Here is a 72,089-nt window from a genome sequence, read left to right on the forward strand (position 1 = left end):
AACACAAATTATACACTTCTCAGTCACTATTTATAGGAATGTACTTCACATACGCTAAGCCGCTCATGCGAGACGATGGGTTCACCGATGGCCAAATTATGCGTTCAATGGGGTGGGGGGACATTCGTGAAAAATACACACTGTTTAAAGAATTTTGAATATATGGCAACTAAATTTTGTACCACGCTTCACATGAAATTAACACATTTACTGTTAAGTTCTTTGGATTGCATGTGTTTAACTTTTTTATGGAATTCAAAAATTTTATGTTCAAAAAATAATCTCTATCTTTGTCTCAGAAACTATTCAAGAGATTTCTACAAAATTTTCTCTGTCTAATATCTTTGCGCACTCGTGAGTTTTTTTGAATATATCGAATAGGAAAATTTCAATATTTTTTAAATTTAATTCTGTTAGCTCGTATAACATAAAATTCTTGAAAAATTCCAAGCACTTTCCACCATATCTCAGCTTACACTCAGAATTCAAAATATACCCTTGAGACAACATTTATCGGTTTAAAAGGAAAAAAGTGTACAAAATTTTATAATCCTAGCTGTCATGAGAAAAAGATACATAAACTTAAAAAATTCATGAAATGCAATTTAAATTTCAGTCTAACGTTTCTTCTTATGTCGGCTCTTCAGAAGGCCGAAGATTTATACTCAGGGCTCTCTTTCCCTTCAAGGCTTCTCTTCTGGTTTCTTATTTTCTGCCTTATTTCCGTAATCAGCTCTTCAACTGACTTGTCAGCTGCAGAGAGGCGCTGTAAATCTATTTTTCTCAAGATATCTTGAGTGAAATTTTTTATCTTAAAGCCCAATCTCTCTAATACCTTCATCCTACCTATGTTTCATCATTAAATAAAATTGCTGAATCATAAGTTGCAATTCTGGCAATTGTAACTGATGAAGATGTGGTTTCAGGGCATCGTTTCCGTATGAGTAAAATTAGAGACTCATTTGGAGTCTGGGTTTTGCCATGAAAACACTTTTTTAGAAGCTGAGGCTCAGCTATAAACGTATAAGGCATTTTCACAACATCTAGGATACAATTTGGAAGTCTCTCCTTGTGAATGTAGGGGTCGTTATTCTTCTGGGCCTTTAGATAATTATACCAGCTTATGTGGCACGAATGATGAATGAGATGTTCATCTGTTGTCTCCTGGTGGAAATACATAGCCTATACTGCACTTTTCATGCCAGTTTCATTGGATGGATTCTTTCTGATAGCCTCGCTATAAAACAACTGAAGAGTAGCTACTATCTTGCCCTTTCCACTTTACAGCTTTTTGCCCTTCATATGATTGACAAGTTTCCTCAATCTAGAGCCATTTGTCTCCTGGATGTGTCCACAGTGCAACCTTCTAGATGTACCCCTCGCAAATTTGCTTGAAAGTAATCCCTGGAATCGTTGTTCACCGCGCTAGTATTTAAGTGTAGCTTCAAAAAGTGGGCCTGGCAGGAAGCTCGCGTCACATGTTTAATTATGTTTCAGAAACTTCAGATGCGATTTCATCAATTAAATTCTGGGGACTTTTTGTCCATTAGTTCTACTAATAAATAAAAATGAGTTGATAATTTATATTTTTGGTCAATTTCACGAACGTCCCCTCTTAACTGGCAGTATGTTGAAAGCGTAGCTAAGGCCAGAGGTGGTTTTCTGATGAGTTGGGGGTGTTTTTTGCACTGTGACTTGGGCACACTTTCTCAGGTTATCATAAACATGAACCACGATATACACTTCAGCATTCTCCACAACCAAGTGCTGCTCTTTCATCTACATCTTCAGGATGAGTGTGCAATCGACACTAATGCCCTGCAGGACGACAAAAGCTTCCTTCAAAGGGCTGCATGTATACTTTTTTGGTATGAGGAAGAGTCGGACACATTATCGAATCCTGACTGTCCCGGTAAATAACATGATCTTGATTCTGTACTAAACGTTTGAGACTAGCTGGAAGAGTGGGTGAAACGTAGCGATCAGCATCCCCTCAAATTGCTAGTTCCACGGGATCTAGTCGTCAGTAAGTAGCTTATGTTGGGTATTGCATTTTTGAAGAAACTTTTGGACTTTTTTGGTCGCCCAATTCAGGCCACAACGATGGTTACAGACGGTGTTAGCCGTACTGGGCTTAGGAAAGATAAAGGCACCAGAGAGACAATCCTGATGTCGGGCTTACGAATAGCAGCATGACTGAAGAAAAATCAAGACACGTTCACAAGGTTTGTCGATCTGGAAAAAGTGTTCGACAGAGGAAAATGGTGTAAGATGTTCGAAATTCTGAGGAAAATACAGGAAAAGGCGGGTAATACACAATATGTATAAGAACCAAGAGATAATAATAAGACTGGAAGACCAAGAACGAAGTGCTTGAATTAGAAAGGGTGTAAGACAGAGATTCAGCCTTTCGCCAATGACTAAAATAAAAGAGAGGTTCAATAGTGGAGTTAAATTTGAGGATGAAAGGCTATCAGTGACGAGATTCGCTGATGATACTGATACCCTCAGTGAAGGTGAAGAAGAACTACAGGATCTACTGAGTGGAATGAACAGTCTAATGAATACAGAATATGCATTCGGATTAAATCTAAGAAAGCGGAAAGTGAGAAGTGACAGAAACAACAGTTATGAGTCATAGAACATCAAAATTGGTGACGACGAAGTAGCAGAAATCAAGGAATTCTGCTACCTCTGAAGCAAAATATCCCATGACGGATGAAGCAAGCAGGACATAAAAATTTGACTATTACAGGCAAAGATGGCACTCCAGCCCAAGAGAAGTCCGCTGGTATCAACATACACCGTAATTTGAGGAAGAAATTTATGATCCTATGGGGTTTGAGCACAACGTTCTGTAGTAGCGATTCGTGGACTGAGGGAAAACCGGAACAGAACAGAATCGTAACATTTAGGATGAGTAGCTATAGAAGTATGTTGAAAATTTGGTTGGTTGATAGGAACTAAAAAATTCTCCACAAATCTACGAAGAAAGGAACATACAGAAAACACTGACGAGAAAAAAGGACAGAATGATAGAGCATGTGTTCTTCCCTACTACTAGAGGAAGCTATAGAGGATGAAAACTGTAGGGGAAGACAGAAACTGGTGTGTGTACAACCAATAATTGAGGGCCCAGGATGCGGTTGTTACTCTGAGATCAAAAGGTTGCCACATGAAAAGAAAAGCTGGTATTTGTGTATTGTCTCCCGAGGATGACTACTACTTTTGCCCAATGTGGCTATATGTCGCATGGTATTTTGAAAATCCAAACACAATGACTGAAGATTAAGATTCAAACAGAGACGGGATACCACCTCGGTTTGGGAAAGGATGGGGTAGGAAACTGGTCATATGCTTTTCAAAGAAACTATTCTGTCATTTGCCTTAAGCGATAAAGGGACATCACAGGAAACCTAACTCAGAATGTCTGGAAAGGAATTCGAGCCGTCGTCCTCCCGAATGCCAGTCCAACGTTCTGTCACTGCGCTGCCTCGCTATTTGGTTAAGACATCGACTCCAAAATCATGATGTAATTAAAAAATTGTCCAGGTGTGACTAGGACTCTTTCACTGAGGGTTCCGTACAAAATTAATTGTGTGTAGGCCTGCAGACAGTTCGGTCACTCCGGGAATCGAGACTCTCGACCTTCATTGCCTGTTATCGACATTGATGGTTCAAATTGCTCTAAGTACTATGGGACTTAACATCTGAGGTCATCAGTCCCCTAGACTTAGAACTACTGAAACCAAACTAACCTAGGGACATCACACACAGCCATGGCAGAGGCAGGATTCGAACCTGCGACCGTAGCAGCAGCGCGGTTCCGGACTGAAGCGCCTAGAACCGCTCGGTCACATCGGCTGGCCGACATTGATACTGGGAAGGTATCGATCACTTGGATTCCTAGATTTCGAGAATTTTTATAATGTAAATGTAACATAAAGTTATGCAAGACGCTGGTGATCATTACTATAATAACTGGTAGTTCTCCATTCAGGCTGACCGAGTCGCAATGGTAAAAGTAAAACAGTAGGCAAGGAATGACGTATAGCTCACACGTATCGTTTCGGAATTTATCGATCATCAGATGTCTGACTCGTCTGCGAATGTTTCTTTCACATACAACTTGAAACGACATGTCTACGTGCAGTAATCGCTACTGGATATCTAATTATCGATAAATTCGAGAAACGCGTCATTTGAGAAACAAAGCCATTCGTTGTCTGATTCTTAACTTTTACCGTTGCGACCCAGTCAGCCTGAATTCAAAACTACTGACTGTTTTAATTTCAAGTTTGACGTCGGATAACAAAAACCTTGCTTCTTGTCACACGTCAGCATTGTATCAACGGAAAGTAACCTATACATTTTGATGAGTGAGTTTGCGAATATCAAAGTGTGTGACATAAATGGCCGCACCTTTTCACTGCATTGTCTTAGAAGCTAACGTTCATTATACAGCCAAGGGACTGTAGGTCTTAATATGCGACATGAATTTCAACTTGATACGCCTACCCCTATCTGAGAAAGAGGGAAGAGACAGACAAATAGACGGAGAGTCAGATAAGAAATGACAAAAAAATATATTACAAAATTTGCAGTTTTCGGATTTTTCCCTTTGGTTGCAGTGTAAAACGTTCCATTTTTCCAAATTTCATGGTTGTGGGCCAATGGCAAGTACCCTACAAGTTTTGAGGAGTCAGTTTGTATTGAAAGATGTGACATAAATGGCCGTATCTTTTGACTGCGTTGGCTTAGAATCTTCAGTTTTCTACACCGCCAAGAGACTATAAACAGCAGTTTGTGAAATGAATTTCAACCTGATACGTCTATATGTTCATGAGAAAAAGCGTTTCTAACAGTCAGACAAACAAACAGACAGACAGACAGAAAAGCTATCCTAGAAGGGTTCCGTTTTTATCGATTGAGGCTCGTAACCGTAAAAAGTACAGCACTATATTTATACGTATGGAAGATATTAAACTGTATTCAAGTATTAAAATCAATTTAGGTGGTTAAAAAAAGAAAAAGAAGTCGACAGAGTAAGTAGTACCTCTGACAAATATCTCATTTAGGTGAAGAGAACCAACCGCACATACAGAATTGAATTATAATATTTTAAAGACAAGTTTGTATTGAGAAGGGTGTTAGTCAGTGAAGTCAGTGTAGCAGTTTATAAATACTTCTTCAGGTTGTAAGTCGAAAAAACTGTGAAGGAACTGTCAGATAATTTCGGAACAGTATTGAAGAAGGGAAACAGATACCAATATTAAGTATCGCAGGCGTCACAGCCCTTCTGGTCGTATGCAAGGAAGGCTCAGGAGACGAAAGGAACGGGGAACGCACCTAGCACAGAACATGTCATAAGGATAAATAGGGAAAAGGTGAAGGTGATGAGAAGTAGAAAATAGAGTAACCACTTGGGAACAACAAATGTGTGGAGATAATGGATAGAGAACTGAACTGAAGTTCCAGTTTAGCGGCGAACATATGTCGACACACTTTGATGGCTTCTCATTACGAAAAGGAGGAAATTTAAAATCGGAACATGAATTCCTGACGATCAACGTAACCTGAAGAGAGATTAGCATTAACGTTCTGGATTTTAGCAACCGCAGACATTTACGTTAGTGACTGTTTTGCATTTCAGTGCATGCTAAATGTGAAATACTTTCTGATATCTGCAGGACATATGTGAAGCAAATGAAGGATTTTGTTACAGTAGTCTACATACCAGGAAGGTAATGACGATAAAATATGATTAATGAGACCTGAAATATACGAGTAATACGATCTATTACACAGCTTACTTGATAAAGTGTGCTATGTACTTTGTTAGAGTCCAGATAGCGTGATCCTGTGTACACCATTTTTATTTATCAACAAAAGTCTTTAACGCAACCGTGATACATCAGCCTTGTAATTACTGATAACATGAATCTACGTAACTAGATTTAGTAGATCTTTCATATATATTTAATGTGAATCAGCTTAATACATACATATTCGTACTTCTTTACTTTCAGGGACATTTATCGTGTTTTCCCGTTTTAATAAAAGCTTGAGCTAGTTTATTCACTTTTTGCCTGATGAAAGCATCTATAATTATATTTACCGTCTTCTTACATCCCCAATTGGAATAAATTGCTAGGAGTGAAATACTTAGCGCTTGTTTCTGCGATTACTAAGCGACGACTCACCCCTGGGACAGGGTGGTGACAGCTCGCTCGTAATGTTAATGTGCTGGCAGTCAAGTACGCGTCGTTTTGATGTCAGTTCCGGGTCTCCGGAGGCGCGCAGTCCTTAAGCCAGTGTGGTATTGGTAGCTCGGGCTATGCCTACAGGTGAGCAGAGAAGAGGGAATCTTGGGCAGGTGAGCTCATGAATCGGAAAGAGCAGTTGCAGATGCAGTGCTGGTCAGTCACTACATGGAGAGGAAAGAGTCTTCTGTGGCAGAGCCAAGAATGAGAGTCTTGACAGTATGGTATACGGCGGTACTGTCGACCAGTCGCCAGTAACAATCAGCATGGGACATGACTGCTGTGTGGACACAACCTCGTGGAGTGGTAGTTGTCTTTTCCCAGCCGAGACGATAGTGATCCCAATGGAGACAGAGGAAGAGCCTTCCGTATGTCAAGTGAAGCACTATCTGAGTGCTTTAGCAACTGACGTTTGCACTCCGGTGGCTTAGTGCTTCGATACAGCACGTTGTATTGTGTACGAGCGGTGCGTTGGGTGTGTTGACTAGCAAACAAAATTAAGCACAGAAGTCCACGGTTATCATGTGACAAATTTTGCTGGACATGTGGGTGTGTACTCTTTGAGTGAGAGCCATTATGTTATACAGAAATTGATACTGTTTGAACTACGCCGTGAGTGTAACTGCTTCGTAGACACAATTTTTACTAAGAAAATTATCTTGTTTCGTGTGAATTATCAGTCTGTACATATTATTTAATAGGAATTTAGAGATGTGTAGCTAGTTTGGTAAAGTGTTGATGGTAGCTTGTTGTACTAGCTACTTGGTGAAGGTGGTAGAAGTAGACCAATATGTAGTTAAGTACTATGTAGATTACGTTAATCAGGTCCGAGAGCCGTTTTGGAATCTGACACTTAACTGCAGTAGTTATATCTGTCATATACCCTAGATATGACAGAGGGTCACATATTATAATTGTCACTGATGTTGCCCATTATGTGTCCTGGACCAAAGGTTTAATTCTGTTCGCTGTATGGAAGATATTTTAGTTGTATTTCATTGTCTCGACCTCACTTAAGAAACTGTATAAGGCTACAGAATTATATTAGATTTGTGGTAAGTGCCTATGGGATCAAACTGCTGAGGTCATCGGTGCCTAGACTTATACACTACTTAATCGAACTTAGGCTAAGGACAACACACACACACATGCCCGAGGCAGGACTCGAACCTCCGACAAGGGAGCTGCGCGATCCGTGATGAGGCACTTAAGACCTCACGGCTACCCCGCGCGGCCATAATTATGTTTGTTCAAATGGCTCTAAGCACTATGGGACTTAACATCTGAGGTCACCAGTCCCCTAAACTTAGAACTACTTCAACCTAACCAACCTAAGGACATCACACACATCCGTGCCCGAGGCAGGATACGAACCTGCGACGGCAGCAGCAGCGCGGTTCCGGACTAAAGCACCTAGAACCGCTCGGCCACAACGGCCGGCAGAATTATATTGTTTCACTGTTATTCTGTAATTATTCTGCTATCAAGGAGTATTATATGTTTGATAATCTAATTGTCTGCACAGTCCCCAGCCCAGAGTCCACTGACGCCAGCCAAATCCTAATTAATTGAAGTGCAACAACTCACTGAGATACAATGTTGGCTGTAACTGTCGTATGACAGCGAAACTTGGTTGATATACTAATGATGAAACTGGATGATAAAAAGTAAGAGATCCTGGCAGTGTCGTAGACAATGAAAGGCTACCTGTTAACGTTGTATGAAATGAAAATTAACACTTGGGGTTACTACATTAAAATTATGATTTAATTGAGAAGGCAAACAATATTTAGTTTACTGACAACATTTATATTTCCAAACACACAAAAAGACAAATGAAACAAAGACAGGTCTAATTAAACCTAAACAGATTATTTTCGAATATCGTAAACAAGAACATGTGGTTTAAGACCACAATGGACAAAGATTCTGGGTGGCAAAGATGAGTCAAATACAACTGGCCCTAAAAATGTGGATAACGCTGTCGGTGCTAATCTGATGCTGAGCAGACTTTGACTTGTTCAGTCTACCTAAGAGGGTGCAGCTGGGACCAAGTGGCGTTTGGGATTTGTACGTCTAGACAAGGCCGGAACAGCAGTACTTTACCCTGTTTGCTTCATGCAGTGATGTAATTTACAGCTGGCGAGTTGTGTGCGGCAGTGCCGAGACATAAGGCGGCACCTGTGGGTCGATAGCGCCCACGAAAGGAATGAAAAATCCCACGATCTGGCGATCAGGCAGATGGATAGCAATTTACCCCCTACTAGAGCCCTGAAATCACGGAAGATTTCAGTGAGTGACACACCCGTTCGCTGGTCATACCAAGGACCAATTCGGCTCACTTATACGGCAGAGCGCACAAGATTGCCAAACGTCGAGACTGGTGAACCAAATCGAATAAGTGTGCCCTCAGCAAACGAGTAGTCCGAGACGTTTGAAGTCACACTGTCGGTACAGTGAAAACTTCACCACAGGCTCTCCAGTCTTAACTTTTTGCAAATTGAATCAGTCTTAGGACGGGTCCCAAGTACGAATCACACCAGCCAGAGCTTCGACCAGAAATTGCTTCCAGACCGAAGTTCAGAGCCAGAGTGCCTCGCAGACCGAAGGCCCCCCCCACCCACCCCCACCCCCACCAGAGCCTCGCACCTCCACAGATAGAAAGAATTCCCGTTTTTCGGTACAGTATACGAACGACAACGCCTTCCATTTCGACTTGAGCCAACCACAGAGCTTTAGAGGCGCTAAATTTCCCCTCCTACACGCCAGCACAAACTCACGACAAACCAGCGCAAGAGTTAAGAGACCTGCGTCTCTGGAAAAAAAAAAGAAACTGCCAATTACAGCCATTTTTAAGATTCGCGGTGGGAGCAGATGTTTTTCCCCGAAGTTTCGTCGCTTCCCACGGCAGCAAGCGAACAGATACAATCTTACAGGTCTTTATCTTAATTGCCTGTGCCTTGGAGCAAGTTAGTCCTAGCTATGTGGTGTAATAAAGATTTATCTCTAAACGTTTCCCAGACGCCAGCGTTTCCTTTACGACCACGGCGGCCGATGGAAGTGGGTCACCGGCCCGTTTGCAGTTTTCGGCGAACACGAAAGCTTGTAAATTTTTATAAGGTATAGCGCCGTTAACAATGCCCTGTTTACAACCCTAGTGTAGACGCGTCCCTTCAGTCCGTCGCCCCAGCCCAGCTTTCGGCTGGCGCCGGTGCAGGTAAAGCGGAAATTGTCCTGCTGGAAAGCCGGCCGCGGTGGTCTCGCGGTTCTAGGCGCTCAGTCCGGAACCGCGAGACTGATACGGTCGCAGGTTCGAATCCTGCCTCGGGCATGGATATGTGTGATGTCCTTAGGTTAGTTAGGTTTAAGTAGTTCTAAGTCTAGGGGACTGATGACCTCAGATGTTAAGTCCCATAGCGCTCAGAGTCATTTTTTTCCTGCTGGAAACCTAGCTCAACTAGGGGGTGCTCTGTCGGCACCTTTACGACCGTGGGACAGTCCGGCAAGCTCAACTAAGGGATGGCTCGCTGCCACTTGCATTCAGCTTCAAACATGCCGCTTCTAAGAACCAATAACCATAAACATTTCTTATGATTCTACCTCCATCAACGTCCGCTCAGGCTGGTAACCTCTGGGGTCTCGCACTGGTTGCGAAACGTTGGAACAACAATATTAATTTCAAACAAAATATTTATGAAAAAGAGGTGATAGAGTGACTTGTCCTCGAAATATTTATGAAAAATTGATGAGAGAGAAACTTGTTCTCTCTCAATGTGTTAATGCGAACTCGATTTAAGCTGGAAAGAAATTAGTTCCAATTTTGACCAGCAGGTGCACGTACACTGTTTGTATGCCGGAATGACATCAACGCTGTCATTTGAGAGCCCATAATGGTACTGAACGGTATGGCCATCGAGCAGAGATACCGTGCGCTGTTAGTGTAACTGTTTTACATGAACTGCAGCATACATTAAGAGAGTATCGCGACTAAAGGGTCTGAGGTGATGCCCGATGTCATTAAATGGTTTAAAGAAGGTGATACTGAAATTCGAAAACACAGGCAAGTGAATCGTTGTGCGATCGATAGCCCGCGCCACGTCTCCTGGAATAGCTTTTGACGTGAAGGGTGTGTGGCACGTTTGTCGCGAGTGCCGTTGAGGCCTTTATTCCGGGAGAGGTAGTGTTTGAAGCAGCACGGACGGCGCAGCTCTACAGGGAAACGTGCCGGCTGTTTGTTCTGCCGCCCGTGTGACTTCCAAGTTGGACTGGCTGAGCGTCTCCCGGACACTAGCGACCCGCACCGTAAACAGGAGAAGGCACTGACCATTGGCCCTCAGATCTTAGGCGAGCGGCTGGTCACCGTCATCCACACATTTACTGACAGCTCCAAGTTTTTTCACTGTTAGTTGTCCCACAGCGACATTGTATGCTCGGTGAGCTGCTTTCAGTTGGTTGCTTCAGTCCCGAGTCCACGCGGCGTTTGTAGAGACTGATCTTCCTCCCCGCTGCGTGCGTGATAATTGTGTCCGGTTCGTTTCCTGTGCGTGTTTGTGCCCTGCTGCTTCTGTACTGGACTCGGATGAGCCTCTTATTGTTGTTGTTGTTGTTATTATTGTTCCCTGTTCCTGTGTCTGGCCAAGCGGGAGCGTGTCGCTCGTATCAAAACATAATAGCTTTCTTTTGGTAGTTGACACAGAGTTAAGATTTGATTGGGTTTTTTGAAATATTCGGGTTATGTAAATTTCCTTTATGTTCAATGTCATTAATCGTGACGTCCAAAACATTTTTGTTGCCTAGTACATTTTGTCCTAAACCACCAAGTCGCTTTCCTTAGTCACTTGGAGCACGCAAGCTTCTGCGCTTCTGCAGGGCAAATCCTGTTGCTTGCATTTTGTTGGGCTATACTTCCAAGCCAAGCATATGTTAACATAGGTGGGGTTCATCATCTAACTGTTCGTATCTTCCTTCCATGTATGATTTCCATCCCGCGCGACGGTGAAGTGTTTACCGTTTCCGCCTCGTAGCGTGTTTTGAAGCTGAATCTTGTTTGGCCGCTTTACTGTCAGGTGTAAGTGGTGGTGGTTATTACCTTTTAGCGACTTATCACAAATGTTTTCTCTACGCTGCCAGCATATACTCTGATGACGTAAGTTTAACTTGTTCTACTTAAAAAGTGCTTCTTTGTTCTTCAGGCCACCGTTGTACGTTTGTTCCTTTGTGCTTACAAGGGAACCTCCCCATCGCACCCCCCTCAGATTTAATTATACTTTGGCACAGTGGATAGGCCTTGAAAAACTGAACACAGATCAATCGAGAAAACAGGAAGAAGTTATGTGTAACTATGAAACAATAAGCAAAATATACAAACTGAGTAGTCCATTGGCAATATAGGCCTCATCAAGGATGATGCGAGCTCGAGAGCGCCGTGGTCCCGTGGTTAGCGTGAGCAGCTGCGGAGCGAGAGGTCCTAGGTTCAAGTCTTCCCTCGAGTGAAAAGTTATTTTCAGACAATTATCAGAGTTCAGGCACTCACACATAATCAACTTCGCTTTCCAAAATTCCAGGACATGTTCAGATTTGCTTGGACATATGCAGGATTTGACGGTCTACACACGGAAAAATTTGAAAACGTTAAAAACATATGTTTTGACAGAGCACGGAGAAAACTGTGCGACGGTGAAACTGTTGCACTCATTTGTTGCAGTTTATGTGGCACACTCTTATGTTTTCATCACTTTTTTGGGAGTGATTATCACATCCACAAGAAAACCTAAATTGGGCAAGGTAGAAGAATCTTTTTACCTATTAGCCAAGTGTGCAAGTTAGGTGGGCCGACAACATATTCCTGTCATGTGACGCACATGCCATCACCAGTGTCGTGTAGAATATATCAGACGTGTTTTCCTGGATCAAATGTTTTCGGTTCCCATTGGAGAGGCATGTACTTTCGTCTACTAATCGCCCGGTTTTGCGTTGCGGTCGCAAAACACAGACACTAAACTTATTACAGTGAACAGAGACGTCAATGAACGAACGGACAGATCATAACTTTGCAAAAATAAAATAAGTCAACTTTTCTCTCTAGGGAAGACTTGAACCAACGACGTTTCGGGCTCCGCAGCTGCTCACGCTAACCACGGGACCACGGCACTCCTGCGCTGAGATCGTCCTTGATGTTGCCTATGTTGCCCATAAACTACTGAGTTCGTATATTTTGCTTATTTTTTGATAGTTCCACACAACTTCTTCCTGTTTTCTCTATTGATCTGTGTTCAGTTTTTCAAGGCCTATCCACTGTGCCAAATTATATCTGAGAGGGGTGCGATGGGGAGGTTCCCTTGTTAGAAAAGGAGTGTGGTGAGCAGCGTATCGGGCCTGCCCTAAGCAATTTCGGGTCAGTTCGTCCAAACTACAATGCCCGACGCGTGGTGTTTTTCATATCAAGCAGATTTAAATGTTTTTCTTTCCTTGTAGCTTCGGCGGTTCCGGTGCAGGCAACGGCGGGGTGGATTGGTCAGGTGGGTGTGACCATCATGCGGTGCGTCGCTTTCCTGTTGGAAATAGAGCAGACCTTAAAGTTTCTTCGGTTTAGTACCCTATCACGTACTCAGCTGTACCTTAGGCAGCCACAAATTACTCACTGGCTGCGCAGAATTGAAGACCTGGCTCCGGTTATCACGAATTCCCAGTTCAATGCTGAGGATGGTAAACTATATAATAGAGTGATAAATTTTCAAATTAATTTGCGTCATTATGGGAGAGTGCTCAGGGGCGTAGTGAATTGCAAAATCCGGTGCTTACTGAAAACGAAACCGTTTCTCTGGGGCCCATAAGTGGTGATGTAGAAAACTCGATATCCAGTTTCTCTAAATTACCCAGTCTTTCTTGAATTCCTTCCTATCGATCATAGGAGTTGGGTAAATTTTTGTGGTTTACTTTTGTTTTAGAAGAACATGTTAACCTTTTTAAAATGTCGTGGGAAACCGTTTTTCAGTTGATCAGTTGATGCATCCTTTGTACCAAGAGTTCTCGACAGAAATGGTTGGTGAAGTTTTAGCGAGGAAGGGCTGTTTAAGGGAACTGTGCACCCGCTCACTGAGGGAGTGACCGTCTGCCAGGATTAAGAGCGATTTCGTTAATCAATTTTTTCTTGTCCAACATAATTACGAGAACCTAGTGGAGTATATTCGTGAAGTACGCACGGCAGCAGGTCCTTTGACCTAGAGCTGGCTAAGAGATTGTTGTCACCATTTTGCAAGGATTAAACCATAGAACCGTTCCGATGTCTTGTTCGTCTAGAGGCTGAGTACTTATTGGAAGCCGCGCGGGATTAGCCGAGCGGTCTTGGGCGCTGCAGTCATGGACTGTGCGGCTGCTCCCGGCGCAGGTTCGAGTCCTCCCTCGGGCATGGGTGTGTGTGTTTGTCCTTAGGATAATTTAGATTAAGTAGTGTGTAAGCTTAGGGACTGATGACCTTAGCTGTTAAGTCCCATAAGATTTCACACGCATTTGAACATTTTTGAACCTATTGGAAAACGTAGACACTATTGTGGAGGAGGTTACACAAGTTGATCAGAGGAGAAGCTTTGAGAAGCAGTTATCTTACGCAAGAAACATCTCGGGCGCCACTAGCTAGATGAGGCTCTACCAAGGTAGACGTTATCGCTGTGGTGGGCAGGGTCATTTTGCTCGCCAGTGCGAGGTCAACGGGAAAAGGTGTTTCGACAGCTGACGCTATAGGCAGCGACGGCTTGGCAGCGTTTTCACATTGCTAAGTGCTTCTAATAAAGTAAAGGAGTGACCCATAATCCCCTTCCGTTTATGTGTGCATATTTCAATTATGGACTGCTCTGTAGGCTTTTGGATTCCAGCAGCAGTGTCCGTTAATGAGTCGTAGATAGCACTCCCGATACCGAATGAGTTATAAGTTACCCAATTTAAAACCCTTGGGTAGTAGGAATGTTAACGGTCAAGCTCTCTCTTTGATAGAATCGACTCGCATTTCTTTTTGGGTTGGTGAATTTTCTTGGTCCATTGTCGTATTGGTGTTGGAGGATTTAAGCACCGACCTCCTCTTGGGGGGGGGGGGGGGGGGGGCGTGATTTTTTTAAGTAAAACGGGATCAGTTTTGGATTATACCATTGATAAATTCCATTTTGCGTTTCGGCATGAGATGAAGTCGCTTGTGCCACAGTTCTAAGCGGGCAGGCCTCTGCAATACTAACTTTAGTGGGGCGGAGTTCGACGTTGCGCACTTACTTTCTGATCATGCTGATGCTCTGTTGAAATGTTGTGTGGTTTCTCTGAAGTGTTGATAGATAAATTAGGTGTGACTAATCGTACTGATTACCGGATTTTACTTTCCGACCATCCTCCAATCAACAAACGTCCTACCAGCTAACTTCACCTAGGATGAAGGTTTTGCATGACTTATTAGATAAAATGATATCTGACAAATTTAAGGCAAATCACCTCGCTGTATGTATCCCCAGTATCTCTGGTGCCTAGGAATAATGGTGGTGGAGGTTCCAGACACATTGTGGACTAGCTTGTCCTTAATCAGAAAGTAATCTTGGAGTCTGTCCCTCCAGGGATGTTTTTCATGGTTTTTTGGGGCCACTATTTTTCCGTTTTCGATCTTAACCAGCCTTATTAGCAGGTTCCACTTGCCGAAGAATCCAACGCAGCCTCTGCGTTTTCTACTGACTGGATCTTACATGAATTCAGCCGGGTGCCTTCCGGTCTTTCTATAGGTGTGGCCGTTCTTTCTCCGTGCTCCGACATCTAAAGTTCAGGTGAGTTTGTAACATTTTAGACAATGTTGTCATTTACAGTGCCCCCTTCTCTGAGCATTTGGAGCACTTACTACTGAGCGTCTGTGGCAAACGGGGCTATCGAACCACCTAAAGTTACCTTAGCTCGCCATGAGATATCTTCTGTCAGGCATCTAGTCTCGGGCTAAAAGGTCAGGATTGATCAGCCTGGGACACGAGCTAATTACAGTTTCCGTCCTCCTAATATTTAGAAAGGTGTAGCCCATTTCATTGGAAATTCGTTCCTAAGTTTGCTGGGGCAGCCGCTCCTTAAAACCTGTTGCGAAGGAAGGAAGAGTCATTTGTCTGGACAGATAGCTAGCAACCTGCGTTTGGTGCACTTAAGAACACTTTGAGCAGTGCCCCTGTTCTGGGTGTTCCTGATTAATCAACCCTTCATGGTGCAAATCGATGTCTCTAATGATGGACTGTTGTGTTGCTTCAGGAGCACTTATGAGTTGGAAGCGCTGGCTATTCTCTTAGCGCCATAGTTATTTAAATGCTACTTCGAACACAGGGAATTCACAAAAAATAGTTCAAATGGCTCTGAGCACTATGGGACTTAACATCTGAGTTCATCACTCCCCTAGAACCTAGAACTCCTTAAACCTAACTAACCTAAGGGCATCACACACATCCGTACCCGAGGCTGGATTCGAACCTGCGACCGTAGCGGTCGCGCGGTTCCAGACCGTAGCGCCTAGAACCGCTCGGCCACTCCGGCCGGCCAGGGAATTCACACTGGAGACGAAGAAACACGCCCTTAGTTAGGTTCTGGCTCGCGCTCGTAGAACTGGACGTACTGCGAGAAGAGCTCTCCGAATTTCCACTTCCATTCCATTTCAACGTGTGCCACATTAGGGGGTGCGATAACGTTGCAGCGGATACGTCGAGCTGAATGGCTCTGAGCACTATGGGACTCGACTGCTGTGGTCATAAGTCCCCTAGAACTTAGAACTACTTAAACCTAACTAACCTAAGGACATCACACACATCCATGGCCGAGGCGGGATTCGAACCTGCGACCGTAGCGGTCGTGCGGTTCCAGACTGTAGCGCCTTTAACCGCCCGGCCACCCCGGCCGGCGGTATTTCTCCGCATGATGCCAAGGTGTTAGGGGGTCTTGTTAATTCAGTGTTTACCGAGAATCCGGTATTGTATGCTGACCTTGGACAACAAGAAGCGCAAGGCCTTAAGTTGGGCTCGATTACGGAGCAGCTGAGAGCCGGTCAGCTAGTTCCTGGCTGCGAATTGCGGAAGGACGTTCTCTGCCGCCGCAGGCGCTGCGATGAAGAGCTTAAAATCTGTCCGCCTACCACGCTTGTTCCACCTGTTTTCAAATATTGTTATAATTCTGTTATGGATGTTTGCTTGTAGGTATATACAATAATTGACAAGCTCCGTGAGTCTGGACCATCCTATCCGTGATTTAAAAAAATGGTCAGTGTCGGTAATGCAAGATGGCTACGCCGAATAGCTATGTCCAAAACATTTTTCTTGCCTAGTACCTTCTGTACTAAATCACCAAGTCACTATCCTTAGTTGTTTGGAGCACGCAAGCTTATGCGCCTCACCAGGGCAAATCTTGTTGGTTATATTTTGGTGGGTTATACTTCCAAGCCAAGCTTGTGTTTATGTAGGTAAGGTTCATTAGCCAACCGTTCGTGTTTCCTTTGCGGGCTTTCAAATAAAAAAAAAGTGATGGTGTGGTGGCCCTCAACTACGTACCCTCCGAATCAGAGTTGAAATATTGAAAGTTTTGGCTGGTTTCGTTGTCTAGGGCTGAGATACGTAGTAGCCGCATTACAAGCCAAATACTGCTGATTATACTGTATAGAATATGAATATACGTATGAATAGAATGGTCGAAGGTTCCTATCACTCGGCAATTGCAAATTTTTAATTCAACATAGTAGTTTATAAATGAAAGGCTGCAATTAAATAAAATCTGCAGGTACTATCTTAACTCATTTAAATGATGAGTACGATAGTAGAAGTACTTTTGACAATGCGGTACGTCTTCGTCAGTCCTCGTTCGGCTCACCTGAAGATGGCTGGCAGTTGTCCAGCCGAAATATCGTGCAATGGAGTTTACGACGACCGGCTGCAAGCCCGAAATCTTTTTGAACCGTTGATTCGCCGGGAAAATTTCAAATTTTACAACAACGCGGTGTATTTCTGCAAAACACTTATTGGTGTCGATGGTCTAGCAATTAAATAAAATATAAGTTGAATAATAGGGAAGCAATACATTCCTACTGCACGTAATTAGCTATGAACAACAACATAGCTCGCAAGATATTCACATCTAAACGCACACTACGTCTTCACTGTAGAAGACACGGAAATCTTACAAGCGCACAAGTTGGCCCTCCGAAGTATTTCTATCTGCGCGACCACGCGCAAACCGCTCCACCCTCTCCAAGTCTCTCTCGCGACCGTGCGTCCGTCGCGGCGTCGCGTCCAGCACTTCGCGTATCCTGTGCCGTGCTGCCCCCCACGCCACACTGTTCAGAACTCCCCAGGCTCGAGCGCTGTGATTGGCTAGAGCGCTCGCGCCCTGTCTCCAAGCCAATGCACACTCACGAACGTATTGAAACACTTTCGAAATACTGGATTTACGTTTAAATAACGTGAAATTAAATAAATATACACGCTCTAACACACATTATTAAATACATTATCATATCAAATAAACATATATCAAAGGAATAAAAACAAAAGGTAGACCAGTAGTCTAATGCCTCTGTCCTTTCTGAAACACAGTAAATATTTAACCAATTTCTTCATGAATAGGATATATCGGATATAAACAAAGACATAGACAAATAAATATATTTATAAACATGCTGTCACCGTTTTTTCGTGTCACTGTGGAGCACTTATGGCCCGACGCGATCGATAGTAATTGCCCACTTTGACCTCCAATAACTCATGTACTATTCAAGTTACATGCCTGTAATTAATTCCAATTTAGTTTTACACTAATAACTTTCTAAAGACACGTCGATCGGCAAAATCGGATGAACCGTTTAGATTTTGGAAATTCGTAGCTGGGTGTTACTTGTATAATTTACAGTCAGATACTAAGCTTTAAACTAATAAAGATATTGAAAATCTGATTACACCATCCGAATCGTCGTGCAAACAATGGTAATATGCATGCTTCTTTTTGAGATATCATGATACATCTGGCTACTATTAATTTCTATATGAACTGTCAAATATCTGCTATTTTTCATGAAGTCCGCCATCTTTGGCTCTCCCGGCGTATTTCCTTCATCGACACGGAGTCGCCATGGAATTCCCAGCCACGTGGCTGGACCACGCGCTGGGGCTACCCCTCATGCTCAGCTAACGTTCGGCACCACATGGTTTGCTGCCGACTCCGAACTTTCCAGGGCGCCACAACTCGCGCGTTACCGCACACCTTCCACCTATGTTTTCCGTCCTGCTCGATGGTTAAGTATTTACCATTTCCACCTCATAGCGTATTTTGAAGCTGAATGTCAGTTGGTCACAGAGCTTCTTTATTATTAGTGTAAGCGGAGGGTGGCTGCCTTGGCCAGTTAACTTATCTTCTAGCAACTTATCACAAATGTGAATATGGCTACTTTTTACTTGTAATTAAGTGTGATTTGAAAATGACATGAAATGCAGATGTTACAAATCTGCTTGACAATGACGCATAGTCGAAATTCGCTAATTGCACGATTAAATAAACATCGTATTGCAGCCTACTACGGACCATGTTTACATTTATTATCACAAACGTTTTCTCTACGCTGCCAACATGTTCTCTGGTAACTTTAACTGGGCCGGCCGAAGTGGCCGTGCGGTTAAAGGCGCTGCAGTCTGGAACCGCAGGACCGCTACGGTAGCAGGTTCAAATCCTGCCTCGGGCATGGATGTTTGTGATGTCCTTAGGTTTAACTAGTTCTAAGTTCTAGGGGACTAATGACCCCAGAAGTTGAGTCCCATAGTGCTCAGAGCCATTTGAACCAACTTTAACTGGTTTCACTTAAGAATTATTTCTCTGTTCATTAGGCTATCACAGCATGTTTGTTCCTTGGGGCATGTTCTCACTAGATCCTTAGAAAAGGAGGAGTGTGGTGAACGGATTATCGGATCTGCCCAAAGTAATTTGGTGTCCGTTCGTCTGGACCACATTGCCCGACGTGTGGTGGTTTCATATAAAGCAGCTTTGATTGTTTATTTCCGTTAAATGAATTCCATTTTAGGTAAACCTGAATTATTTGTTGTGCTTAACACATTTTAAAGACCTTTGTGGCCTACCTACTTGGAGAACGTTTCTTAGAAACTTGGAAGAAATTTTATGTAACTTCAATTGGTGAAATATTATCTTCGTTATCTTATTGAGATTTGCTGTAAATATTTCAACCAATAGTAACCAGTGGCACATAATGTTTATACATTTTTTGAGAGAGAGAATAGAAACATTTATTATAAATTTAAAATTTATTTTGAAGCCATTTTGGCTATTTTTCGACCGTGACTGTCTCAAGAAATATGTCATGGTTTTATATATATAGGGTGTTACAAAAAGGTACGGCCAAACTTTCAGGAAACATTCCTCACACACAAATAAAGAAAAGATGTTATGTGGACATGTGGCCGGAAACGCTTAATTTCCATGTTGGAGCTCATTTTAGTTTCGTCAGTATGTACTGTACTTCCTCAATTCACCACCAGTTGGCCCAATTGAAGGAAGGTAATTTTGACATTTTGACTTCGGTGCTTGTGTTGACATGCGACTCATTGCTCTACAGTACTAGCATCAAGCACATCAGTACGTAGCATCAACAGGTTAGTGTTCATCACGAATGTGGTTTTGCAGTCAGTGCAATTTTCACAAATGCGGAGTTGGCAGATGGCAATTTGATGTATGGATTAGCACGGGGCAATAGCCGTGGCGCGGTACGTTTGTATCGAGACAGATTTCCAGAACGAAGGTGTCCCGACAGGAAGACGTTCGAAGCAATTGATCGGCGTCTTAGGGAGCACGGAACATTCCAGCCTATGACTCGCGACTGGGGAAGACATAGAACGACGAGGACACCTGCAATGGACGAGGCAATTCTTCGTGCAGTTGATGATAACCCCAATGTCAGTGTCAGAGAAGTTGCTGCTGTACAAGGTAACGTTGACCACGTCACTGTATGGAGAGTGCTACGGAAGAACCAGTTGTTTTCGTACCATGTACAGCGTGTGCAGGCACTATCAGCAGCTGATTGGCCTCCACGGGTACACTTTTGCGAATGGTTCATCCAACAACGTGTCAATCCTCATTTCAGTGCAAATGTTCTCTTTACGGATGAGGCTTCATTCCAACGTGATCAAATTGTAAATTTTCACAATCAACATGTGTGAGCTGACGAGAATCCGCACGCAATTGTGCAATCACGTCATCAACACAGATTTTCTGTGAACGTTTGGGCAGGCAATGTTGGTGATGTCTTGATTAGGCCCCATGTTCTTCTACCTACGCTCAATGGAGCACTTTGTCATGACTTCATACGGGATACTCTACCTGTGCTGCTAGAACAAGTGCCTTTACAAGTACGACACAACATGTGGTTCATGCACGATGGAGCTCCTGCAAATTTCGGTCGAAGTGTTCGTACGCTTCTCAACAACAGATTCGGTGACCGATGGATTGGTAGAGGCGGACCAATTCCATGGCCTCCACGCTCTCCTGACCTCAACCCTCTTGACTTTCATTTATGGGGGCATTTGAAAGTTCTTGTCTACGCAACCCCGGTACCAAATGTAGAGACTCTTCGTGCTCGTATTGTGGACGGCTGTGATACAATACGCCATTCTCCAGGGCTGCATCAGCGCATCAGGGACGGAGGGTGGATGCATGTATCCTCGCTAACGGAGGACATTTTGAACATTTCCTGTAACAAAGTGTTTGAAGTCACGCTGGTACGTTCTGTTGCTGTGTGTTTCCATTCCATGAGTAATGTGATTTGAAGAGAAGTAATAAAATGAGCTCTAACATGGAAAGTAAGCGTTTCCGGACACATGTCCACATAACATATTTTCTTTCTTTGTGTGTGTGGAATGTTTCCTGAAAGTTTGGCCGTACCTTTTTCCTTTTTGTAACACCCTATATATATATATATATATATATATATATATATATATATATACGAGGCCTGTTCAGAAAGTAAGCTCCGATTGATTGCCAAATTGAAACCACAGTGAACATCAGAAATGTTTTACTTGTAACAATTAGCTTCACCTTTCGGCTACTTCTCTACGTAGTCGCCGTTCTGACTTAGACTTTTGTCATAGCGTTGTACCAACTTTTCAATAGCCTCATCATAGAAGGCAGCCGCCAGTGCTTTCCGCCAATTCTCCACGCTGGCCTACACCTCGTTGTCTGTGTCAAAATGTTGTCTTCAAAGACAGCGGTTCATGTGACCAGAGATGAAACTCAGGGGGAGACAATTGCGGACTGTATTGTGGGTAATCTCACATTTCCATTTGAAAACGATGCAGGAGCATCTTCATTGCCCCTGCAGAATGCGGCTGAGAATTGTCTTGAAGAAGAAACAGCACGACAGTTATGTAATGTTAGCTGCATAGCTTCAGGCGAAATTTCTCACCAGGCCCTCGTACTTGGCGGCAGACACTATTTTCTAGACATCTTTACGCACTCACTGCGAGCTCAGAAATGAGAAGAGCGACGTGATGCTAACTGGGGTTATACTAGAGACACTACCCAACACATCTGTGCAAAGCTTTATCGGATTTTCATAGTCGTTTCCATTTCGCGACCGATCGGAGCTTACTTTCTGAACGCCCCTCGTATATTACCGCTACCAGTCACAAACTTTGTCAACTATTGTGTTACTTGTCCACTGCACTACAGAAAGGTTTGTGATCGTGTGACAATTTGTGAACAGTGACCAAGAGAGCCACAGAAATGGAAACGACAGCAACGCATCACAACGAGACTGCCACGCCAGAAGAACAAAGTGAGTGACCGTTAAAAAACATTTTCGTGCAAACATCAGTCCAGCCTCCAAAGTCACATCGCCTCTTACTAAGTTTTATCTTCTTCCACAGTATGACCACAACATTTACGAAAAGACTGTGTAACATCAGTATGACCTTATTGTAAAGTTGTTTTTGTAGTGCCATTTAGCCTGAAGATGAGGTTTAACCCTCGAAACATGTCGCTAAATAAATAAGTAATACAATAGTTGACAAAATTTGTGACTGGTAGTGGTAATTTAAAAAAACCTTTAAATATTCATGCTTCGGTACACCAGGAATGACTTCTGGAGAGTTGATAGCAATTATCTCAATTAACATTATAGCCTTTTGTTATTTGATCTCATTGAAATATTTGGTAACATTGTTGATCGTATATCAGTAATTATCTTTAAATAATTTCTTTTAATTGAACAATTTTGTCGTAATAAGTCAAGGTATTCTTGGCCTGGTTGGTAAAGATAATTTTGCGTAGAAGTGTTAATAAAACTCTTGATACGACTGACGTTCAGCTGTTATCTGGCCCGGTCTTTCCACCCCAAGGCAACTTCACACCAGTAGTGGGTGCCAGTGAGCTTTGTGTGGCAGAAGAAGACGTCCGGTGGTTATTGACGAAGTTGCTGTAACGACCACTCTAGAGCCCGTGCAGTGTGAAGAGAATTCTCTGTTCCACGATCAACAGTATGGAAATTTTTGCAGTCTATTATAACGCTGGTGCTTGTACAAGACCCAAACGGTACGGTGACTGAAACCTCATGATCCGCAGCAACGTTCTGAATTTGCTCTTTGGTTTCTGGCACGGATCGAATTTGTGACATGTGTCTGGGCTGTATTGTATGGAGTGACGACGCACATTTTACGCTACAGGGGCAGTGAATACAAAGAACTGCCAAATTTAGGGTTCTGTTGAACAGTGTGTTGTGACGAAGGGCCACTGAACTCGCCGTGTGTGTCTGTGTTGTGTGGATTCATAAGCACTTTTACTATTGGTCCGTTCTTTTTTGAAGAGAATGCATCCAGAGGGTCTGTCAGGTGTACCGTGATGTATGCACGTTGTCGAGACCTTCTTGTACAGCATGTTGTGACTGCAACTGTGCGGAAACAACTGTTTTCATGGAAGATGGGGCAACACCTCATGTCGATTGCCCAGTCAAATGTCTGCTTAATGCAATTTTTCACGAACGCGTTCTCTTCAATAGTTTTGCAAGATCACCTAATCTCAATTCACGTGACTTTCATCTCTGAGGAGATATGAAAAAAGGCCTGACTGGAAATCAGAAACGGAGCGATTTCGAGTCTAACATTCGGGTTACATACTTCACAACTCAAGGCGCCACTGTTACATCAGTGGTAATGGTCTTCCATCGTACCGCGAGTATGAGTCTGAGAACTGTGCCGCTGGGGTCGCTCCATACTCGTCGGCTCTCTGACTTACTGATGCGTGCAGGAGTGTAAGGCTAGTCGTGGCTCATTGTTAGTAGGCAATAACAACGTGAAATGACTGATTGTCGGGATCAGATGGCTTTTAATGAAGCTGTGTTTTGTGAGACTGTGGAGGCTGTAAGACGAAAATTGATGTGAAGTAGACAATTGAAAATTATGTTCCGTTAAAGGAGGAATGATATCTGGCATAAGTTTCACGCTCTAGTACACGCTTCAGACGAAAAACATACAAATTTAGTCCAACGCAAACAAAATGGTTGTATTCTTGTTTATTCCACCTCCACCAGGAGAAAACATGACTACTGGGCACAGGGCAACCTCAGTGTCATACTGTTCCTTCAAAAAAGCGTGCTATTTCGGTATTCATTTGGTAATGACTGTATTCATTTCTGTAATTTATTTTAATAATTAATAAAAATTTAAAGATTCATAATGAATCAGATCAGATCTCATATGTTTTCTGATTCCAAGGTAATCTTCGAAAAAGTTTTATCTATATAAATAAGTTTTATCTATATAATAATCCATGAGGCGTTACATTGTTATATAACTTGCGTCTGTCATTTAGCCAGATCGGTCATTTTATGACATTTCAACTTGTACTTAAGAACGGCTATAAAGCTGAAATTATAATTGTGTGAAATAAATGAACAGAATTTACAATTTAGCGGCTAACATTTTTTTTTTCAAAACGGTTGCGTTTGTACCGGTAATACCGCGACTCCGCGGCTATACTTGCGAACTCGCATACTCGCCTTCCTTTCTGGGCGAGTTGAGTCCACTTGTCGCCAACAATAGACTCAGGCTACAAATTGGCAGCGGCGGATTCACGGGTCGAGTTCACATGCACACGGAGACAGCAGGTTATGAGGTGTGTCACAACACTCATTGGCGAATTTAAACCAACTGTACGGAGCTCATTTCTGGTCTCTAGCGTTTACCGGGGACAAGTTCGGTCTCTACCTGATCTGAAGGCCAGTATACGGGAAAACGTTGCCCAGATTCCACTGGAACTGCTGCCAGCAACTGTTGATCACGTCGTTTTACGGATGCAGCATCTCGTCACCGTCTCCAGTGCTCATATTGAACAAACTTTGTAAGCAGCAGTTAATAATTAAATCAAAATTACGCCTTCATCAGATGTTTTAACTATTCTGACCACAAACCGTGCCTAATCCATAACACATGGAAACATTTCTGTACGTCTTTCTTGCATTCTCAGTGCCAGATTTGCACCTGGTGATCAAAATTGGAACTAATTTTTTCCAGTGTAAATCGGTTCCGCTTTAACGCATTAGCATATCTATGAAGTTTCGCTATCATATGATAATTACGGCCCACGCTGGACCTCTGTGAGTAGCTGCACTTTAATTAAAACCACCCTGTAATATCGATGATCAATCTTATCTGCACATGTGAGATTGTTGTGATCACTAATGATACAAACTATGTAGCTGTACGGTTTCTTCTGATGGAATCCCCACTCAATAAAATGAAACAGTCATATGCCACTGCTAGCTGAGAGACCACGAGGGGTAGGTTCGCCCCCCCCCCCCCTCCCGACTAAACGAAAAGCGTGTTCCTCCCTACCAAGTAAGGGCCGCCTTATTTGCGGTGTGTGAGGGTTGGATCTAGAGTGTACCTGTAACGTGTAAGCGATTGTAATGAGTATGCATATAGTGTAGTGTGATTTTGTGTTTTGCGATGATTGCCAAAAGTATGGGAGGGAAATCCCGTGCTGGCATGGTCCGAATCCTCTCGAATAGCACCAAGAGCGCCGCCAGACTTAAAGACCTCACAACCAATGGACAGGTCATGATCAACAGTACCGTTAGACGTCACCCCATGAGACACTGTGCAAATCTTTGGAACTGAAACCAGGATATCGGCGCAAAGTCTACTGTGGGAACTGTGCACCACCATCTCATCTACCCCGCCAGAGGTGACGATTTCTTCCATTGCCAGGGTTCCAATGGCCTATCTCCGAGTCGAGCGCCACTGTGGAGGCCTGCGCTAGTGAGAACTGCCAGGAAGGCAGGGTTAATCATGGTGCCGTAAATGGATCTTTTTTGGGTCACCAGTCCTCTGAATGGCTTGATGCGGCCCACCACGACTACTTCTCTTGCGCCAATATCTTCATCTCAGAGGAGCGCTTGTAACCTACGTCCTCAATTATTTGCTGTGTGTATGTCAAGCTCTGTCTTTTCCTACAGTTTGTACCCTCTACAGTTTCCTCTCGTACCTTCGAGGTTATGTCTTAACATAAGTTCTGTTATTCTGTCCCTTATTCTTGTAAGTGATTTTCATATGTTTCTTCCTTTACAGATACTGCGGAAAATCTCCTCATTCCTTATCTAATCAGTGCTCCTTATTTTCAATATTTTTCCCGTAGAACCACACACACGCTTCTTTAGCAGTCCCCCTATTTTTCCACATTCTTCTGTAGTATTCTTCTGCAACATTCTTCTGTGTTCCAAATATAAATTCGCAGAAATTTCTTCCTTAATGCCTATGTTTTATAGCAGATTTTGCTTAGCCAGGAATGGCATCTTTGCCTATACTAGTCAGATTTTTATGTCCTCCTCGCTTCGTCCGTCATGGGATATTTTATTTCCATGGTAGCAAAATTCATTACTTCGTCTACTTTGTGATCATCCATTTTGATAAGTTTCTCGCTATTCTCATTTCTGATCGTCTCCTTAAGTTCATTTTTCTACCGTTTATTCTCAGTATATTTGACTGTTCATTCTATTCAGCAGATCTTGTAGTACTTCTTCACATTCACTGATGGTAGAAACGTTATCAGCCAATCTTATTAACGTTTTTTCACCCTCAATTTTAATCACACACTCTTGCACCTATCTTTTGTTTCCATCATTGGTTCATAGACGTATAGACTGAACAGCAGGGGCGAAAGACTGTATCCCTGTCTCACACCCTTTTTAGTCCTGGCACTTGGTTCTTGGTCTTCTGATCTTATTGTTCCCTCTTGGTTCTTCAAAATGGTTCAAATGGCTCTGAGGTCATCAGTCCCCTAGAACTTAGAACTACTTAAACCTAACTAACCTAAGGTTATCACACACATCTATGCCCGAGGCAGGATTCGAACCTGCGACCGTAGCGGTCGCGCGGTTCCAGACTGTAGCGCCTAGAACCGCTCGGCCACACCGGCCGGCTCTTGGTTCTTAGGACTGTTCTATATTACCCGCCTTTCCCTACAGCAAATTTGGATTTCTCAGAATTTAGAACACGTTTGTATTATCCTGTGTGCATGTCTTGATGTGAGTCTTGTTTCCGTCAACAAGCGTAACATTTGAACCGCCTCTGGAGCGTCCTTACCTTTCCTAAACCCATACTGTTCGTTATCTAGTGGTTTGTTATTTTTCTTTTTCATTCTTTTCTATACTGTTTTTGTGAGCAGCTCGGATGCATGAGCGGTGAAGCTGATTGTGTGGTTGTTCTCGCACTCATCGGCCCTGGCTAAGTTCAGAATTGTGTGGATGATGTTGTTCCAAAAGTCTGATAGTACGCCGCCAGTGTCATAGATTCTAAACACCATCCTGAATAGTCGTCTGGTTCCCACTTACCCTCAATGATCTCTGACATTCCTATTTTGAATGTTATCTATCCATCTGCCTTATTAGGTCTCAAATCCTGCATACCTCTTTTAAATTATGAGTCTAATACTGTAACGCTTAACACTTCCATACTGACTCCAATTTCTTTTTCTGTCACAACATCAGACAAGCCCTTCCCCTCATACAGGCCTTTAGTATTAGCTTTCCAACTATCCGCTCTCTCGCCTGCATTTAACAGTGGATTTCACAATGCACTCTTAATAATACAACCCTTGCTTTTAATTTCAGCGAAAGTTGTTTTGCTTTTCTATACGCTGAGTTAGTTCTTCCAAAGATCGTTTCTTTTTCGACTTATTCACGTTTTTCCTTTTCGACTCGGCTGCCGTGCATATCCTATTTATTTCATTCCTAAGCGATTTATATTTCTGTGTTCCTGTCATTCCATGAACATTTTTGTACTTCGTATCACTTGAAGAATTTCTTCTGTTATCTAATATTTCTTCGCAGTTACCTTTCCTGTACCTATGTTTTCTGTCGAGCAACTGTGATTTATCTGTTTTAGAGATATCTACTCCTCTTCACAGTACTACATCTTCTTGTAAATCTTATCGCAGTACCCAAATCATTACATTAGCGAACTACAAATGCGTCTGATCATTGCTCAGTACTTCAGTATCCCACTTACTTGCTCAATGATTCTTCCAGACGATTCACATTAATTTCAGTCTATTCTTCATCATCACTAAATTGTGATCCGAGTCTACATCTGCTCCTGGGTGCATCTGACAATCCAACACCTGATTTCGGAATCTCTGTATGACCGTGATGTAATCCAACTAGAATCTTCCGGTGTCTTCGGATCTTTTCCATGTATACTTCCTCTTCGTGTGATACTTGAACAGAGTATTCGCTATTACCATCTGAAATTTATCGCAGAGCTCAATTTGTCTTTCTCCTGTCTCATTCCTACTGTCAGGCTTATATTCTTCCGCAATCCTTTTTCCAATTCCTTCTCATGCAACCGTGTTCCATTTCCATATGATTATTAGATTTTCGTCTTCCTTTACATACTGAATTACTAGTTGAATACCCTCATTTTCTTTCCCCAACTCTTCATTTTCTTCTTGCTATATCTCCATGTATACCAGAACTGTTTTTATCGGAAATTTTCTGTCGATTCTGATGAAAATAACCCTTTATCTGAACTACAAACACTAGCTTACTCTCTGCCATATTTTCCTATTCATAACGAATCCTACTATCGTTATACCATTTTCTACTGCTGTTGATATTATCCTACATTTGCCTGACCAGATATCGTTACCCTTTTCCACTACACTTTACTGATCCTCATTATGCCGGCCGGGGTGGCCGAGTGGTTCTAGGCGCTACAGCCTGGAACCGCGCGACCGCTACGGTCGCAGGTTCGAAACCTGCCTCGGGCATGGATGTGTGTGATGTCCATAGGTCAGTTAGGTTCAACTAGTTCTAAGTTCCAGGGGACTGATGACCTTAGAAGTTAAGTCCCACAGTGCTCAGAGCCATTTTTGATCCTCATTATGTCTAGTTTGAGCCTTCTTTTTCCCTTTCCCTTTCCAGATTTTCTAGCTTTCCTACTGCGTTCAAACTTTTGACATTCGACGCTCGTAAAATTTTACTCTTCTTTGGTTGTTCCATCTTTTTCTCATGCTCTCCCCCCCCCCCCCCCTTTCCTTTCCTCACAACGACATCCTCATGCCTTTGATCATTGCTGATTCTACCACCCTTTGAGGTGACAATTTCTCAGGCGAACGGCAAGAGAATGCCCTGAAGCTCTGTATGCTCCTTTGCCCTGTTTGACAAAACAGCTGGCGGAAGGAGAGTAATTTTTTATGTGGAATGTTCAGCCGCCATTGCTATTGATTTTGATTCAAAGTTTAAGCAGTAGCTGTGTTCGAAGCCATGATTCAGAACGTTTTGATTACGAATCAGACGCTATTCCTAGACTACTGCGTGTGGGTATATACGTTAATTTCACTGGTGGTTGTCATAGGTCTGCGTTTTTAGATTTGATCATTGGCTTCTCCTTGATTCTGTTCAGCCGCAAATTCAGTAAAAATGCATGTATTGGCATCAGCTCTAGTATCATAATTTCGGTTGAATATGTGAGGGGCGTTCTGTAAGCAACGCAACACACAATTTTCTCGCCAAATTGCGGTTGAAAAATGCAGAATGTGTTACCAGACATCGTGGAATATTCCCACTCCAGGCGATATAGTTTCATTAAGTTCCGACAGGTGGCGGTGTTATATATAGCCTTCAAAATGGTGGCTGTTCCAAGCAGAGAGCTGTCATTGAGTTCATTTGGGCGGAAAACCAGAACATCGCAGATACTCATAGGCGCTTGCAGAATGTCCATAGGGACATGGCAGTGAATAACAGCACGGTGAATCTCTAACCATCGCAACAAGGTTGCGCAAACCTGTCCGACCTCCCGCGGGCTGTGAGGAGTCCTGCAATGTGGACACACTCATTCGAGGTGATCGACGGGTAGCAATCAAACGCCTCGCTGCACAACTGGACATTTCTGTTGGTAGTGCTTACACACTTGTCCAGCAGTTAGGGAACTCAAAGGTGTGTGCCCCGCCTAGTCACTTTCCGACTTCCATTCGTTTGGCCCAATGAAGGATGCACTCCACGGGAAGCAGTACGGAAGCAGTACTATTATGGGTAACTCTAAAATATTACTGTTTGCGGATGACACTAGCTTGGTAGTAATCTATGTTGTGTGCAACATTGGCTCAATTTTAAATAGTGCGGTACATGACCTCAGTTCATGGCTCGTAGAAAATAAACTAACGCTAAATGACAGTAAGACTCAGTTCTTATAGTTTCTAACACACAATTCAACAAAACCTGACGTTTTAATTTCACAGAACGGGCATATGATTAGTGAAACTGAACAGTTCAAACTTCTGGGTGTTCAGATATATAGTAAGCTGTCGTGGAAAGCCCACGTTCAGGATCTTGTTCAAAGACTTAATACTGCCATTTTTACTATTAGAACGGTATCGGAAGTGAGTGATCGTTCGACACGAAAATTAGTCTACTTTGCTTATTTTCGTTCGCTTATGTCGTATGGTATTATATTTTGGGTTAACTCTTCCCATTCTAAAAGGATATTTTTGGCTCAGAAACGGACGGTTCGGGCAATAAGTGGCGTGAGTTCAGGAACCTCTTGTCGACTTCTGTTCACGAGTCTGGGTATTTTGACATTGCCCTCTCAGTATGTATATTCCTTATTGTTGTTTCTTGTTACCAATATTAGTTTATTCCCAAGAATAAGCAGCTTTCACTCAGTTAATAGTCGGCAGAAATGAAACCTGCATTTGCATCGTACTTCCTTAACTCTTTGCAAAAAGGTGTGCTGTACCGTATACTGGTGCATCCATTTTCAATAAGCTGCCACTCGAATTCAAAAAGCTTAGCAGTAATCCACCCGCTTTCAAATCGAAACTGAAGAGTTTCCTCATGGGTCACTCCTTCTATTCTGTCGAGGAGTTCCTTGAAAAATTAAGCTGATTCTTATTGTATTGCTGATAGCGTTTACTTAAACTTACGGACTGACTTTTTTCAGGTGCATAAACATTTATTTTTATCTGTTATTAATTTATGTTGTAATTTCATGTACTGACACATTCCATGACCTTGGAGATTTGCTCCTCGATTTGGTCCTAAGGAACTTGACATGTAAATAAATAAATAAATAAATACGTGTATGATGGGGAAGCTACCGATGCACCAGTGAGTTGGCTCCGACATCGACCAATAGAGTGGTATCATGCAGATTACCGGCCGTATCAGTTAAGTAGCGTAAGGCCGCCGCATTGAAGAGAGATTTTGTTGAAAACTGGAGTTTTGAAGGCAAAAGAGTGGGAATAATATGGTGTATTGGAATCCTGAGTAAAACCAACCCTCTTTCAGAAAAAAGTTTGCATTAATTACGGAAAGCACTTCGTATAAGTAAGCACTTTCGAATACGTTCCATTAAGTTTCGGGTGGGCAGCCGCAAGAATTCTCCTTCTTCTAATACTTCGGCCGTATGACATTCAGCCATCTTCAGAGTGAGCCGCAAGACTGCCGCGCAAGTACTCGCTGCGTCTCTTTATACTCGTGTATCGCGCAACTCCGCATACTGCCACAGATGCAAATGCGCCAGAGACATTGGTCGGCGGCAGAGACGTGCACAATGCAATATCTATGACTCCGCAGTCGATCTGTGTTGGCATGTCTATATATCATTGTGAGTTGCACTGTGACGGCGCCTTTGTGAGTTTATTACAGCAAGTGCCAGATTCCATGATTTATCAAGGTTGAAACCACTATCTCTATTAATTAAATTCGACGTCAAGCGAATTTCAATTGCCTCCTTGACTATCGAGTCCCAAAAAGATGAGGGACTAGTGCAGCAGGGGATACAACCCATCGGCTTTGAACAATGACGTCACAAGTCGCCAGAGAGCATGTATTACAGAGATGAAAGAGCTGAGGAGAATGTTAAGAAACAAAGGAATGCGAGAGAGATAAACATTGATTTTGTCAAAAGCATAAGTGTTTTTTGACTTTTTTTAAAAAAAAAATCTCACGAGATAGAATAAACTGATCCTACTTTATTAAGCAATATCTTGTCAAAAGCCGAGAAGCGATTGTTCTTTATGTTCTAGCTCCCTTCAGTACGTAATAAGTGTTTTTTGACTTTAAAAAAAAAATCTTACGAGATAGAATAAACTGATCCTACTTTATTAAGCAGCTCCCTTCAGTACCTAATAAGTGTTTTTTGGCTTTTTTAAAAAAAAATCTCACGAGATAGAATAAACTGATCCTACTTTATTAAGCAATAGTGTTTTTTGGCTTTTTTTTTAAAAAAATCTCACGAGATAGAATAAACTGATCCTACTTTATTAAGCAATAGAGTTTTTTTGGCTTTTTTAAAAAAAATCTCACGAGATAGAATAAACTGATCCTACTTTATTAAGCAATATTTTGTCAAAAACCGAGAAGCGATTCTTCTTAGTGTTGTAGCTCCCTTCAGTAGCTAATAAATGTTTTTTGGCTTTTTAAAAAAAAATTTCACGAGATAGAATAAACTGATCCTACTTTATTAAGCAATTTTTTTTTTTTTTGGATTTAAAAAAAAAATCTCACGAGATAGAATAAACTGATCCTACTTTATTAAGCAATTTTTTTTTTGGATTTTTTAAAAAAAATCTCACGAGATAGAATAAACTGATCCTACTTTATTAAGCAATATCTTGTCAAAAGCCGAGAAGCGATTCTTCTAGTGTTGTAGCTGCCTTCAGTAGCTGATAAGTGTCTTTTGGCTTTAAAAAAAAAAACTCACGAGATAGAATAAACTGATCCTACTTTATTAAGCAATCAGTAAAAAAACGAAATTCAAACATCACAGCAAAAGCTTATTAGAACACAGAACTGCTTTATTATCTATGCCTCGAAGTGAAGACATTAAGATCTATGACTAAGGAATGACGTCATTGTTCAAAGCCGACGGGTTGTATCCCCTGCTGCACTAGACCCAAAGATGATGTAGTTGCCAAAATTTCGACGTTGTCATACAACATACTGTGACTAGTGTCAATAGTGTTCTGCCACTGCCGACTTGTTAGGTTGTAAAAGTCGTGTGCACCTCCGGTGTTCTATACGTCTTTCTTGGACAGTACGAGTTGTTACTCCAATGTAAGAAAGGCCACATTCACATGGAATTTTGTAAACTCCAGATTTTCGGAGCAGAAAATCATCTTTGACGGAGCCCACGAGTGCAGCTGTCTTGGGTGGAGGACAAAAAATCGCTTTTACTTTGTGTCTGCTGAGAATCCGTCCTATTTTTGATAAGAGGCTACTCACATATAGGTAGGAAGGCCATCGTTTTAAAGGTTTCTTCGTCTTCTTCTGCTTTCTTTGTGGTCTCTTTCGGTTTAATTTTCAGTGCCTTCTGTATTTGCTGTGGGGAGTACCCATTGTCTTCATTCTTTGTAAGTGGGAACGTTCATCTTGCAGACTGCTTTCGTCCGAAATAATATGCGCTCTGTGGGTCAAAGTTCGGAGAACACTCATCGTCTGGGCAGGATGGTGGCAGCTATTTGCACGTAAATACAAATCCCTATGCGTCGGCTTCCGATAAACTTCATGTCGGAAAGTGCCATCCTCTCTGCGCCGAGCCGGAACATCCAAGAATGGGTGGCATCCCTCCTTTTCAGTTTCCATTGTGAACTTTATTTGATTGTGGAGGGAGTTCAGATGTCTTAAGAAGTCTTGCAAGTTATCTTCACCATGGGGCCAAACTACAAAGATATCATCAACATACCACCAGAATACCGTGGGTTTCAAGTCAGCAGATTCAAGCGCATTCTCCTCGAAGTCTTCCATAAATAAATTGACCACCAGAGGGGATAAGGGACTACCCATGGCGACTCCTTCAGTCTGTTCAAAAAATTCGTTGTTAAATAAGAAGTACGTAGAGGTTAGAACATGTTTGAATAAAGCTGAAATCTCTTTGTCAAAACTTATTTCAATAAGTTGTAGAAATTCTGGAATGGGAACCTTTGTGAATAAAGACACCACATCGAAACTAACTAATATATCAGAAGGGTTCACTTTCAATGATTTCAGTTTAGTAATGAAATCAGTAGAGTTTCTTATGTGGTTGTTCGTGGTTAGGGAACTGTCTACGTTAGCCCCGACAAGCGACACTAATGTTTTCATTGTAAAATCCAAAAAAAATACGATATAACAAATTGAGTATGGGTAGCTGTGTGGTACAATTTCAAATGCTTGTATTAGCGCAGAGAGCTTGAATATGAAATATCAATTTGTTTTGGGCGTCAGTTATGAGTGTCAGTTATCTCTTTCAGAGATGTGTTCATCAAAACTGTAAGCGTCAGCTATATGCTTACATCCACTGAAAGCTACTTTTCAATCAAGAAGTTCCTCATAAAAACGTTTCCAGAAAAAATATTGCTCCTCTTAAAATCATTATACAAGTTTATACTCGTCCATTAATTTAAAAATTAGTTATATGACTGAATCAAGCGTACATCAGACTAGTGTGCTTTCGTTTACTCACTAGGAGCAGTGCATAAAACACAAAATTAGGAAACATATATGTCTTGGCAATACTACGTTAATGAGGTGGAGGTAATTCCATATTGGACGACAAATGGACAACAGAATGATTGATTATAGGTAGCATAGTACCACAAGTGACGTTCAAAGTGAGTAATACACACACACACACACACACACACACACACACACACACACACACTGTTGAATTCATGTTCTTCGTTTTTAATTGTGGGGAGCTGTGGTCTAGATGACTGGTAGCTTAGGGTTTGTATACTGATTGATGGAAAGAATTATAAATGACGGTTTTAGCTGCACATTATTTGTTGTTAACTCTAACTCTCTGCATATAGTCGAATGTCATTATTTGGAGATAAAAGTAGTGCCTGTCACATATTTCAAAGTGTATTTTAAGTATTTACGAAAAGCTTATGTGTACCTAGTGTGTTTATATTTTGATTCACTTGAACGTACAACTACTGACCTCACAGACAGCACAAATAAATTATTGTGAAATAAATTAAACGCGATGTAGTCTAATGAAATATGAAATCCATTTCACGTTCGTGGATACGAGAAGCAGAGAAGAACACTAGAAGTCAGCCGACTACATCTCCGTACTGCCTGAATACCAAATGCTTAGTGACGAGGACGAGGGAATATCTCCAGCTATACGTATCGCATTCCGCGGCCGATTCATGAAACGAACGCCATCTGATACGCTTGAGCAGACACTCCTTTCCCAGAAGAAACAGAAGCCAGATGTAGGGAAAATAAAAGAAGGCGAGATACCGCAAAGGGACCTAAATAAATTCCTGTTTCGCAGACGGCGGGGATCGATGGGAAACAGGAGTCGTTTTAAGGAGACGAGATTACGTTCCGTGACCGGGAAGTCAAGTCGCGGCTAAAGCCTATGCAAATGTCGCGTTGACGAAATTGATGTCTGGAAGGTTTCTCTTCGGTAAACACCGCCGGCACAGTCTGCGTAGTTAGGCCACAATTTATGTAGCTAGCTATAACAAACATTCCGGAAAGAATGTCATTTCTTTAAGTTTCCTTCCATTCAGACATCAATAATAAGCAAGGGATTTGAAAGAAGGTCAAAAATAGTTACCAATCTACAGTAATAAAACGTAAATGCAAGGGAGGTAAGCTGCAAGTATGCCGAGTGTGCTCTAATGAATGCCAGATCTCTGTAAAGCGAACTTAACATTGATGATTGTCCACTGCGGGCGCGTGACGTATTGAGGAAACTTGAATTTACGTCTCTTACTGAATATTGTTGAGGGAACGAGTAAATTATAGTTCACGGCAATTATACCATTGAATTTTCTCTTGTTGAGAAATGAGAAAAAGCGATCTGTTCTACTTGATAAAAACTTTATAAAGCCAAGATCGCATACAAACTTCTTTATTTACAGACAATCGGTTTCGACATCCGTTACAGTCATCAGGGCTTCAAAAGTTTTTGTTATAGTTCATTTTGGGTTGGACGTCACACTAAGCTATCATATAGATAAAATATAGTACATTACAGAAAAGTTTTCCGTTTATGTAAAAGTTTGTCATTTATATAATTTGCTACATTTTGTCTACATGACAACTGGCCTGACGTCAAACTCAAAACGAACACACTTTATAACAAAAATTTTTAGCTCCCTTAAGAATATAGCAAAGTCTATCGAAACGGGCTGTTTGTAAATAAAGAAATTTCTATGCCGTCTTGGCTTCAGAAAGTTTTTACCAAGTAATTGTCATTATCGGATTGATATCTATGCGCTGTGCCACGTTCACTGTAAACGGTTATCGACGAGTCTACGAGTTGCAGTGTTCGTCCGTTGTCTCCGACACCTAGACTCAGTACGCATCATAGGGCAGCTATGGACTCTACATATGCATCACTCAGAGGCACAGTCACCGGACTTTAATATTTTAGCGGACTTGTGCTTATTTCAAACCTCTAATTGTGCTGGAAATTTCACAAGAAGGAGCATTATTTAAATTGAATATTTCTTCACATTTAAGAAATATTATTTTATTACTAATTGTTGGGAATCTTTCTGATTGAAGATAACCTACGCCGTCCTCCAGCATTCCCAACAATTTCAATGGGTGATACGTCAGGAGAATGTGCTGGCAGGGCTCCAGTCAAATAGTGGAGGTTGCTCTGGACTGCACGGGATTATGTGGTGGTGCGTTATCTAATTGGATGATAACGTTACAGAGACCAAGAAAACAGGACACTGCCACCAGCATAACACGCCAGAAATGACATTGCTGCTATCCAGTATATCGATAGTACGATCCGGATGTGACAGTGTAGTGTAATGAGTGGCATCCCATGCCCTCACGCTATGTACTGGGTCTGTTATGACCATGCAGCATGGATCTGACAAAACTATCCTCGTATCGTCTATGCACAGACACATACATTGTCATGCTGTACAGAAAACCGAGACTCGTCTGAAAAGATGACACAGTGCAACTTCTGTTTCCAGTGTTATCGTACGTTGCACCACCATCGGTGTGCCCCTCCCTGCTGGCGCGTCATGGAAAACCACAACGTCATACTGTCAGCCCATGCTGATCCAGACGTTGTCGCATAGTACGTGAGTATAAACAAGCCCACTTCCCGACTGAAGCTACGTGACGGGGATGAATGATTCTCGACAGCCAGTGGACTATCGCTCTATCGTCTCTGGCGCTGGTCACGTCTGTCTGCATCACAGTGGGAACCAAACCAGTGCGAGCCGCAGCGTTGTAGAACGATAAACCACAGCCCCGATAGGGCACGATCCTTCATCTGTCCAGTTTCATTTCACAAGGCATAACACGATCTTCTCACGAACAACCAACATTCAAATGCGAACGATTGGGAAACCTGCTACGAAATCTTTCCTTAAATCCAGAATGTAGATGGCATTACTGTTGTTCCTTCGTGCGGCTGCACTGAAATGATAATTTGCATGTTCAAGCAAGTACACTTCAGAACGGTTTGACGTATTTTGCATTTTGTTTTCGTGGTGTTGGAATTTTTATAGTCAGGAGTCTACAGGAATAAATGGTAAAAGTTGTGTCAGTAATGGAGAAAATAAATTCAGCTGTCGTGGGTCTACAAATCTGCTACGAATAACGCTGTTCCCTTTCCACAGACCGTTATGATTTTGTCACAGTGATTAATTGTATTTTTTATTGTTTACGAATTGCTGCTCCAAGCAACGTGGCAAGTAGTTACCACTCGGTTTCGTCGGCTGCACAGAAGCCAGCAGTGGAGTATTGCAGGAGTAATGGTGAACAGGGAGTCCCTCTGGGCGCCCGTGCGTAAGTATCGACATTCTTTATTCTTTTTGAGCCCTCCGTCTTCTGATTGGTTTGATGCGAGCCAACACGAATTCCTCTCCTGTGCCAACCTCTTCATCTCTGAGTAGTACTTGCAACGTACGTCCTTAATTATTTGCTGGATGTATTCCAATCTCTGTCTTCCTCTAAGTTTTTGCCTTCTACAGAGCCCTCTAGTACCATAGAAGTCATTCCCTGATGTCTTAACAGATGTCCTATCATGCTGTCCCTTCTTCTTGTCAGTCTTTTCCACATATTCATTTCCTCTCCGATTCTGCACGGGACCTCCTCAGCCCTTACCTTATCAGTCCATCTAATTTCCAACATTCGTTGTAGCATCACTTCTCAAATACTTCGATTATATTCTGTTCCTGTTTTCTCACAGTCCATGTTTCACAATCTTACAATGCTGTGCTCCAGACATACATTCTCAGAATTTCCTTCCTCAGATTAAGGCCTATGTTTGATTCTAGTAGCCTTCTCTTGACCAGGAATGCCCTTTTTGCCAGTGTTAGTCTGCTTCTGATGTCCTCCCTGCTCCATCCGTCTTTGGTTATTTTGCTGCCTAGGTAGTAGAAATTTTCAACTTCACCTGCTTGGTGGTCATCTATCCTGATGTTCTCATTTCTCCTAATTCTCATTACTTACGTCTTTTTTATTTACTCTCAGTTCATATTCTGTATCCGTTATACTGTTCATTTCATTCAGCAGGTCATGCAATCAATTTTCACTTTCAGTCAGGACAGCAATGTCATATGCGAATCTTATCATTGGTATCCTTTCACCTTGAATTTTAACTTCACTCCTGAACCTTACTTTTGTTTTCATCACTGCTTCTTCGATGTACAGATTGAACAGTACGGGCGATTGACTACACCCTGTCTTAATCCGAGCACTTCGTTTTTCGAACATTTTGCACCATATTACATTGTCGAACGCTTTTTCCAGGTCGATAGAGCCTATGAACGTATCTTGATTTTTCTATTAGTCTTGCTTCCATTATCAACTGCAATGTCAAAACTGCCTCTCTGGTGCCTTTCCTTTCCTAAAGCCAAACTGGTCGTCATGTAACACATCCTCAGTTTTCTTTTCCATTCTTCGTTATGTTATCCTTGTTAGCAACTTGGATTCATAAGCTGTTAAGCTGATTGTGCCATAATTCTCGCACTTGGCAACTCTTGCAGCCTTCGGAATTGTGTTGATGATGTTTTTTCGATAGTAAAATGTTATATCGCCAGACTCATACATTTTACGCATCAACGTGAATAGTCGTTTTGTTGCCTCTTCCCCCAGTGATTTTAGAAATTCTGATGGAATGTTATCCATCCCTTCTGCCTTATTTGATCTTAAGTCCTCCAAAGCTCTCTGACATTCTGGTTCTAATACTGGATTCCCTATCTCTTCTAAATCGACTCCCCTTTCTTCTTCTATCACGTCAGATGAATCTTCTCCCTCCTTCGATGTACTCTTTCCACCTATACGCTCCCTCCTTTGCATTTAACAGTAGAATTCCCATTTCACTCTTAATGTTACTACCCTTGCTTTTAAGTTCACCGAAGGCTGTTTTCACTTTTCTATGTGCTGACTCAGTCCTTCCGACAATCATTTCTTTTTCCATTTCTTCACATTTTTCCTGCAGCCATTTCATCTTAGCTTCCCTGCACTTCCTATTTATTTCAGTCCTCCGTGATTTGTATTTCTGTATTCTTGAAGTTCCCTAAACTGTTTGTACTTCCTTCTTTCGTGAATCAACTGAAGTATTTCTTCTGCAACGCATGGTTTCTTCGCAGTTGTATTCTTAGTGACGATGTTTTTCTTTCAATCTTCTGTGATTGCTCCTTTTAGAGATGTCCATTCCTCTTCAACTGTATTGCCTACTGAGATGTTCCTCATTGCTATATCTATAGTCTTAGAGACCTTCATATGTCTCGTCATTCCTTAGTAATTTCGTATCCCACTTCTTTGCATACTGATTCTTCCTGACTAATCTCTTGAACTTCAACCTATTTTTCATCACTACTATATTGTGATCTTGGTCTGTATTTTCTCCTGGGTACGCCTTACAATCCAGTATCTAATTTCGGAATCTAACTGAAATCTTCCCGTATCACCCGGCCCTTTCTAAATATGCCTCCTCCTCTTGTGATTCTTGAACCGATTACCCGCTATCATCAGCTGAAATTTATTACAGAACTCAATTAGTCTTTCTCCTGTCTCGTAACTTGTCCCAAGCCCACATTCTCCTGTAGCATTTTCTTTTACTCCTTCCCCTACAACTGCGTTCCAGTCCCCCACGACTAATAGATTTTCATGTTCTTTTATGTACTGTAATACTTTTCAGCAGTCACAAATACTTTATGTCTCTCTACATCTCCAGCTTGCGACGTCGGTATGTATACTTGTACTATCGTTGTCGATGTTGGTTTGCTGTTGATTGTGATCAGAACAACCCTGTCACTGAACTGTTCACAGTAACTCACTCTCTGCCCTAATTTCCTATTGATAACGAATCTTATCCCGATATACCATTTTCTGATGCTATTGCCCTATACGCCTTGTCTTCTTTCCATTTCACTTTACTGATCCTTATTGTATCTAGATTGAGCCTCTGCAGTTCTTGTTCAGATTTTCTTGCTTCCCTACCACGTTCAAGATTCTCACATTCCGATTTACAACCGTTTTTATGATATGTATGGATTCGGAGGAGTATTTCGTGAAAAGATCTCGACACAAAGAAAAACTCCATTATTTTAGTGACTGTCATTCCAATTCGCTTATCGTATCTGCGGCGGACCCTCCCCTATTTATCGATAATGCTTAACGAGCGGCTTTTTCGTTGTTCTCCATCTATCCCATCTGTCAAAATCTCATACCACGCAGTGATACTCCCAAAGAGGACGGACAACGGTATTGTAGACAGTCTCTTTAACAGACGTGTTTCACCGTGTAAGTATTCTGCCAAATAAAAGAAGTCTTTTGTTCGCCCTCCGCACGTTTTCCCCATGATGGTGTTAATTTAAATAGCAGATCCGTAGAAATCTAATTCAATCGACGACCTTTAAATTCGTGTGATTCATCTTGCAGCCGAAATTTAAAGGAAGTTTTTAGTACTAAAAGGTTATTGTTCAGTGTGAATTGCCACTTTTCGCTTCATGCAAATATTTTGCTTAACTCTCTTTTGTTTTGACCTTCTGGTGACTTAAGTGGACGGTCAACGATAGCGTCCTATGCTAATAATCTAAGAGGGCTGTAGCACTGTCTACTAATCCTTCTTTATGTATTAAGACATCAGATGGCTTATAACAAGTCCTTTTGGTTACCCGGATATCTCTTCGGGTCATTAGAGAACTTCTCGCCGATTACTACGAACTTTGATCTCTCTGACGGGAAATCATGAATACACAACTGAGACGATACTCCACAGACACGCAGTTTTATTAAATTCTGCGTGTGAGGAACGGTCTCACAACCCTTGTTGATATCTAAGAATATGAAATCAACTTGATATCTCTTATCGATGATTTTTCTTACGTCCTGCGAATAAACAGCCGGTTGTGTTTCACAAGGAGGATATTTTCTGAATCCGTTCTGTGTGTCAATCGTTTCCTTCGAAGTACTTGAAAAGCAGTATATCTTCTAAATCCTGATATACAGGGTGGTCCATTGATCGTGACCAGGCCAAATAGCTCACGAAATAAGCATCAAACGAAAAAACTACAAAGAACGAAACTTGGCTAGCTTGAAGGGGGAAACCAGATGGCGCTATCGTTGGCCCGCTGGATGGCGCTGCCATAGGTCAAACGGATATCAACTTTGTTTTTTTTTAATAGGAACTCCCATTTTTATTACATATTCGTGTAGTACGTAAAGAAATATGAATGTTTTGGTTGGACCACTTTTTTCGTTTTGTGATACATGGCGCTGTAATAGTCACAAACACATGGCTCACAATTTTAGACGAACAGTTGGTAACAGATAGGGTTTTGAAATTACAATACAGAACGTAGGTACGTTTGAAAATTTTATTTCAATGGTTCCAATGTGATACATGTACATTTGTGAACTTATCATTTCTGAGAACGCGTGCTGTTATAGCGTGATTATCTGTAAATACCAGATTAATGCAATAAATGCTCAAAATGATGTCCGTCAACCTCAATGCATTTGGAAATAGGTGTAACGACATTCCTCTCAACAGCGAGTAGTTCGCCTTCCGCAATATTCGCACATGCATTGATAATGCGCTGACGCATGTTGTCAGGCGTTGTCGGTGGATCACGGTTGCAAATATCCTTCAATTTTCCCCACAGAAAGAAATCCGGGGACGTCAGATACGGTGAACGTGCGGGCCATGGTATGGTCCTTCGACGACCAATCCACCTGTCATGAAATATGCTATTCAATATCGCTTCAGCCGCATGCGAGCTATGTGACGGACATCCATCATGTTGGAAGTACATCGCCATTCTGCCATGCAGTGAAATGTCTTGTAGTAACATCGGTAGAACATTACGTAGGAAATCAGCATACATTGAACCTTTTAGATTGCCATCGATAAAATGGGGGCCATTTATCCTTCCTCCCATAATCCCGCACCATACATTAACCCACCAAGGTCGCTGATGTTCCACTTGCAGCCATCGTGGATTTTCCGTTGCCCAGTAGTGCATATTATGCCGGTTTACGTTACCGCTGGTGGTGGATGACGCTTCGTCGCTAAATAGAACACGTGCAAAAATGCTGTCATCACCCAGTAATTTCTCTTGTGCCCAGTGGCATAACTGTGCACGACGTTCAAAGTCGTCGCCATGCAATTCTTGGTGCATAGAAATATGGTACGGGTGCAATCGATGTTGATGTAGCATTCTCAACACCGACGTTTTTGAGATTCCCGATTCTCACGCAATCTGTCTGCTCTGATGTGAGGTTTAACCGCGACAGCAGCTAAAACACCTACTTGGGCATGATCATTTGTTGCAGGTCGCGGCTGACGTTTCACATGTGGCTGAACACTTCCTGTTTCCTTAAATAACTTAACTATCCGACGAAAGGTCAGGACACTTGGATGATGTCGTCCAGGATACCGAGCAGCATACATAGCACACTCCCGTTGGCCATTTTGATCACAATAGCCATACATCAACACGATATCGACCTTTTCCGCAATTGGTAAACGGTCCATTTTAACACGGGTAACGCATCACGAAGCAAATACCGTCCGCACTGGCGGAATGTTACGTGATACCACGTACTTATACGTTTGTGACTATTACAGCGCCATCTATCACAAAGCGAAAAAAGTGGTCCAACTAAAACATTCATATTTCTTTACGCACTACACGAATATGTAATAAAAAATGGGGATTGCTATTTAAAAAAAAACGCAGTTGATATCCGTTTGACATATGGCAGCGCCATCCAGCGGGCCAACCATAGTGCCATCTGGCGTCCCCCTTCAAGCTAGACGAGTTTTGTTCTTTGTAGTTTTTTCGTTTGATGCTTATTTCGCTAGATATTTGGCATGGTAACGATCAATGGACCACCCTGTAGATCGATGTTAGTAATATGGGATGCAATTTGGCTGGTTACATCTGTTTCATTTCTTATGTTTTGGTGTGACCCGTGTAAGTCTTCAGATGAGGATCTTTCGTCTAGTAGGCGGATGTATACGATTGCTAAGAATGGGAATAGTTCGTAAGCATTCTCTGCAATGAGCCTAATTGGAAGACACTCTCAAATGGAAAAGTAGCCTTTATTAAATGACAAACCTTGCTTCGCTGCACCGAGGGGTTTACTTCCAAATTAGTGATTCAGATTCTAAAATATTTACAATACATTATTTGGTGATGGTAGTAATTCCGCATTAGTGACACTGTTTTCGGTAACATTTCCATTGCTGTCACACATATCAAGCGATGAAAAGCATAGTGAGATTTGCGACAAAGAGAGTTTTCGTATTACACGCGTGCACGAGCACACAAACACACACACACACACACACACACACACACACACACACACACAGTCGCACAATTTATTTATTTAAAGTAGTCATTCGAGAAGATTGCTGCACGTGCAGAGCGATATGACAAAGAGATTACCACAGGTTGTCGGTAGCATTAAATATCCTCGTATTTTAGCGTCGTAGACGGGGCACACCTGACGTTTCACGAAGTTCTGCCATAAGCTGCCAAAGCGTGAAACAGTGCTGCGCCACAGATGTTCAGAATTGAGGCGCTGCCAGCAGCTCGAAACTTTTGCTGCGGTAAGTTTGTTCCTATACGGGTCAGAAACTTCCTTTGGGGTTGCAGAGTGTGCGCTGGTCATGAGGTGGAATCCAGTCTGCACCACCTTTCGGATTCAGAAAATGTTTGGCAATTTAGCGTTTGCAACTGCGAAGTCAACAGCGTTATGAAGACACACTTCCGAACACAGACAGAAAGTACGCTTTAGGACACACAACACAACACGATCTCAAATTGGCTATTCTCTAGAAAAATACGTTAAACTTACCTGTGATTAAAAGTTAAATTATGATAAATGTGAGAAAAGAACAATATTCGAAGAATCCCACCGGCGAAACCAGAAACCAGTTTTCTCTCCGTTCACATACACAAATACACGCAGCCAGTGACACATCGTAATACCCATTAATCGTGTACACGAGCAAGGCTGGAATCTGCTAAATATTTTAAAAGGAATGGGAATTTTCACACATATAACGAAATATTTTTACATTATTGTGAAAGAACAGACCGAAGCACAAAAAGTACCACTAGTCTTGTAAACATTCTGTACATTAGTACATGTCTTTGCGTTGGATATTAAGATAAGATAAAATTACAACATATGAAAAGTTAGAAATCACTTCAGCTCACACACAGCATTCCGCGCTAGAGATAAGGATTTTGTACAATATGTTTTGTCTTCTGTAAAACATATAACTAATTATCAGTATAACAATATTAATTATAGTAAAAATAATGTTACTACGAAATTAAATGAAATAAAAAAAGTATATGCAAGATAGTCTGAATCAAAGTTCAGATACTATGCATCAGCTGCATAGCAGCTAACTGTTTATGAATGATATAAAGATAAGTGTGCATCAATGGATCCGTTAATAAAAATAAACAAACGTATGGAGTACGGCGAAAGGTACATTTATGACTGTCATGGCTTGTCTCCCTTCTTGTTCTATTTTCGGATGATTTCCGATAAAACAGTTGAGCTTGTTATTCTGTATCAGTTTTAACTTCTGTTACGTTTCCGTTGGATTCTCAGCTATGTACAGTGATAAGCTTAGTTTCTATTTGCCAACTGCCGCATGAACAAACACTATTTTTTGCACACTGGTTACGAACGCGACTCCGATATATTCTTAAGGAAAGGAACAACATCAAAACAATATCAATGAGATGGTACTAGATCAGATTGGCTGGTATTAATCCAAACGAATACTCGGAATGTAGATGAAACATATGGATGAGGCTTCACAAACAATCGAATAGTGAACAAAAATCGTTTAGAATCAGTGTCGGACGTAAACTGGGACAAAAACTGAAGTTATAAGGATACTACGGAAAATATAAACCTTTTTTGATTGATTGTAGCTCGAGTTTGTTTCGTACTGAAAAAGAGATCACATTCTTAAACAGCGCGTCTACTCGTCCTGTGAGCAGGTGGCTTCAGATTCGGGGACGGATACCAATCGCTGACATATTAACAAGCAACAGAAATGTATTACGCCGTCCGGCCAAGTGAAATGTGTGACCGCCGTGAAAACTACATATGGCGCTAAATGTCAAGAGCTTCTTAATATACTCCTTTTACCTTTACTCGGAAGCGGATAATAATATAAAATGAAAAGGGAAGATTACAGTGGTTTTTCGTTAGCTATGAATACGTAAATTATTCGAAATGTTTGGTTGTGAACCACATAGAACCATAGCGATGCTCACATCTGCAGTTTTGTTTAAGAGGTTGTAGTTGGTGCGAAATAATACTTGGCCAAGAAGCATAAATCCCTCATAGGACGTTGTCAGATAAATATTTGCGAAGTGAGCTGTAAAAGTATCGTATTACTCAGGTGGAAAGATGACGTTAAGATTGGCTTTAGGAAGGGTAAAGGTACCAGAGAGGCAGTTATGGCGTTGTAGTTGATAATGGAAGCAAGACAGAAGAAAAATAAATAGACGTTCATAGGGTTTGTTGACCCGGTAAAAACGTTCGACAGTGTAAGATCGTGCAAGATATTCGAAATTCTGAGGAAAATGCGGTAAGCTATAAGGAAAGACGGGTAATATACAGGGTGAGTCACTAACTATTGCCACGTACAATAACTCCGAAAGTATGATAGGAGCTGAAACATTTTTGGGACAAATGTTGCATGGGACAACGGGGCCATAATATGATGTTGGTTTTGTGTTGCTACGTGGGGTCGCGTCAAAGATATGAAGATCAACTTTGTTTCTTTGAATGGGATGCTATAGTTTGGTACTTATTTTCTGATAGCGGCTATCGGGACGAATCCAGTGTTGTGTAACAGTAAGATCTCTGAAGGTCAGCGAAGGTCAGAAAGGTGGCATGAACGTCCACTTACACAAGTTGTTTGAAGTGACTACCATTGGAATCAATGCAGTATTGCAATGTTCTTATTATGGATTGAGTGGTATTCCTTATAACTTTGGCACTTATCGAAGCACATGCTCTGACAATTCTCTGTCGTTTATGGTGCAAATAGTAAATATTCGCCGATTACGGAGTATACAACTAACGAGCCATTGACATGTAAACATCAGTCTACGGTTTCGCAATACAACACTAATAGGAACGGTAAGACCTGCATCGTCGAATCATGCAAATGTGAATGATGTATTCCTTCGAAGAACAAGTCGATATGCTTCTCTTTTACGGAGAAAGCCAACAAAATTCACTGAGAGCTAGAGACTTATACCCTGAAAGATATCCTCAACGTACTCACGCTACGCGTCGTACGTTTAAATATGTGTATGATAAATTGAGAACAACTGGATCTTTAACGCATAGGAAACATATCCGGCAAAGGAAAGTTACTAACGGGGAAACGGAAATTGGTACTCTTGCCCCTGTGGGTCGAGATCCTTGTGTTAGTTCGCGTCAAATTGCAAGGAAATCTGGCATGAGCAAAATTAATGTTCATCGTGTTCTGCGTCGCCATAAATATCATCCTTACCATATCAGTCTCCACCAAGAATTAACTGGTACGGATTGTATGCGTCGCATTGAATTCTGCCGGTGGACTGAACTTTTTTTAGATTCAGAGGGATCACACATTTATTAATTTGATTTTATTTACTGATGAGGCTTTATTCACGAACCATGTCACCTTTGTGACCTTTGCTGACCTTCAAAACCTTACTGTTCCACATCATTGGATTCGTCTCGATAGCGGCTATCAGAAAACAAGTATCAAACTATAGCATCCCATTAAAAAAAAACAAAGTTGACTTTCATATCTCTGAAGCGACCCCATCTAAGAACAAAAACCCAACGTCATATTGTGGCCCCCCTTGTCCCATGCAACTTTTGTCCCAAAAATGTTTCAGCTCCTATCATACTTTCGGAGTTATTCTTGGTGGAAATAGTTAGTGACTCACCTTGTACAATATGTACCAGAACCAAGAGGAAATAATAAGAGTGGAAGACCAGAAACGAAGTGCTGAGATTAAAAAAAAGTTTATCTTTCGCCCCAACTATTCTGTCTGTGCATCGAAGAAGCAATGACGGAAGTAAAATCAGTGATAAGATTCTCTGATGACACTGCTCTCCTCATTGAAAGCCAAGAAGAATTACAGGACCTGTTGAATGGTATGAGAACTCCGATGACAATGCACTGAGAGTAAATCGAAGCACTACGAAAGTATTGTGAAGTAACATCAACGAGTAATGCGAGAAAATTATCATCAGAATTGGCGATCAGGAAGTAGGTGAAGTTAAGGCATTCTGTTATCTAGGCAGCAAAATAATCCATGACGGACGAAGCAAGGAGGACATAAAAAGCAGACTATCAATGGCAAAAAGGGCATTCCTGGCCATAAAAAGTAATTTAGCATCAAAAATAATCCTTAATTTAAGGAAGAAATTTCTGAGAATGTACGTTTTGAGCACGGCGTTATATAGGAGTGAAAAGTGGACTGTAAGAAAACCGTAACAGAAGAGAATCGAAGCCTTGGAGATGTGGTTATAGACGAATCTTCAAAATTATGTAGACTGATAAGGTAAGCAACGAGGAGTGTCTCCGCAGAAATGGCGAGGAATGAACTGTATGGGAAACATCGACAAGAAGAAGAGGCAGGGGGACAGGAATCTGTTAAGGCATCAGGGCATAACATCCATAGTATTGAAGGGAGCTGTAGAGGGTAAAAACCGCAGGGAAAGGCGAAGATTGGAACACATCCAGGAAATAACTGAGGACACAGTTTGCAAGTGCCTCTCTGAGATGAAGAGGTTAGTACAGGAGAGGTATTCGTGGCGGGCCGCATCAAACCAACCAGAGGACTGACGAAGAAAGAAAAAAAAAGGATAATGTGACACTCTGTTACGATAAACAGCACAGCGTCACTGCTGTCATCACTTGGCTCGAAGGGAGCGAAATTTTCAGGATATGTCGGAAGTCTGGACTCCTGATTTCCTGAATATTACCAGGGGTTCCGACTTGGTGTGTATCCCAGATCCAAGGTTTATCAATGTATGACACCAACAACAGAAATGAAGACAGTGTTTCAGCAGAATATCAAGTGCTGGATAGTGGAGAAGGGGACTAGTACATTAATAGATGGCACTTTACGTGACAAGTACCCGACAACTGGGGTGGAAGGAGGACATGTTTACCTAGTGCCATGGTGTTGCAACGCTCCAGGTAAGGAGTCAAGTTGATCTGGTGCTCATCGAAGCACTGTTGCACGATTCTAGCTTTGCAATATTGCCAGATGTCCTGCTGGAAGATGCCATTACTCTCGAGGAAGAAATCAACTATGATGGGCTGCAGATGGCCCTTAATAACGCACACGTAGTCTACAATAGTCAAGTTGCCTTCAATTACTACCGTAAATGAATGCGCCCCGCAGCATAATATTGGCTCCATTGGCCTGCATCTGTAGTGCTAAGGCCATTCACCTGGTTGATAGCTGGTACACCTTATGCACACAAGATCATTGACCAGGTGCAAGAAGGAATGTGATTCTACCAGTTGACACGTTTTCATTGATCGACTGTCCACTCTCGATCATCCTGTGCCAGCAGCAGTGGAGCCTTTTACGTTACATACACTGCGCAACTGCATGATTAGAATTTTTTTTTAGATTTTATTGAGAAAGTGGATCACGCAATCTTTCACAGACCTAACTGGCTTCATATTCAGAAAAAAACAGCCATGTAAATCGATTGTACACGTGGTCTAGAGGTAACGTCTTTCATTAACAACAAAAGCTTCGTAGGTTCCGCGTTCGAAATCCGCCACCGTTTACATTTTGATTGATTATCAGCATTGGCGGCCGAATGCTTCCGGCATAAGAAGTCAACCTCATTGTACCAACGGTTTTGTTAAAGAGGGCGGAGCAGCGGACAGAGGTACAGGGCACTCTCTTGTCCTCGGGGTGGGAAACTGCACCAAAAGGAATAATCAGCAATGCTCGACGGCATGAAGATGCAAAAGACAGTGGAAACCACAGCATTAAAGAGACATAACGTGTGTCCTCAGGACATGTGACCTGTAATTGAAAATTATCATGATAATCTCTCCATTGCCAAAAGATTCAGGAATAGTCCCCCTTTCGGATCTCCGGGAGGGGACTGACAAGGAGGAGGTGACCATGAGAGAAAGACTGAATAGTCAACGAAAGAATAACGTTCTACTTTTCTGGGCGTGGAATGTCAGAAGTTTGAATGTGGTAGGAAAGCTAGAAAATCTGAAAAGGGAAATGAAAAGGCTCAATGTAGATATAGTGGGGGTCAATGAAGTGGAAAGAAGACAACCATTTCTCTTCAAATAAATGTAGAGTAATATCAACAGCAGCAATAAAAGGGTATAACGGGAGCAGGAGTCGTTATGAATAGAAAGGTAGGGCAAAGAGTGTGTTACAGTGAAAAGTTCACTTATAGGGTTGTTCTTACCAAAATCTATAACAAACCAACACCGACAACGATAGTTCAGGTACACATGCCGCCTTCGCAAGCTGAAGATGAAGAGATATTGAAAGTATATGAGAATATAGAAAGGGTAATACGATACGTAAAGGGAAATGAAAATCTAACAGTCATGCCGGACTAGAATGCAGTTGTAGGGAAGGAGTTGAAGAAAATGTTACATGAGAATGTGGGTTTAGGACAAGGTGCGAGAGAGAGGAAAGAATAATTGAATTCTATAATAAATTTCTGCTAGTGAAAGCAAATATTCTGTTCAAGAATCATAAGAGGAGGCGGTATACTGGGAAAATACCGGGTGATATGGGAAGATTTCAGCTAAATTACGTCATGGTCAGACAGAGGACCGAATTACATACTGGATTGTAAGGTGTACCCAGGAGCAGATGTAGACTCAGATCACAATATAGTAGTGATGAAGATTAGGATGAAATTCGATTAGTAACGAAGAATGAATACACAAAGATATGGGATACGGAAGAACTAAGAGATGACGAGACACGCTTGAAGTTCTTTAAGGCTACAGTTACAGCAATAATGAATAGCTCAGTAGGCAGTACAGTTGAAGAGGAGTGGACATCTCTAAAAAGGTCAATCACAGAAGTTGGAAAGAAAAACATAGTTACAAAGAAGACAACTGCGAAGAAACCATATATTGCAGAAGAAGTTCTTCAGTTGATCGATGAAAGAAGGAAGTACAAACAGTATTGGGAAATTCAGGAATAGAGAAATACTAGTCGCTGAGGAATGAATTAAATAGGAAGTGCAGAGATGCTAAGATGTAATGGCTGCAGAAAAAATGTGAAAAAATCGGAAAAGAAATGATTGTCGGAAGGACTGAGTCAGCATATAGGAAAGTCAAAACAATCTTCGGTGACACTGAAAGCAAGGGTAGTAACATAAAGAGTGCAACGGGAATTCCACTGTTAAATGCAGCGGAGAGTGCGGATAGGTGGAAAGAGTACACTGAAGGTCTCTATGAGGGGGAAGATTTGTGTGATGTGATAGTCGATTTAGAAGAGATCAGGGATCTAGGTCTAGAATCAGAGTTTAAGAAAACGTTGGAGGACTTAAGATGAAATAAGGCAGAAGGGATAGATAACATTCTAAACATTCTAAAGTCATTGGGGGAAGTGGCAACAAAACGATTCTTCACATTGGTGTGTAAAATGTATGAGTCAGGCGACGTAATATCTGACTTTCGGAAAAATATCATCCACACAGTTTAGAAGCTTGCAAAAACTGACAAGTGCGAGAATTATCGCACAATTCTTGTTAGCATTTTGGATGCATGAGATGTTAAGAATATACAGAAGAATGGAAGAGAAAATTGAGGATGTGCTAAATGACGATCAGTTTGGCTTTAGATAGGTAAAGGCACCTAGAGGCAATTCTGACGTTGCGGTTGATAATGGAAGCAAAACTAAAGAAAAATCTAGACACTGTCATAGGCTTTGTCGACCTGGAAAAAGCGTTCGACAATGTAAAATGGTGCAAAATGTTCGAAATTCTGATAAAAGTAGGGGTACGCTATAGGATGAGACGGGTAATATATAATACGTGCAAGAGCCAAGAGGGAATAATAAGAGTGAACGACCGGGAACGAAGTGCTCGGATTAAAAATGATGTAAGACAGGGATGTAGGCTTTCGCCCCAACTGTTCAAGCTGTGCATAGAAGAAACAATGATGGAGATAAAAGAAAGGTTCAGGAGTAAAATTAAAATTTAAGCTGAAAGAATATCGGTGATAAGATTCGCTGACGACATTGCTATCCTAAGTGAAAGTGAAGATGGATTACATGATATGCTGAACGGAATCAACAATTGAATGAGTACTGAAAATGGATTGAGAGTAAATCGAAGAAAGACGTAAGTAATGGGAAGTAGCAGAAATGAGAACAGCGAGAAACGTAACATCTGGATTGATGGTCACAAAGGAATACTGTCACCTAGGCAGCAAAATAATGACGTACGGCGCAAGGAGGACATCAAAAGCAGACTAGCGCTGGCAAAAAGGGTATCCCTGGCCAAGAGAAGTCCACTCGTATCAAACATAGGATTTAATTTGAGGGAGAAAATTCTGAGAATGTATGTCTGGAGCACAGAACTGTATGGTAGTGAAACATGGACTGTGGGAAAACCGGAAAAGAATAGAATCGAAGTATTTAGAAGTGGTGCTGCAGACGAATGTTGAAAATTGGGTGGACTGATAAGGCGAGGAATGAGGAGATTCTGTGCAGAATTGGAGAGGAAAGGAATACGTGGGAAACACTGACTAGGAGAAGGGACTGGATTATAGGACGTCTATTAAGACATCAGGAATGACTCATGGTACTATAGGGAACTGTAGAGGGCAAAGACTGTGGAGGAAGACAGAGATTGGAATACATCCAGCAAATAATTGAGGACATAGGTTGCAAGTGCTACAGGAGGGGAATTCGTAGTGGGCAGCATCAAACCAGTCAGAAGACTGATGGGGAAAAAAAGGTACAGCAGGACAATTTACGTGATAGGAATTGGAATATTATGGTGAGAATTGGAATATTATAGTGAGAATTGGAGAAGCAATAGGGAAGACTTAAGGAGGGAGGTGGAAACCAAAGGGGTCATTGGGAGAATAACAATAATAAGTATGATCACAGTTCGATGCTGGATAAAGGACCACAGATTTTTTGAGAGGAATAGAGGGGAACAGGGAGGTCAGATTTCAGGAAACTGAAAAGTGTTCCAAATGAGATTTGAGATATTACAATGAAGTATGAATGGAACAGAACCAAAGGAAGGAATATTTTTTTATTTAATAACAAGGGAGTTTTATAACAGTCATAGTAAATGGCAAAAAGAAGAAAGAATTTATAAAATGGATGCAGTGTTGAGAAAGTGATAGAAGAAAGTTAAATAAAGGGAGAAACTGCAGAAAACTTGCACGCCAGGAAGAACTTAATATTGTGTGAAGAATCATAAATTTACGGATGCCTGTAGTGAAATATTTGCGGGGGATGAAGGTTTTGAATTAGTTAGAAAAAAACAGATCTTTACAATCGATAAAGATTGCATTGAGAAACAAGAGGAGGATCTTTTAAGTGAGACAGGGTTGAAAATAGAGAGTGAAGGGAGAACTTGATTCATATTGAAGTGGATTATACATACAATGTTAGTGACAATATTAGCGATAGTGTAAGTGGTCGTTATGAAAAAAGAAGAAAGGAATCTTAGTGTTTAGCATTCTGCTGTCAACGACGTCATTAGGTACCCTGCACAAGCTCAAATCCCAGTATTTGCCTTAAGCCATTCATGAAATTGATGAAAAATTAAAATCAAGAAGGATTGACATGAATTTTAACAGTTGTTCTCCCGAATGCGAGTCCAGTGTGCAACCTCTGTTAGTGGGTGGCGATGAAGATGAGATACAGACTTATTTATTTGTTGATGGTCAACAGCTAATATCAATAATAAATTAACCAATGCATAAAGGGGAAACGATGGTATATCACATGTGCCATCAGCTGTTAGTTCCTGATGAATGGTAGGATGAAAAAGTTAGTTTTTCAATGAAGCTAGGGTGCTATTTAGACTTTAGAAGAGATTTTAACGTTACATTTTCTGGAGATAGCTGAATTGAATTATTTGATGGTTAACAGTTATTCACAGTGGTTAAAGATTGCATTCATGAAGTAGAGGACAGAGTTATAACAAGATATTTGAGAAAGGATTCAGCCTTTGATTAATATTAAATTATGTATTCGCGTAAGGTGGCTTTGGTAGACACTGTTAATGCCATATATGGTTTATCAGAAAAGTTACGATTATATGAATAACAGAGATACAATACGATTTCTTAAATATTTCTGCTAAAAATTATTACAGTAACTTAGAAAGAGGTGGTGTTGGATGTAAATATATATAAGAAAGTATTTTGGTGAGTCTTTCTTGTGGTTTCAGGGTTAAGTGTATTTTTAGGGACACATTTTTCGGGAAAACATGAAGCAAACGTTTGTTGCACAGAAAAGTTGCTGGCATTAAATGCTGAACGTGGCAGAAAGAAGGTTAAATTTAAGAGCACACTTACAGGAAAACTCTTAGTGGCACATTTGTGTGTGGCTAAATGTGGAGGAGATGAGATGGACGTTGGTGAAAAAAAGGAGTGCGAAGGTGGCAATAAAAGAAGCAATGATGTGTATATGTAAATAATAGATTATGTGTTAATTTTTAGTTACATTTTAAGTTTTATTATTTAATTATAAATAGGTTAAGAGTTGAATTAAGTGGCGCTAATATTGGACAAGCAGCTGTGAATAATAATCACTGAAATATTGGTTATTAGGTGCTATATGTTATGTTAGAGCCATCAGTGTTGACACGGTGGTAACAGCAGTTCTCGTCAGATCACTGAAGCTAAGTACTGCTGGGCTTGGCTAGCGCTTAGACAAGTCACTGTCTGGGTCTGCTGAGTGCCGTTGGCAAGCGGGGCGCACTCAGCTCTTGTGAGGCCAATTGAGGACCTATTTGATTGAGAAGTAGCGGCTCCCGTCACAAAAGCTGACAATGGCCTGGAGGGCAGTGTGCTGACACCTGCCCCTTGATATCCACATCGAGTGACGCCTTTTTGGTGAAGGTGACACGACGGTTGGTCGGTGCTGTTGGGCCTTCCGAGGCCTGTTTGACAGTGTTTAGTCTATATCTTAAGTGTATAAGTTTCTTTTCTTTATGTATAATATGTTTGGAGTCATTAAATTGTTGGGTCTTAAGGACGTATTTTGGAAGGGAAAAATGTTTCTGTTAAATTATCTTAAGTGGGTTTTGATTATCTTCTGGGGAAGATCTGCCAGGCAGAATTTGTTGCTAGAAATGGCAAAGAAATTGACTTTTTTTTATTTTACGGATTTTAACAGCAGTGATTTGTGTCTATTTATTTTTGCTATGTTATCATGTCAGATGAGGCATCAAGGGATCACCAATTTAGTATTGGAGGGCAGCGTGGAGGGTAAAAATCGTAGGGGGAGACCAAGAGATGAATACACTAAGCAGATTCAGAAGGATGTAGGTTGCAGTAGGTACTGGGAGATGAAGAAGCTTGCACAGGATAGAGTAGCATGGAGAGCTGCATCAAACCAGTCTCAGGACTGGAGACCACAACAACAACAACATGTCAGAAGACATTAGACAGAAAGAGGAGTTCTGAATTTATTTACTCGTAGTTGCAAATACGTGGCAACTTCTTTTGCATTTTTATCCATGGTGATTTTTCTTTGGTTACAAATCAAAATGTTTGGTACGTGGGAGTCATGCATACAACAGATGGCATGTCAACTGATTTTAAAGGTGATTGTGAATAGAATTTTCAGGCACTTTTTTAACATAGGTTGTTAGGAATACGTTCATTTAGTATGATCTCCTTGTTTTACTAAGTGATGGATAAATTTCAGTGTAGAATTATTGAACGTTCCATTAATTGTATCACGCTTGTGGTCAAGATGAGAGTTGCTGTTGTTTGTTTACAATGGGAGGGTAGGGATCGTTCAGCTGAAGGTTGCTAATGACGCTAATCATAGAAAATCTATAAATTCTGAGCTTTGTTTACTTCATGTCTGTAACTCTCTTGATTGGAGAGATTTTTTTGATAGTGCTGTACAGTTTCAATGGCTTGGGCTCATTTATTCTTGAATGGCACAAATTGTTGAATCATAAATAAAAGGTCGGTACGTTACAAGTGTCCCATATAAACAATATCAATCTGCTGCGTCAGATTTTTCTCTAAGATTTACTTTTTGAATGTGACAAGTATGGACTTCAAAAGGAGTAGGTTCCGGTCTGACCGATCCTTACATTATTCAGCCGCACGTATCTGACTGGGTTGTTTTCTTTGTTTCTTGCAACTGTGCAAATCGTATGGCTGGCAGGAGAGACTGCAAAAGAGTTGTTGGTTACCCTGCATCAGAGTAATAGGAACGTAAGATGCCTGAGAAGGCTATATAGAGGTGTAGCGAAACTGTACTTGTGCTGCGGCAATTCTTTCAAAGTGTGTGGAAACTGAATAACAAACACTTAAAAAAATACTAAAAAGACAGAACAAAATAAAATGAACTGCGAAGATGTAAGCTTAAATATTTTTATGTTACTGTGACAAATTGGTATTCTGATAAATTTATTGTATTTTCGAGACAAATACACACACACACACACACACACACACACACAGACACACACACACACACGGAGAGAGAGAGAGAGAGAGAGAGAGAGAGAGAGAGAGAGAGAGAACAGGTGTTTCGAAGTAATAAATTAATGCGTTTATCAGTTTAATAAGCCACGACTGCAAAATACTAACACCAATTCTTTACAAACGAATGGGGAAGACCTTGGGGAAGATCAGTTTGGTATCCGTAGAAATGTTGGAACATGTGAGGCAATACTGCCCCTACGACGTATCTCAGAAGATAGGCTAAGGAAAGGCAAACCTACGTTTCTAGCATTTGTAGGTTTAGAGAAAGCTTTTGACAATGTTGACTGGAAGACTCTCTTTCAAATTCTGAGGGTGGCAGGGGTAAAATACAGGGAGCGAAAGGCTATTTACAATTTGTACAGAAAGCAGATGGCAGTTACAAGAGTCGAGGGGCATGAAAGGGAAGCAGCGGTTGGGAAGGGAGTGAGACAAGGTTGTAGCCTATCCCCAATGTTATTCAATCTTTATATTGAGCAAGCACTAAAGGAAACAAAAGAAAAATTCGGAATAGGTATTAAAATCCATGGAGAAGAAATAAAAACTTTGAGGTTCGCCGATGACATTGTAATTCTGTCAGAGACAGCAAAGGACTTGGAAGAGCAGTTGAACGGAATGGACAGTGTTTTGAATAAAGAATATAAGATGAACATCAACAAAAGCAATACGGGGATAATGGAATGCATTCGAATTAAATATGGTGATGCTGAGGGTCTTAGATTAGAATGAGACGCTTAAAGTAGTAAATGAGATTTGCTATTTGGGGAGCAAAATACCTGATGATGGTCGAAGTCGAGAGGATATGAAATGTAGACTGGCGATGGCAACGAAAGCGTTTCTGAATAAGAGAAATTTGTTAACATCGAGTATAGATTTAAGTGTGAGGAATTCTTTTCTGAAAGTATATGTGTGGAGTGGAGCCACACATGGAAGTGAAACGTGGACGATAAATAGTTTAGGCAAGAAGAGAATAGAAGCTTTCGAAATGTGGTGCTACAGAAGAATGCTGAAGATAAGGTGGGTAGATCACGTAGCTAATGAGGAGGTATTGAATAGGATTGGGGAGAAGAGAAGTTTGTGGCACAACTTGACTAGAAGAAGGGATCGGTTGGTAGGACATGTTCTGAGGCATCAAGGGATCACCAATTTAGTATTGGAGGGCAGCGTGGAGGGTAAAAATCGTAGAGGGAGACCAAGAGATGAATACACTAAGCAGATTCAGAAGGATGTAGGTTGCAGTAGGTACTGGGAGATGAAGAAGCTTGCACAGGATAGAGTAGCACGGAGAGCTGCATTAAACCAGTCTCTGGACTGAAGAACACAACAACAACAACAACAACATGATTATTGTTCTTTGTTGATTTACAGATTTGTCCTGACATTTTGTTTTTTATCACAACATATTGCGAATATCATATATAAACTTATTATAGCTGTAGGTTGGGTATAAAAACTATTACGTTAGATAGTAGGACTAAAAATTAACAAATTTATCAACTTTTTGTGCTTACATTTAAGAATCCGTTTTGTAGTAAATAAGACACCGTAACGGAAAGTGGTTTTAGTGCCACTGGAGACTGCACTTAATGCATTCATGAAGTAGCAAGTGGTGGTAATTGAGAAGGTACATATGACTTGATCTCGGGTCCTTACAGGTACAGGAGTTGGACAAAGATTGGAAAAACTGAGAGAAATGCGTGCATTAACATAAACGCAAATGCGCTACCTTTAATACTTTGCACGTGTCGGTCGTGCTCTTAACAGTGTTGTGTGTAGTAGTACGTGGATTATGTCGTAGCCTTGGGAATTCGTGCGCGGGCACATTGTTGGTGCTCGTATTGCGGATCCTTCCGTAATCAAGGAAACCGAAGCGTTTGGTATTTCAAGAACCACCTAACACAGATTCAAACCACATACATGGAAAACGGGAAGACATCATCCGCTAGGTCACAACGCGGACGTATTTATTTTTACTAGCTAGCCCACGTATACGAGTAACAAGGAATCTACAATAAATGCGCCAAGGAAGTATTTTCAGATTCAGTTATTTGTGAAAATGAGAGGTCACATAGTAACATGGCTAGCAGAGGGGGAGCAGGTAAACTGGTGTGATACTGGAAGGTTACTGGCATTGGGGAAAAAACGGATGTCGACGATTGTAGGACTATGGTGGAGTGAGCTATCGCAGCAGTCAAAAATATCTTTTCACGGCCGTAGAAGTCCATAAAATACAAAACAGTGAAGTTAAACGTTAGGTTATGAAATGACATTAAAGAGGAAACCGGTAGGAGAATCTGTACCCTCTCGCTACGTAATATGTGTTTGCAATTCAAAAGTAATTACCCTTAACCGCCTGAAGTGATTCTAACTTATCAATTCTCTACTAACGGTGAGTAAAAGCTCTATCGATATGTAGATGCAGATTTCTTTCACATACAATATATTTTGAATCATAATCTGGAATGTGCATTCTGAGAAACGGAAAAATAATTTCACGTAAAGTAAACTGTAAATTCGTAAACGTAGTTTCAGTAGCTATTCTTAATTATGCAGATTTCATCATGTTTTAAGACTAACTGCAAGTGAATTAGTGTCCGAAGCTACCCCACTCTCTAAATTATAAATATTTCAAACACTATGATGAAACCTGGCACCATAGAAAGTCTGGTGAAAGTCTGGCCCTTTTTGGTATGTCACATGCATGTTAAACATAAGATGTGTCGGCAGTCACAGAGTGCTGTACTGCACACGAAATAAAAGCTAGTTTCTCCAAGCTAGCTACATAACTACGAATGAAAGTAATTTTAGATGTCACTTAAATATATACAGTTCGAGTGGTAAGAAGAGACTTCGGATAAAATACACAGGTTCGCTAAAGACCACTTAGAAGCAAAGCCGAAACTTGGAAAGTGTTACGTTTCTGATTCACATTGCAGTCCAGGCTAGCCAGTGTGCTGGGTGTAATCCAGTCTGAGAATGTTCGTAAACCAGAGAAGAATTTTGGAAAGTGAATCACAGGTTGAAACTTCTTGGCAGATTAAAACTGTGTGCCGGACCGAGTCTCGAGCTCGGGATCTTTGCCTTTGCGGGAAAGTGCTCTACCATGCTGGTAGACTTCTGTGAAGTTTGGGACGTAGGAGACGAGGTACTGGCAGAAGTAACATTGTGGGGACGGCTCGTGAGTCGTGCTTGGGTAGCTCAGTTGGTAGAGCACTTTTCCGCTATAGGCAAAGGTCCCGAGTTCGAGTCTTGCTCGGGCACAGAGTTTTAATCTGCCAGGAAGTTTCATATCAGCGCACACCCCGCTGCAGAGTGAAAATTTCATTCTGGAATCAGAGGTTGCTCTGTGACCACTACCAGGCAAGTAGTGCATTACCACACCTAGAATTCGGAGGAAACTCCTGACCCCTTCACTTCACTTCACTTAACTGGAATCACAATTCAAATTGCTCCACAAATGGACCTGGCTGACTTGAAGCCGTGATGCTAGGCTACAAATAAGGTAGTACTTGCGAGCAGTACGACATTATCTGCGACAGGAAGTTGTGACAGCAGTCCTCCAGAAATCTTTTCTTCGTCATACTCTACATTATTTTAGTCTGTAATATTCTTAGTTTCGCAGAGCATTATAGTTGTATCATTCAGTTAATGGAGCTCTCACGCCACGTTGCGTACCAGGAAGGGAAACTATAGCTGGTTTTGTAAAAGGCGCCACACGGGCCGCTAGGAATAGTTTATATGTGGCCGTCGTGTTTACTCGTGCTGTTCGAGTGATTTAAAAGACTGATCAATGGCCCGCGTTGTTTCGTCGCCGACTTTTATATAGGCTTTCATCGCCTGCGGCTATTTCGAGCATATACTGTTTACCGGATTAATGGGAACAAACTTTTCTTGTAAAGAGGTGAAAATAAATGCCTTGTGACCCCATCTAGGTGTGAGAATTTTCGATTTGACGGCACTTCGACAGCTAACATGTCTATTTCGCTGCTTATTTATTCAACAAGCTTCTCAATTTTCCTCACGAAAAGACTGTGTGATGCGTTCCAGACTTTGCAATAATCGAAACATCTGGACACCAGAAACGTAACCTAGAATCTTAGAATTTTTATTAAAAAGTCTAACCAGCAGGTCATGCTTCCTTCTAAACCATCACTTGAGCCCCACGTAATACGTGCAGAAGAAATTCCTTTAATTTTAATTATACATCTGATGACGCAAGCAGCCTAAACGCGCGGACCGTGACAGGACGCCTCAGACCGAAATCCCCAGTTATCATACTCATTCTGAAATTTTATTTCTTTTACTGATAACTTGACGAAAGGCCTTCCGTGACTAGCGTTTCGCAGTGTGTTAACTCAGCGACATAGCGTTCACACGGCTATTTGCATGTCGAATAGATAAATAGAAATAAAATACAGCATGAATTTATAGAGCGACGTCTGTCTGTTTCTCGTGGAGAAGGGAGAAAAACTAAAAGATATCCTAAAGTAAATGACACCGCCCTAGTTTCAAAAAAAGCTAAAAGAAAAACTAAATGACACCACAGCCCGCCCGGTTGGCCGTGCGGTCTAACGCACTGCTTTTCGGGCGGGAAGGAGCTTCTGTCCCCGGCACGAATCCACCCGGCGGATTTGTGTCGAGGTCCGATGAGCCGACCAGTCTGTGGATGGTTTTTAGGCGGTTTTCCATCTGCCTCGGCGAATGCGGGCTGGTTCCCATTATTCCGCCTCAGCTACACTTTGTCGGCGATTGCTGCGCAAACAAGTTCTCCACTTACGCGTACACCACCGTTACTCTAGCTCGCAAACAGGGGTTACACTCGTCTGGTGAGAGACGTTCCCTGGGGGGTCCAATGGGGACCGAACCGCACAATAACCCTGGGTTCGGTGTGGGGCGGCGGAGGGGTTGAAGTGGACTGCGGTAGTCGTCGTGGGGTGGCAGACCACTGCGGCTGCGGCGGGGACGGAGCCCCTCCGTCGTTTCTAGGCCCCCGGTTAACATAACATAACATAAATGACACCACCCTGGTTTCATAATGAAAAGGAATAACTAGAAGTGTGAGACAGGGGCACGTAAACAGATTTTCACAAAGGAAGTGCTGATACAAGGGTAACACTGTTTTTAAAAGTTTCTCATGAGTATTGCATCCACCACTGTACTGGACGGGCCTCAGCTTGAGTTTATATACAGAGGATCGACAAAAATGTGGAATGATCGCGAGAAATGCATGCTTCAACATAAAGGCATGTTCTAGCCAAGTCTGCAAGATGCGCTGTTGTATTTGAGCACGAACTGTACTTCTGCAATGCCCTCAGTACTTTGCAAGTGTCAGTAGCAGTCAGAACAGCGTACTGTGTAGTTGTGAATGCATTATGCCGGAGCTAAATTAATTCGAATTTTAGCAAATTGTTGATGCTCGAATGGTGGGTGCTTCCGCAACCAAAGCAGCCGATCGCAGATTTATCCCACATACAGGCAAGCAGTTTAACATTATCTGCTAGGTCACAATGTAGCGAATTTTAACAGCATCAAAACAGCACGAAGGAAAGCTACTTAAGCAGAGAATTGCAGGGCGACATGGCATTCCAAAACCATTCATCAGTAATATAAATGACCGTAACAGGAAAATGTACTGCCAAAGCCGTAAAGCCTAGACTATGGAACAATGGAAGAAAGTCATTTCATCGGATGAGTCGTACTTGACAATGTAGCCAACATGTGGCCTAAACCTGCAACAAGGCCAGGGGTTCGGTGATTATTTCGGCTGCCGTATCCATGAACCCCATGATTATTGTTCAAGGTCGCATTACTGCCAAGGATTGTGTGATCATTTCTGCAGATCAGGTCCATCCCATGGTACAATGTTTGATCTAAGTGGTCCCACACGGAAGCGTATTTATAACAATGTTTGTTCCCTAGCGGTGATGATGTGTTCCAAGACGACAGGGACCCTGTTCACACAGCAGGACTGGTTCGGTGAGCGTACGGATTGGCGCATCTCCCATGGCCGCCACAGTCAGCAGATCTCAGTATTACTCAGTCATTGTGGTCTACTTTGCATAATCGTTACCTCATCGTGCGACTATTTTGCATGAAGGTTGGTATTACGAGATTCGTAGATTCCCTTGACAACCGTGAAGGAACTGTATTGATTATGAGACGAGTGGTAGCTGTTTTGAATGCCAATAGGATTTCAACATTGTGTTAGACATGGTAATTTGTCGTGTTGTTGGTGTTTCCATATTCTTGTCCACGCTGATAGGTTCTCCATTGTGGAAATGGTTTCATTGACGTCACTGAGTCTGACTACCAATATACTACTTTTACTAGTTTTTAAGACCAGATTGGTCCATAGGTGTGGTATCACACATGGATATCACCCCAATGACGTCCCACAGTTGGTAATAGCAAAGCAAGTTTCCGTCAGACGCCAATAGTGGTTGTGCAGGATGTGGCGAATCAAATGGAGTACGCCTGCAGAGCCATGCCTCCAGCGGCTTCGTACGATAAGTTTCCTCTGTAGCTGCAATATAGGATGGTCGACGGCAGCCACCAGCCCCATACACAACGGGGCGTGAGCCGGTCGCAATGGAGTTACCACTCAGACGCAGTTCGGTCAAGACCCTGACTATCGCTCATGCATTAGTTAGAGCCCCTCCCTCCGATGCTCTTGTTGCTGTTGTATTTGCTGGACTTTCCTGTAACGCGTTCATTTGTAAAGAGCCTTTGTACGCTTCGCGAAAGCTAAAAGTTAAGTAAATCTTCTGTTTGTTGTGTTAACTTGTTCGCTAATCATTTCTGGTCCTGTCCAGCTTTCCTACGACGACATCTGCTACGCTGCTGTGTAGCCCACATCTGCTTACTGTTGTGTATGAAGTAGTGCACATAAATAAGGTATACGTCTGCACAGGCAGTGATTTCGCCTCAATCGGATTAGTGTGAGAGTTACGTAATTCACAATATTAGAAACCAAGATCGTTTGATCTGAAGTAGTTTCTTTCATGACCAGTTTCGACAGTAACTAGCTGTCATCCTCAGATTCCCACATTTCCCAGAAATTCAATTAAACATCAGTCTCGTCTGTATTCTGAGAAAATGCTGTTGACGAGACTGATGTGTAATTATGATTCTAGGATATCAGAGAATCTGGTCATGAAATAAACCTTTTCACATCAAGCGATCATAGTTTCTAATATTATAAATTGGACAGTATTAGATCGGCCCTAAACATGTGTGAATTATTTTTGGTTTAAGTGTTTGAGCGTCATGAATCTGACCCACTTTGCGTCGTTAGTTAGCGTCAGTTATGAAAATGACACCCCCGAAGTAAGGGCTTATTGAAATTAATCGTTAAAGTCTCGAGAATAAAGTATGTTGAACAGACTTTCGGTTATCAAGGAAGACCTACAACGTGCGTCTGATGTCTGTTGCCTAACAGTGAGCTGAAATATTCTTGAGTCCAAACTGCCTCGGTCTGCATGATAAGGCATTGTTTAGGAAGGATACTTTCAAGTGGTTTGTCCACAAAATGCAGCATAATGCAACGGCGAGATGGGTTTTGCGGTCTTTTTAGCTATGGGAAATACAGGTGAAAAGACGTAAAAACATAAAAGTTCTGGAAATCCACTTTTTGAATGCAATCTTCCTTTTTTCTTGCGTGTCAGCATTCAGCAACCGTGCCCTCTAATGGGTCAATGATGTCGCTCGACGCAGCCGCCTAGAAATTCAGATGCCTTGCGGATAGCAACGAAAAACTGCCTTATTCATCACTGCACACTGTTTATAAAAGTGAAATCTGTGAATGATTATGTAAGTAAGAATTTTTGTTACTCCTTTGGATTTTGTGAATATACTGAATAAACTTTGTATCGCCTACGATAGGTGACTGATCCATGAAGAGGGTCAATAGTAAACATTTGGTAATGGTTTGTAGCGAAAATCAGGGAAGTATCTTAGTGAACTGGAAAGGCTCCAGAGGAAAACGTGGCAGGTAAGGAATGAGAGAGTAGTAATCGGCTACGTACTCAGTTAACGCGCCATCTAAGTGAGCTAGCTTGGTGACAGTAGGATTATGAAAGTCCTACGATGGACGATATAATTGTGCCAGTGGCATAGCAAAAATACAGTGGGATACAAAGCAAGTTGTAAGAGGTTGCATTGAAATGAAGAGTTGAAATACGATTACAAAAGGTGTTACGTGTAGCGTATGTACAAAAAGAAGCTTTATGGACTACGTAAACTACGATATCCGACGCACCGCCTTCAACTTATAAGAAAGCTGGCGATACATACAAAAGAAAGGAAGATGTAGTAAGTTCTGCACCTCTCACATTTAACTACGGTGCAGGTGATTTTTCTTTTTTAGCAAGAAACACAGCCAGAGTACCACTTAGTTCTATATAGTCGTGGATCAGTATTTGTGTCAATTGTATGAATACATTGTACATTTTATGTCAAAAATGTAGGCTGCAGTTAACCTCATTCCCAGGGCGTGATCCTTAATTATATCCAAAATTTGAACCTTAGTGACGCTATGTGACAAAAATTAATTAATGAACGGAGTTGAAATTGTTCTCAGAGTTCTAAAGTAGTTTCTTATTCATTATTTGTGAAGATTTTAAAAATAATTTTAAACAAAGTAGGAATTCATGGGCATCTGCAGACAATTGTCCAAGATGGGGGGGAGGGGGGGCGGGGGGGAAGGTGCAAGATTATAAAATTGTCACTTCGATGTAACTGATTCATAGAATTTAAGAACATATCATGCCGCAATAGTTAAATTTGATAGGAAGTAGGAAGTACACAACAGTTATTTGAATTTTATTAAGGTTGATTAGTTGATACCCAAGTCATATACATATTTCGTTAGTGTATGCAAAGTACATCGTTTTATCACATAATATGAGCTTTGACTCAATGATCTTCAGTTATATTCTTTTTATGATAAAGGCCATGGCCCTCACTTAGTTATTCACAAAAGCATTTCTATTCATACAAGAATATTTTTTATCGGTCTCTGTGTATTGTTACGTGTTTCAAAGCTAGAGACATCATCGGGGGTTATAACGACTCAGAAATCAGTTATAAGCTCAAATAAGCTCAGCAAGCCAAACGTATCTACGCAAAAATAGGTTCGTGGATTCATCAGACCGCTTCTCAAGACCGCAGTCGCTTCTACGTATATTATGGAGCTTGTAATGCGGAAGAGTTGGCACTGTTTCCTTCATACGATGTTACGGACCACAATTTGTATTATTTTAGTCCTTATTTTCTGTAAAAATTATTTTTGTGCGTTGGATTTTGTATGGCCTCTCTCTACATCCTCGCACAATAGTGACTGCACCTTGATGAAATTATAGTGTGGGAGAAACGAATTGGTGGTTCCCTGATATCTGTTATTGCTACACTTTGGGGAGACTGACACGTTCGTCGACGCTCTCTATTCTGTGTGGCCTGCAGAGCTCTATACTTGTGAACACAGAGACATACTGGCAGCCCAATGAGTGATCGCCAGCTTACAATCTCTTGTAACTAATAACGAACTCAAGGGGATCCCAAGTGGACGAAGTGTGAAAGCATTGTTGGCAAATTTGGCGAAGCTTCACCAATGTTTCCGTACACTCAGTCTGTCGATCCCACACTCACCTCTGGTTCAATTATTATTGACTTACTAGTGTTTAGCCTTCGGCGTTTATTACTGCAATTCGTATCATTTGCATTCGGTTTACTTTCCGGAAATGCTCGTTCAGTTTTTTCTGCATATATTTTTCAATTAGTTTTTTGCTGCTGACGTTTCTCAAGGCAATACATCGGTGTTCGTATGTGAATAATTATATTATCTTTTGTACTCCAATGACAAATGTATGTATTCCATTGACTAGATGTACGTGATAAAACACGAGCCACATACATGCCTGTATGTCCAAAACAAAAATATTCGCTCTGATCATAACAGAATACTTTAGAGACTGGTGCGAGATTAATCCACAATGTCACACAACAAATCCCGCTACTTTTCAAACGAAACTGACCGAGAAAAATAATGTGTTACATTAGTTATTGAAAGCCCCTCGTGTACGAAGTTTTTATTGTACTACTTCATTAATTATGATATGTCATAATTATAACCGTTTCCAGCCAGTTGTCGGTTCAGTTGGACCAGAGGACGCAGTCCGTTCCGTGAGAACACAGCTCCACCATTATGCAGCCCCAACCACCTTGCACATTGCCTTGTTGACAACTTGGATCCATGGCTTGGTGGGTCTGCACCATCCTCGAGCCCTACCATTAGTCCTTACCAACTGAAATCGGGACTCATCTGACCAGCCTATGGTTTTCCAGCCGTCTAGGTCCAACCATATGGTCACGAGCCCAGGAGAGGCACTGCAGGCGTGTCGTGTCGATAGCAAAGTTACTTTTGTCGGTCGTCTGGTGCCATAGCCTGTTAACTTAAAATTTCGCCTCACTTTCCTATCGGATACGTTCGTCGTAAGTCCCACATTGATTTCTGTGATTATTTCACGCAGTGTTGCGTGTTTGTTAGCACTGATATCTCTACTCAAAAGCTGCTGCTCTCGATCGTTAGGTGAAGACCGTTGATTCAAAAATGTTTGTGTGAGTTCCTAAGGGACTAAACTGCTTAGGTCAGTCCCTAGACTTACACACTATTTAAACTAACTTAAACTAATGTATGCTAAGAGCAAAATACACACACTCATGCCCATGGGAGGACTCGAACCTTCGGTGGGAGGGGCCACGCAGTCCGTGACAAGACGCCTCAAACCGCGAGGCAACTCCGCGCGGCGAAGAGCGTCGGTCATTGCGTTGTCCATGGTGAGAAGTATTGCCTGAAATTCAGCGTTGTCTTCACACTCTTGACTCTTTGGATGGCGGAATACTGAATTACCTAACTATTTTCGAGATGGGATGTCCACTGCTTCTAACTCCAACTACCATTCCGCGTTCAGTCTCATTATTCCTGTGGTGCTACCATAATAACGTCAGAAACTTTTTCAAATGAATCATCTGTGTACAAACGACAGCTCTGACAAGGCACTGGCCTTTTATTCCTTGTATACGCGATAATGCCGCATTCTGCATATGTGCGTATTGCTATACAATGACTTTTGTGACTTCAGTGTGGAATCTGTACAAGAACAGAGAGGGACGAATAAGAATCGATGACGAAGAACGAAATATTCAGATTAAGGGGGGTGTCGTCATTAGCCCCTTTTGTTCTGTCTATACATCGAAAAACCAATGACGAAAATAAAAGAAAGATTCAGGGTTGGGATTAAAATTCAGGGTTAAACGAGATCACCGATAAGACTCGATGATGACATAGCTGTCAGTGACAATTAAAAACAACCATGGGACCTGTTGAATGTTACAAACAGTCTAATGACTACAGAATATGGACTGCGAGTAAATTGAAATTTGGAAATTTGTGGTAAGTTCTATGGTACCAAACTGCTGAAGTCATCGGTCCCTATGCTTACTCACTACTTAATCTAACTTAACCTAACTTATGCTAAGGACAACACACACACCCAGGCCCGAGGGAGGGAACTCGAACCTCCGACGGGGCGAGCTGCGCGAACCGTGGGAAGGCGCCTCAGACCGCACGGCTACCCCGCGCGGCTAGGAGTAAATTGAAGAAATGGGTAGTAGCACAAATAAAATTAGCAATAAACATCAAAATTGTGCACCTCGCATATCAGCACAGGCGAAGACGGCATTCATGGACAATAGGTGAGGAAGAAATTTCTGAGAATGTACGTTTGTACCACAACGTTGTATGGCAGTGAATTAAGGACTGCCGAAAAACTGAAAGAAAGGGAAGTGAAGCGTTAGTTATTCAGTGCTATAGAAATAAGTTTAAAATTTGGTGAATTGATAGGTTGAACTGAACTGGCTGTGAGCACTATGTGACTTAACAGTTTAGGTCATCAGTCCCCTAGACTTAGAACTACTTAAAACTAACTAACTTAAGGACATCACACACATCCATGTCCGATGCAGGATTCCAACCTGCGACCGTAGCAGCAGCGCGGTTCCGGACTGAAGCGCCTAGAAACGCTCGGCCACAGCGGCCGGCAATTGATAGGAAATGGGGAGTTTCTCCGCAGAATCGGCGAAGGCAGAACCTTATGAAAACCTGACAAGAAAAAAAGGATATTTGTTCTTGTATTTAAGCATCACGACACAAGTTCCACTTAATATAGGAAGATGTAGACGGTAAAACTGCAGTAGAAGACAGGGTATGGAATGTATCCAACAAATAAGTGAGGAAACTGGGTGTAGATGCTACTCTAAGAGGAAGAGACTGGCACAGGAAGATAAGTCTTGACAGGCAGTGTCAAACCAGTCAAAAGACTCGTGGAAAATATAATCTGTAAAGGTGAATCAGATCCTTAACAAGTCTGCCCTGCTACCTCTCAAATATCAACATATCACATTGTTAACTGCTCCCATCTCAGAGATGATGAAATAAGTCCTGAGATGTGCTTATCCTAACAGCTGAAACGTTCCACAAGTGTCCTCGTGTGCGTGGTGTAAAATTTTTCTTGATGGTCCTAAATAACTTGTTGCTCAGAAGCAATATATAAAAAAAGTGAAGCAAATCTTTTGCAGCTGACAGGGAGATATTAAGTAGGGCGACTGGCTTTATTGTTAACTTCGTTCGTTACGAAGATATTACAGCAGTACCTCTGTTTCAAATAGCAGCCTATATTTTTATTCGGTAATCCACTAACTGAGACCTGCTCATTAACGAATCACAGTGTATCATTAAACGTAAACGTGCCGTTATTGAAAACGTTACACAGTACTGACTGATTATCCTGTAGAAGCACACAGAGCAGATACGCAGGGTAAAGTAACTCGTCCACTAGCTAGAGTAGCCAGTAAACAAATGGAAACATATGGAAGAATGATACTGGCATTCAGTCAACCGTCTTCAGTTGAAGGTTTGTATGAGTATAATGTCCACCAAAGAAGACAAGGTAGAAAAGGTATTCATCTATAGAGCATGTAAGTTAGCAGAACAGTTATGGCAGTAATGTTTCCTTAATTACAATAGACGTTCATGCAGTACAATACTGTTGTAATTTTAAACGACACGTTTTGTACAGTAAAGCCAGTCCTTTCTTAATAACTGCTTCATCATTGTCTTTCCTTTTATTGTGGCTGAACGTAGTAGCAATGCTATTCAGGCGGAAGAACACTACGGAGAGCAACATCACGAGAAGAATCCACATTCCTTGAGGATGTTTCCTTGTCTTATTGTGAATATTGAGGAAACAGAAAGATTCAGTTCAACGCAATCGTCATAAATCTCTCTCGGGCGCCGCCACCAAAGTTACTGTCCTCACTTCTGTTGCAGTGACCACACGCATGAGAATATAACAGCTTGATCAGGAAATTAGCAGTCGTACACCCAGCGTACATCGGAATTCTCATACGTCACCAGTTGAACAATAGTACACAAAGAATTTCATAGGAATGATTTCAAGGACACTGCTGTGTCAGTGGGCACAGCAAGAAATCCTCACCAATCACTTCTGGTGACTCCTGTCGCAGTGTAAGAAAATTCAGTCTGTTTCCTGCAATAACCCTCTGTGCGCAGTAATTGTGATCCTTGCCGTATACGACGAACAGTCATGGAACGCACAGCTGCGACCATGCATTAACTCTTTGCACTAAAAATGTGTTTGGTTGACTGTCGTAAGATATAACATAATGATTTGCGTGATAAAATACTTATTTACTAACTATTGCGCAGATGTTGGTTACGAAAGGTATGACGTAATCTGATCTCAGTATTAAATTTCGTAATTTATAACCCTCCTTGATGTGTTGGTAAATGTGCCAACACCTTGTAGATAGAGGAGGCCTAAATGCACGCTATCTAACGCAGACGGGCGTGAATTCTGGAACAGGATAAGTAGTGAATTCTAATAAGAAAAGTATGCAGCTCCTCGAATACTTAACTTTTATTTATCCTTGTTGTATACATCGTTCTTCTTGTTGAGACATTTCATACGATAACTATCAAACTCTGTAAGGCTAATGGCACCTTGCTAGGTCGTAGCCATGGACTTAGCTGAAGGCTATTCGAACTGTCTCTCGGCAAATGAGAGAAAGGCTTCGTCTGTGTAGTCGCTAGCAAAGTCGTCGTACAACTGGGGCGAGTGCTCTTCCGTATCTCGAGACCTGCCTTGTGGTGGCGCTCGGTCTGCGATCTCACAGTGGCGACACGCGGGTCCGGCATGTACTAAATGGACCGCGGCCGATTTAAGCTACCACCTAGCAAGTGTGGTGTCTGGCGGTGACACCACACTCCTTGAATCTGATATATTTAATGAATTATTTATGGTAAATAGCAATTTTCATTACTGTACGCTTGGACGACTTACACTATTTCTCTGTGTGGTAGATAAATGTTTACTACCCTGTGTGCTGTAATTCCAGTAATGAACCCTTCTGTTCGTAATGATTCTCGACACAGTTAGAGCCTACGATTAATATTTTCTGATTTTAGTCCGGTAGCCACGGTAGTAGTGTTGTTGAACACATATATTCTCCTTAACATTTACTGCCAACTCCAGATGAGACTGCCGGTGTACTTACATATTCCGTTCGTAAAATATTTACTTCGATATTTACTTTATTGATGAATGTCTCTTCTCGAGCAAAGAGCAGGTAAATAAAAGGAGCATGCATTATTGGTCCACAATGGCTTTGACAGGTGGAACATCAGCGTCAATGGAAAATTAATGCCTGATGTGGGATGCTTGCTACTACATTTATTGGCCCTCATTTCATCAGTGTTGAACTAAACGGTAGAAAATACGGCAGATTTACCACGCGAATTCTTCCTCTTAGTTCTTACTCGCGCAGAATTTTCCAGTGGACATTGAGTGAACAACCGGTGTGCATTTTTTGTAGAGGGCTTGAGTGAGAAACTGGGTTGCCGAATAAAAAATACAGGGTGGTATTTAAAACAGACATACCGCTTTTCTTATCTTTGGTACGAGCAGAGCGACAAGAAAGGCAATGAGGTTGGCAAGCGTCTGCCTGATAGCTAAGAAATATTTACTTCTTTTTCATTTTCTTTCTGGCCAAAAATTATTTGGGTGTTGAAGAAAAATCGGTCATCCTGTGTATGTAGGTTCCAACACAGGCTCTTCCCACTTACGTGATATTCAGTCATCTTCTAATTCATACTTTCTCAGTGTCTGGGGCTTTCCTCATGCAAATCCCTTGCTACAGATACCAGGAGCCCCCGCTGTAACCTTTCTGATGTCATGGATTCATTGCGGTTTTATCGGACTAAAATTAATTTTTATATAGCTTTTATAATGAATCAGAAACTTCGTTTAAAACACGACTTCTTTTGCTAACGATTTCTCGATTTCTGATTTCGATGTGCCTTGGAGAGCACATTCAGAACTTGCACCATAAGGTGCAGTTTGTCAGCAGCCGGATATCATGTCATTTATTCGTCCATCCAGGTATCATCATACAATGATCTGCCGGCCGTGGTGGACGAGCGGTTATGGGCGCTACAGTCTGGAACCGCGCAACCACTACAGTCGCAGGTTCGAATCCTGCTTCGGGCAAGGATGTGTGTGATGTCCTTAGGTTAGTTAAGTTTAAGTAGTTCTAAGTTATAGGGGACTGATGACCTCAGATGTTAACTCCCATAGTTCTCAGAGCCATTTGAACCTTACAATGATCTACAGGGCACATCGAAACCAGTACTAGTTAATAAAAAATTTGGTTCAGATGGTGTTCTTTGCTCATCTGAGCTCACGGATTCTAAGACTTTCTGTTAGTTACGGTATTGCCTTGTTCTGTTTGTAAAGCAAAAGATGGAAACCCCGCCTGCCAAGTGACAGCCATACTTCTCCCCATAAGGAGAATGTAAATAACAGGTAAATATAGACAAATAGATCTGAAGATGGCCGGTGATCTGTGGAAACAAATAATATTGTGTGAAACTGTATTCTGATTGTGTCTTTGGAGCCACCTTCATGTAAAATGCTGGAGCACATGTAGGGGAGGAAACAGAGCTACCTCTTAGATAATTAAGTATTCCCTC

This window comes from Schistocerca piceifrons, chromosome 3, assembly GCF_021461385.2.
Source record: "Schistocerca piceifrons isolate TAMUIC-IGC-003096 chromosome 3, iqSchPice1.1, whole genome shotgun sequence".
NCBI classification, from domain to species: domain Eukaryota; kingdom Metazoa; phylum Arthropoda; class Insecta; order Orthoptera; family Acrididae; genus Schistocerca; species Schistocerca piceifrons.